General features: G+C 46.0%; 2 protein-coding genes across 2 annotated transcripts; both read right to left on the bottom strand.

Moving 5' to 3' along the window:
- Positions 1-26,850: 26,850 nt before the first annotated feature.
- On the bottom strand, positions 26,851-29,567 carry LOC103640034 (nuclear transcription factor Y subunit B-4). The gene is made up of 6 exons (XM_020544633.2): positions 29,409-29,567; positions 28,440-28,589; positions 28,131-28,136; positions 27,878-28,038; positions 27,142-27,243; positions 26,851-27,056 (listed from the first exon to the last, which is right to left on the bottom strand). The coding sequence occupies exons 1-5, from the start codon at positions 29,565-29,567 to the stop codon at positions 27,186-27,188; spliced, it is 534 nt and encodes a 177-aa protein (XP_020400222.1). The 3' UTR covers positions 26,851-27,056; positions 27,142-27,185.
- Positions 29,568-40,407: 10,840 nt separating this feature from the next.
- Positions 40,408-43,834, bottom strand: LOC100127539 (uncharacterized). The gene is made up of 4 exons (NM_001112794.1): positions 43,639-43,834; positions 43,214-43,275; positions 43,069-43,109; positions 40,408-40,741 (listed from the first exon to the last, which is right to left on the bottom strand). The coding sequence occupies exons 1-4, from the start codon at positions 43,828-43,830 to the stop codon at positions 40,473-40,475; spliced, it is 564 nt and encodes a 187-aa protein (NP_001106265.1). The 5' UTR covers positions 43,831-43,834; the 3' UTR covers positions 40,408-40,472.
- Between the last annotated feature and the right edge of the window lie 28,255 nt (positions 43,835-72,089).

Genomic DNA, 72,089 nt, shown 5'->3' with positions numbered 1-72,089 from the left:
AGTATTTCTTGGTACTTTACTTTCTTATTAGCATGTGTTATAGTATTTTGTAGTAGCGTAACCTATGTGTCACCGGTTTCAGGCATGTTCGTCTCACGTGCTCGACGCATGTGAGACGTACCCGTTTAGAATTGTCCCTATTATGGACAGCCTCGGAGTCATCAACAGGCCAGTAAGATCCGAAGGAAATTTCGGTAGCATAACCACGATATTCTCCGGCTGCACCAGCGTGCAGCCGGAGAACATCGTGGTTATGCTGCCGAAATTTCCTTCGAATCCTACTGGCTTATCATAAATCCATGTCCTGTCGGTCACTCTTGGGTGGGTTTACGACCTATCCTTGCCTATAGATGCAGGACTGATATCCTTAAGGAAGTTGAATAATGTTTTTACGATATAGTCCGCTTTAACCGTCTCAGGCATGACTGAAGATCGTGCATGGATGTACAATGGCTGGGGTAGGAATGGACATCATTCTAATGAGTGGGTTAGCCAAGACCAAAGATTTTGTTAGCCGTTCTTTCTCTTTATCATTAATCGGCACTGTCAGATGCCCTTGTAGACGGCATGAAAATAGTATATTCTTGTTTTTTTATCATACAGCCAATGGGATGACACATCTTTCGACGGTCGGGGTCACCATAGATAAGTTAATCAAGTCTTAGATAACCTATGCCATCTACATAATCCTGGAATTGTGACCGACTCAAAAGGCGTGGTGGTTCCTTGCACTAGTTGGTCGCACTTCACACTAGCTCCACATGCTACATAAGGAATAGCTCAGGGCACCGTCAAGCACGACTTTTGGGTAAGAGTATTATTTAATACTAACATTTCATGATTTGTTTGATACTATAACTTTATTTTCGATGTTGGACACAGACGCTATCGTGTGGAACCTAAGCCTTAGGAGCATGTAGTCCGAGTATTAGAGAAAAATGCAAAGAAGGTGTGCAAGGATGCATTTTCCAATGCTCGTCTACAGGTTGTGAACGCGTACATAAAGCGTGGAGGGCATTCTATCAACAACATTCGACATTAATCGAATGTATACTTGACTGTGGACCATTACATGGAGGTAAAAATCTAATCTACCAACTCATTCAGATGTGAATGTAATTATGTGCTAACGCTTAGATGTAGGTAACTCTTCCATGGATGGAACACTAGTCGTAGGCTTATAGGGCTCTGTATGAGGTATGGGCTTCGCTAGAGTTGATTGAGATGTCAAATAAGAATCGACATAGGTAACGCCATTAGTAGGATGGGGACGATGATGAGGTTGTAGTCAACCATACAAATGGGGCTAATGGACATATTCGGTTGGCGAAACGAATGGTCAGTATGTAGTATTCTATTTTACTAAGAAATAGAACCGGTTTAAACTCATACATTTGTAGGAGGCTGAAACTAGAGTTGTCCTAAGCCCAATCGATGTTTATAGGCGAGGGCATTGTTGGGGGCCTTCGGCTTCCGAAGGTCCTCAAAAAACATGATTTGACAATGTTTTCCAAGTATGCGAGCAGGTATCTACGGAATCAGGTTGCGGGTATACAAGAGCATGGTCAAGACGAAGCTTGACTGAAATGGAAGATGATCATGATGAAGGATGAAACGATCACGAAGCTATGTGCAGAAGAGCTTCGGCATGACAGCAGAAAGGGGAAACCGACTTAAAGATGAAAAGCCAAATTAGACCTCGAAGAATTACTATAGAGTTATTGATAAAAGTAAAGGGCATTAATGTAATTTTACACGGGCTGCGTCCCGTGCATATAAATAGATGAACAGTACTCCCGTACTGTACACGCTGACTTGGCATTAGCATCACTCTTGCACCCTTACTTTCCTTCAAGCCAAAGGTACATTTGTAATTTGTTGTTGTCTATATAAGTAAAATAAATAGAAATAAATTAATAATAATGTTCAAAGTAATCATGTTATTTTCCGTGTTTTATGTATAAATCTCTCTTATCTTTTATTATGATTATGAAGGTGTGACCTTCATAACCTTCGTCCGAAATCCATTATATACAAAGGGAAATAATGCTTCGAAGGACGAAGGATTTTGATATTTAACATTTTATGTTGCCTTGTTCTTAATTCATAGCATTTGAGAACAAGTCCCCAACATTGGCGCCCACCTCCGGTGAACTCACTTCCTTTTCTTGAGCTTTGAACATCTTCGGCAAGCATCACCTTCGTCATGCCGCCGAAAAAAGCTTCAGCGACAGGGGCTGCCACTCTGCAGCCGCTGGACCCCAATCAGGACGTCCTTTCTCTTAGGGAGGCCCGAAGCCAGAAGAGGAAGGCCACCAGTCCAATGCCTCCGGAGGACGACTTGGACCAGGAAATCCAAAACCTCGAGATGCTCCATCAACAGGTGCAACGAAAGAAGGAGAAGATGGCTCGTCTAGCTGACCTTCAGAGGCAGATAGATGAAGCTTCGGAAGAGGTTCGTCATCTTGCTCAGGATGACCAGAACCGAAGGCCTCCGCGCAGAGAGCTTCATCAGGAGGGCTTCTACAATGAGGACGACTGGTATGAAGATTTCCATCATGGAAATTTTGCTTTTGATGATGCTTCTCCTCTATCAACAGAATTGCAGGCTACACCATGACCCCAGTCTTACAAGCCACCCCAGCTCCCCATGTACGATGGTCATTCAGACCCGAAGCAATTCTTGATGAGCTATGAAGCAACCATATCTTCGTATGGTGGCAATACTGCAGTCATGGCAAAGTCTTTTGTCATGGCCGTCAAGAGTGTCGCTCAAACCTGGTACTCCTCTCTTCGGCCAAGGACAATCACCTCATGGCAGAAGCTGAAGGATATGTTGATAACCAGCTTTCAAGGGTTTCAGACGAAGCCAGTTACTGCTCAAGCTTTATTCCAGTGTACCCAGGACCACGAAAAATACCTTCAGGCATATGGCTGAAGGTTTCTGCGTCTGAGGGCACAGGCGCCAACAGTGCCCAATGAAATTGTCATTGAGGCCATGATTAAGGGACTTCGGCCGGGACCTTCAGCGCAATACTTTGCCAGGAAGCCACCACAAACTTTGGAGAAGCTGCTCCAGAAGATGGACGAGTATATCCGAGCTGACAATGACTTCCGCCAAAGAAGGGAGGAGGCATTCAGGTTCTCTGAAATGACCAGGGGCTTCGGAGGAAGATTTCATCCGAGGCACGTCAGGTCAATTCATAACTCCACTCAGAATGATGATAGAGGGAGCCAACAACAAAGGCCACAATACTCCTCGCAAGCTTCGGGGCAGCAGCAAAGCTCTTTTCGGCCGCCAGCGCCAAGGGGCAGAGGCGCCAGGGGCTTCGGGGGAAGATTTGGGGATCAGCCAAGAAAAATCTACTGCCTATTCTGTGGTGAAGACAAGGGCCATACCACCAGGATGTGCCATGTTACCATCCAGAAGCAAAAGGAGATAGCAGAAGCTGCAGCACAACAGAGTCAGCCGAAGCAGGTCATGCATACTGCTTCGTACCATTCGCCTTACATTCCAGAATATGTAGGCAATCACTCTGCAGCTTCTGTTGCTTCGACAAGCCAACCCCAAGCATCTTGGCAACAGCCTCCACCGCCACCACCAACACAACGAGGTCAGCAGCCAGAAGGGAGTCAACGCACTCACCTTCAGCGGGACTTCAGAGAGGAGTCCGAAGCTCGCACAGTCAAATAGCACTGTGCCAGAGTCGAAGCACATTTACTGAAAATATCCTACCTCGACAGCAGCTTTTCGCATTTTCACATTCAATATTATTTTCTTTCTAATAAGGAGCAATTATGGAGAGTCTAAATGTCTTTTATCGTCTTTCAATTTCTTGTAATAGTTTCGCTTTTTACCATAATGAAAATATATCTTCTCCATACGCCTAAGTTGCCGAAGCATGAGAATTTATGATGGCAAGGAGGACCTTCGAATTATCAAAAATTTGTTCTAAGGAACGCAACGCAATTTTTTCGAAGCAGCAAAAAGTCGTTCCTAAGGGAGCGCAGTGTAAGTTTTCTGAGCCTACAGTGAAAAATAAGCGTTGATTCCACTGAAAGTAAAAGGCGAAGAAGCTCCTAAGGGAGGCTTACAGCGAAAAATAAACGCTGATTCCACTGAAAGTAAAAGGCGAAGAAGCTCCTAAGGGAGGCTTACAGCGAAAAATAAACGCTGATTCCGCTGAAGTAAAAGGCGAAGAAGCTCCTAAGGGAGGCTTACAGAGAAAAATTAATGTCAACCATCGGCAAATATCATTTTGCACAGCATTACATCATTACATCATTTGCATAGCATAACATCATACATCATTGTGCATCAACAACGCAAGAAGGGGGGTCTCGATATTGGTATTCGAAGATTGTTTTGAAGAAATAGTGACAAGGCACAAAAAATAGCCGTTGAAAAGTTATACCATCGTTAAACTCTGAAATGGAAGGACCTATTGATTATTGATTTCACAAGGATTGATCATTGATTTTTACGAAGCATGAAAAGAAGGGAAGGTGTTTTTTCGCCGAAGGCTCAAAAATGGTATGTATGTGAGGTTTCATGCATCGTCAAAAATAGAATTATAAACAGCTAAAATGCTATATCCAAAGTTACACAATATTACACATGATACTCAGCAAGCATTACAATCTAAATGTTTTTACAGCAGCATTTAATCTTCCTTTAAGACTACTTATGCAGCTTCATTTAGAAGCTGATCAACAACTCTATCCATGATGGCTTCGACCATTTGTTTAATTTCGTCATCCCCCTTCGTGTGGGGGCCTGGTGATAGCTCAGCAGGTTCTGAGGGAAGAGAAGATACGAATATATTACTATTACAAACAATGAACAAGTTCGAAATCAAAAAGTTACAACGAAGAGTCAGTTATCACTAATTAATACCTATTTGCCCTTCGGGCTCTGTGCTTTTCTCAGCAGCCTCTGCTACCTTCCTAGCATCATGGATGCCTTTTTCGCTTTTTTGAATGATTTCTTGGGCCATTTCTCGACCGCCATTGTCCCAGATGCCGGTGAAAAATTTTCCACCAACCAGGCTTGCTTCGGCCGAGGGGTCTTTAATATCTTCGGAAGACAAGGCAGTTTCGGATTGCGTTAAAGATTTCACATGATCGCAGCCTTTTCTTTCCAAAACAGTAGCAATCCCCCTGGCGCCTGAAAAAGCACATATGTCTCCGCGGCTATTCAAGATTTCCTCGAAGGCTTCGGCTTCGTGGCTGATCCATTCAATCGGGCCTTCTGGATTCCCCCTTGTGAAATTTTCTTCGCTAGAGAATGCGCCAACGTTGGCGAAGCTGGATTTTATTTTCTTAACACACTCTATGGATTTGTCATAGCACCTTTTCTTGGCTGCACGAAGCTCTTCAACATTTATTTCCAAATGATTTGCCCATTGATCACTAAGTTCTCGTTTTGTTTCTTCAAGTATACGTTCTTCTTTAGCTCTGGCCAGCTGTTTCCGAAGATCCTGAATTTCGCGTTTTTGGGCTTCAGCTTGAGCCTTAGAGGTAGCTTCGTCTTCCTTTATTTTATCCACCAATGTAAGTAGAATTTTATCTTTTTCCAAAGCTTCGTTCCTCAGCTTAATAACCTCTGTTCGTAGGTTGTTGAAAGCAATATTATAGCTCTCGTCTTCGGCATTCTTTTGCGTTCTCAAAGCGTTGCTCAGTATTAAACCCTATATGAAAAAGAATTAGTATAAGAATAAAAGAATGATTCAAAAATTACAAATTTCCAAATATATAATTCTCATACCTTCAGACTATTATATGCAAGGCTATCTGCAAGATCGTCCTTCGTCATAGCGCAGTGCCCAGCTTCAAGCTTCGGGAACCCCATACTTCTAGCCATCTCCCGGCAGACAGATAATTCTTTGTTGTCTGGGAGGCAGTATAAGAAGTCATCTTCATCTGTGCCGTTGAACACTAAGGCCCCCTTCGGATACTTCAGTTCTCGGGCATAGTGATTAGCTTCAAAAATCTCTTCTTCAGATAATCTCTTCCCCGAAGCATGTCGTACAATATAATCACGTATTTTGGAAGATGCTTCAGGGGGCAGCAGTGCCAGTTTCTTCACTCAAAATTTGTTCTGCCATTTCTGTTTTTTCAGTTTCCAAGGATTTCATCTTGGCGGGCTCTGAAGGCCCGGCTTCAGTTTCAGACTGTGGCTTTGAAGCTTCGGCGTCAAAGGTTTCAGTGTGCACTTCGGAAGTTTTAGCAATTTTCTTTGGAGTTGTGCTTGAAGATTTAATTGTCTCTAAAACATCTAGCACATTAACCATCCTTTTTCTTTTAGGGGTCACTGCTGGACCCTTATGGCTTTTTGTTGCCTCAGTTTTTGTCGAAGGACTCAAGACTTCTGATGTCTTTACTTCTTTAGCCCTCGTTTCTTCTATTTTTTCAGTCACTGGCCCTTCGGCCAGCACTTCAATATTTGGCAGGGGAGCTGTCTCTTTAGCTTCAGTGGCCGAAGGAGTCCCACCGACAAATACAGGCACTGTGGCCGGTTCAATATAATGTGGCCGGTGTGTGAGAAATTTTACCCTTCTCCTCTTCGGCGCCGGCTCGCTAGGAGCGGCTGGTGCAGTTTCCTTCGCCGAAGATGTATTCTTTCTTTTTTCACCCCGCGCTGGATAGTGGTAGTCGGGGTAGACAAACCCAATTGCATCAAATACTCGATTGAGCCTCTTCCTCTTTTGGCCTCCGAAGGCCGCTGATAATGCAGTATCTTCGGCCTTTGAGTATACACCAAGCAATTCATCACTGATGGCCTCAATACTTTTTAACCAGTCATCATCCGGCTCAACGAATTTATCTCCGTATTTAAATGTGTATTTCAGCCTGACTAGTCCACCTTCGTCAGTTTCTTTAATGGTTTCCTTCGGCATTTCCCATTTTTCCACAAGTGGCCATACTCTGAAGGCAATGTGTTCTTGGACCAAATCCCTTGTCCCAATAAAAGAGCAAACAACACCGAAGGCTCTCTGGCATTCTTCGGCTGCTTCATTCATTTCCACCTTCGGCCTCCGCAGGCCGAAGCGTTGCCAGATGGGACGCATAATGATCCTTTTTATATCTTCCCGCGATTTCAAGTCATTCTTCACGTAAAACCATTCCGTCATCCAGTCGCCGGACCACCTCTTTCGAAAGGTAGGCACGGGGCAGCTTGACCCAGACCGGGAGCCGAAGCTGTAGCAGCCAAAATTGTTGTGATACTGTTCTTTACCCCAGGGTTTTGTCTCGTACAACAATTCATGTATGTTGCAGAAACTTTTTGCATTAGGTTCCAAACCTTGGCTTCTCACGGCCCACACAAAGATATTCATCCTTATGATTGCTTCGGGGGTAAGTTGGTGAAGGTAGATTTCAAATATCTTCAGTATTTCTACAACAAAACTGCTTAAGGGAAATCGTAGTCCAGCTTTCAAGAAGCTTCGGAATACCACGACTTCATTCTCCTCAGGAGTCGGACAAGTCTTCTCTCCTTCATCAGCCCTCACAACGGACAAGTCTCGGAAATATCTGCCCCTCATATTGACAAGATGATTTTCTTTAATACTTGATTTACCAAAAACCGCATGGCTTGGTCGCCAAGGTCGATCTTCGGAGTCTTCACCACTGCTATCCACATCATAACTGTCACTGTCGCCGGTATCTTCAGATAAACCCTCCAAAATTTCTTTAGTAATCTTCTCTGTATTAGTCTTCGACATTGATTGAAGAAAGCCCAGATGCATCTCCTCAGAAAGACTTAGCTTCGAATCACCAACAGCTTTTTTATCTTCAGACATCCTTGCAAACGCTGAGAAAGTGCCCTCGATCCCGAAGCTTAAAAATCTAAAAGCCAAGCAAGTGTTGTTGTGCACAGGCTAAAAGTTGGGTGAGTAAAAGCAGTTGGCAAGAGAGCGTGCCAAATAAACTCGTGATGAGCTCTTATTTATACACCTAGTGCGTTGAAAACTGGAGGGTCCCGCTTGTCAAAGACTGTTGCTATTCTAGCAAAGAAAAGGTGTTTTTTCGGACCTTCGGCTTAAGGCCTTCGTCCATGTCGCAATATGAATTTATCATTCCAGCAAATTAATATTGCGAGGGGCTACTGTTGGGGGCCTTCGGCTTCCAAAGGTCCTCAAAAACATGATTTGACAATGTTTTCCAAGTATGCGAGCAGGTATCTTCGGAATCAGGTTGCGGGTATACAAGAGCATGGTCAAGACGAAGCTTGACTGAAATGGAAGACGATCATGACGAAGGATGAAACGATCACGAAGGTATGTGCAGAAGAGCTTCGGCATGACAGCAGAAAGGGGAAACCGACTTAAAGATGAAAAGCCAAATTAGACCTCGAAGAATTACTATAGAGTTATTGATAAAAGTAAAGAGCATTAATGTAATTTTACACGGGCTGCGTCCCGTGCCTATAAATAGATGAACAGTACTCCCGTACTGTACACACTGACTTGGCATTAGCATCACGCTTGTACCCTTACTTTCCTTCAAGCCGAAGGTACATTTGTAATTTGTTGTTGTCTATATAAGTAAAATAAATAGAAATAAATTAATAATAATGTTCAAAGTAATCATGTTATTTTCCGTGTTTTATGTATAAATCTCTCTTATCTTTTATTATGATTACGAAGGTGTGACCTTCATAACCTTCGTCCGAAATCCATTATATCCAAAGGGAAATAATGCTTCGAAGGACGAAGGATTTTGATATTTAACATTTTATGTTGCCTTGTTCTTAATTCATAGCATTTGAGAACAAGTCCCCAACAGGCATAGAACGAAAAATCGAAGACCCCAAAGAGCTAGGTAGTGAGGCGGCCGCTAAGCGTTTGGTTTGTAGGTGATATGATTAATGTTTTCTTGTCATATGTGATGAACCATCATATTGTATTGCAAGAGACTACTGGGCAAGAGATGGTTAGGAAGCATGGTGAAGTCTATGATTGGCGAGGAGCGCCTACCATCGACGCTGAAGTTGTGTATTCTATTTGAGGAAAGGCCCATAGACAGTATGAACTGGTGAATATTTTTTCAATAAGATTGAAATTATTACCGAATAGCTAATTTTCTTGTTTTTCAAGGTATTCTAAGTTTACCAGTGTGATCGATTCGACGGAGTTGCGGTCTTTAAAGGGAAATGGGCTTAATCATTTCCTATAAACAATTTTGGTGTTTGATATCCATCACAAAGCACATGGACTAACTAGTTTGTCTAGTCATCATTTATCTCAGGTGCATAAGGTTCAACACAAAACAAGAAAGAAATTAAGTTGGGGACTCAAATTTATTTGGAGCAAAGGACTTGAGAGTGTGCTGCAAATGGCGCACCGGACAGTGTCCGGTGTGCCCCACCAGGCTGAGCACCAAGCGAACAGGCCACTCTCGGGTTTCTTTAGGGCGCGCTCCGCTATAATTCACTGGACTGTCCGGTGTGCACCGGACATGTCCGGTGAGCCAACAGAGCAACGGTAACCTACGCCAACGGTCGTCTGCCAAAAGTGAACAGTGGTGAACTGTACGCGACAGAGCTCAGGGCAGAGAAGTCAGAGCACACCGGACATCCAGTGTGGCATCGAACTGTCCAGTGTAGCTACAAGACAAAGGGTTCCAACGGTCCTCCACTCCAACACTACAGGAAAACACGTAATTCCCGTCGGCCAGGAACTGATGGGAATAAGCCTTAAACCGACAGGAATAAGTTATTCCCGTCGGTTTAAGGCTTATTCCCGTCGGTTCTCAGCCGACAGGCATCAGATGTCGGGGATAAGGTTATTCCCGTCGGCGGATGACGGGAATAATTAATTCCCGTCGGCCACAAACTAGCCGACGGGAATTACGGCTAACTCCCGTTGGTTGTGCTGGCCGACGGGAGTTATTGATTAATCCCCGTCGGTTCTCCTGGCCGACAGGCATTATCGATTAATCCCCGTCGGTTCCCCAGGCCGACGGGAGTTAATAATTAATTCCCGTCGGCCCTACGTGGCCGACGGGAGTTAACTGGGCCGACAGAAGTTATTAATTAATTCTCGTTGGTTCGACCATAGCCGACGGGAATTAACTGAGCCGACGAGAATTACCCTATACTGCTATAAAAACAACACTAAATTAGGTCACTATTTCTACACACATAACATATATCACACATAACATAAATCACACATAACAACCACATTACAAACACATGCATTCATAATCAAATCACGCATTACAAACATAACATCCACCAACATAGTTTACACAAACATTTCAAATATAAGTTCAAGTACGGCATAGAGTCAACGAGTACAACATAGTATTGAAATATAAGTACGACATAAGTTCAAGTACGACCAAGAGTCAACAAGTTAAGAAACATGTTCAAGTGTTTAGAGATAACCACCACTTGGGTGGTTAGAGCTTTGACCGCTGCCGCCACAACCACCAGGAGGAGGGAACACGAAGAGGGAGTCAACAAATCCAGTCCCTGCTGCGGGATCAGACCCACTACCACCCGCTTCGGGCGTAACCTATGCAAGTTAGCAAATATCAACACGTTAAATGCAAATATCAAAAAGTATACAAGTGTATAAATTAATCGAGAGTTATCAAACGTACCCTATCTCCAGGTGCAGGTATATGTGTCGGAGGGGTGTTGAACTGTGGTGACAGAACTGGTGTGTTTGCAAATTGGCTCCATTGTGGTGGCGGTGGAAAATTTGTTGCCATGCCCTGTTGCTGCATTAACTGTTAAACATATGTGTTACTACTGAAGATGTTGTATTGAAATATAATAATTTAGAGTTCGGATTATTTGTACTCACTTGATACATCGCTTGGTTATGTGCATTGCAAGCCTCCATAAATTCGCATTGTTGTCTCATCTCTTCATGCATCCTCATAATCTCCAACTCCTGCTCGTTCGGTCGACGAGAGCATGAGCTACGGGAAGACGAACCCGTCCTCTGAGATCTCACCGACGACGAGTCAATGAATCCGTCGAAGAGTGCGTATCATAAGTGATTCAAAAAAATGTGATTACTGCATAATCAATTTAGTGTCAACCATATAATTTCATAAGTTAGAGCTTACCGTCCATGCGCTTTGCCACCACCACTTGCGTACACCACCGAGGGATCCACCGGTTCATGGCACCAGTCGAAGTCAGAGCCATGGCGACGAACCATCTCCTCCCCATATGCCGCCTATACATCATTCACAACCTTACAAATGCAGGAATTTCTATACTTTGAACGTTTGTACTTTTGGGCCAAAACTCACCAAGCGATCCGTGGTTGTCTGGCTGCAGAGCTGGTCAGGGTTGTTCGGGTCTGGTCCTTTGTGGCCCTCCTGGTAGACCTCAATGTCACTAGTCTTTTGGCCACTCATAGCTTCATGTATAAACAAAAAACAATCATAAGCAATCATACTATTTGTTGATCGACATAACTAGATCAAACTTACCATTCTTTTGCTTTTCGTATCATGTCGTCACCACCAAACTTGTGGTTAGGATTGGTTCCTCGACATTGTCTGTGATGCGCTGACGCTTTCTGGAAGCCTTCGGAAGCCCAATATCGACACCAAGCATAGTACACATCAAGCACGGGCGCCATCCATGGAACCATCACCTGCACACACAATGTTACATATTATATCAATCACAACAATCAATATAAAGGGTAAAATAAATTGAATACTAACCTCACGATATTGATCCTCAGTCAAATATATCTTTGAGGACCCTTCCTTTTTATTCAAGGGGCCTGCTTCTTCCGGATGCTTTTGAAAATACAGGTTTGTAGCCTGAATTCTCGCATAGTATATGGCATCCTTCACCAGCTTCTTTGCATTGTTTTGGAAGACACGTTCAGCGTGCCCCATGTAATCCTCTCCGTCAGACAACCAATATCGAAGCTACAACATAAAGAATACAAATACAATGGTATAAGTCATAGATTTACAATATTAAGAAACATAACAAAAATAATAAAGAATTCATACCCAAAAGTCATTACGCACAAGTCCCTGTCTGTCGGTATGGTTTCGTTCCTTTTTAAACTTGTACTCGTCCCAGGTACTGACAAACACCTCATCCTCGTATCACCGTTTGACACCTTCACTATACTAGGGTAGTGAAGGCGGCAAAGAGAACCCAACGTAAGGTTAACCTGAGTGTGGTGTCCCTTGTCGTCAAAGGACAGGTCCTCCCAATTCCTGCATTACACAAAAACATTAACAATACACATAATAGTTATATGAGATAAGTTAATATATTACACTCACCGTTCTCCATGTGGCATGATTAAAGTCCTATCAGCCTCTCGCTCTATCGTGTGACGAGGCTTTACTGAGTGGCTTTTTCTTGAGCGACATGTGCGTGTCGCTGAAGAGCCTCCCGAGCCATCATCCATCGGGTTGTGAGCCGGTTCGCCCTGTTGGCCCCACTGGTCCCACGCCTATTGCTGCTTTCTCTGGTGGTCCCACTGGTCCCATGGCTGGTGATGTTGTGCGGCCTGGTCCCATGTCACGTGCTCCACCTCCTCATTGTGCTCCACCTCCTCATTGTGCTGCTCCTCCTCAATGTGCTGCTCCTTAGTGTGCTGCTCATCCTGGTACATACAACTCAAGATTTATTTGTAAATATGTAAACAAATTTATTTGTACAAGATATGTTACCTCATCTCCATGTACCGCGCTCAACAGCTCTCGACATCTGCTACTGCTCGAAGAACTACCCTGAAAAAGGCCCAGGCCTTTGAACAGTCCCTTCACTGACTTCTTTGATTTTGGCGGCATCCTGCATAAAAAATAAGAAATTATTCATTAGTGCATCAAAAATGACATAATACTTAAAAAATAGAAAAAATGAAATAAAAACAACTTTACTTGTTAAATATCATCAAAATCAGGATCTATTTGTTCTCTTCTATGCAGAGGTCGCCATGTAACTTTTCTCCTAACAGGTTGTCTTCTCCGTCTCTCGGGAAAAGTTAAGTCGTTAACGTCTGCAACTAGTGAATTTAATGCCGGTGCAGGATCAATATGAAAACTAGTTGGCAACTCTTCTTCTTGAAACACCTCATCAACCTGCTCAAGGTGACCAATTTGATATTCATCCTCACCAGGAGTGTATAGGCGTTCGCGGGGATTTACATTGTACAAAACCCTCCATTTAGACAACTTTTTGCATGGATATGTCGAGAAATAAACTTGGTCTGCTTGATGGGCAAGGTTATACGTGTCGTGTCCTTGAAGCAAATTTTCAGGTTGGATCTGTGTCATCCCAAATTCGGTCCTATAATACTTCGGGTCATACCATTTACACTCAAAGAAAACTAGCGCTAAAGGCTTATTTCCAGCAAATGTAATCTCGATTATATTTTTGATTTTCCTGTAATAGCAGACTTCGTGTCCTTCCATGTCGGTTGCCCTAGTAACGACTCCACTATTTTGAGTGGCGGCCATAGGATGACTTGATTCGAAAATGCTTGAACGAAAGCGATATCCATTGACGTCGTAACGCCCATAGCTTTTGGCAGTTACGCTTCCAATAGATAACTGACGTAAGTCATCATTCAAATTCATTTCCTCCCCAAACTGTCAATTATGCCACAAAGCATTAGCAAATTCTGTAATATTAGTTAACTGAAATTAGCTCTCGGAGCCACATAATTAAGACTTACACGGTCCCGAAGCCACATAATGAAATTAGGTCGCCCATGCATACCATCGCGTCGCAATTTATCTATGTCTCTCGGTGTTGGCCTACCGAGACACCTCATGTTTTGTTCATCAAACTCGCTGTCAAATATTATTGTATGACATGAGATATTTGATAACATAAACTAATTCACATATGAACAGTTTAAGAAAATAAGTCTTACACAAAGTATTTCTCCACCTCAGGCATATTCGTGAACATGTACAGTAAAGCAGACTTCCGTTCTTCCATACTGAGGGATATGCCTTGGGTGGACCAACGACTTTGCCGTTTGTCTGAAAAATCGAAAGATCACTACACGGAGGCATCTCTCGTTCATCATCATGGTACCTTTTCTTTCGAGCAAATACATTATGTTCTTCTGCAAAGTAACAACTTGTGAAGTGTGCTACCTCCTTTAGTTTAAATTGTTCCGCAATACATCCTTCAACTCTTGCCTTATTGCCCACCATTGCTCTAAGCTTCTTTAATGCTCTTTCTATATGAAACATCCACCTATACTGAACAGGACCATAGACCTTAGCCTCATGTGGAAGATGTATAAAGAGATGCTGCATAGGATTGAAGAAACCGGTGGAAATATTTTTTCCAATTTGCACAAAAGCATCGGTGCCTCTTTCTCCAGTTGTTCTATCACATCTCTTCTGATTTCTATAGCACACAACTGTCTGTAGAAATAGCTAACTTCAGCTAATGTTTTCCACACAGCTTCAGAAATGTACCCACGAAACATTACAGACATGAGCCTCTCCATAATTATGTGGAAGTCATGGCTCTTCAGTCCATTCATCTTCATTGTCTTCAAGTTCACAGATCTTCTAAAACCAGCGGCATAACCATCGGGGAATTTAATATCCTTCATCCACTTCATCACTTCTTTCCGTTGCTTAGATTTCAGACAATAGTCAGCTTTTGGTTTGCCTCCGTTTTCTCTAAGCACTTGGGTTGGACGATCACATATCACTGCTAAGTCCATGCGTGCCTTGTCATTGTCTTTCGTTTTATCAGGGAAATCCATGCATGTATTTATGAGGGCTTGGCAAAAGTTACTCTCTTGATGCATGACGTCGATGTTGTGCATCAAAATCAATGACTTAGCATAAGGAAGCTCCCACAAGCCACATATGTGAGTCCAGTTATGCTCCTCACCAAAACCTTGATACCTTTTCCCACTCTCGTCTAGGACAAGTTTCATATGCTCTTCTGTAATTTCTATCCCACTACGTCGCTTGGGCGGTCCCTTTGTGACGATGGTGCCTTTCCTAAATTCCTTTCTCTACCTTCTGAAGGGGTGATTGAAGGGTAGAAAACATCTATGGCAATCAAAGTAACATATCTTGCCACCAGCACTAAGACGAAAACAATATGTATCTTTAGCACAATAAGGACACGTCAATCTACCATGCATGCTCCATCCAGAGAAAATACCATACGCCATAAAATCATGAACCGAGAACAGATATGCAACACGAAGATTGAATTTCTGCTTCTTGAAGCAGTCATAGGCTTCCACACCTTGCCATAGCTTCTTTAACTCTTTAATCAGTGGTTGAAGCATCACATTGAGGCGTACGCCAGGATGCTCAGGCCCAGGTATAACAAGACATAGGAACATAAACTCATATTTCATGCAAAGAGCAGGTGGAAGGTTGTACGGTATGGCAATGACAGGCCAACCTGAATACGACGCAGCGGTCATGTTGAACGGCGTGAAACCATCAGTTGCCAAGCTGATAAGAACGTTTCTTGCATCGCTGGCAAAATCTGGATCAAATTTGTGAAGAGCCTTCCATGCATCACCATCTGACGGGTGCACCATTAACCCATCTTGTCTGTCCGTACAATCTTTATGCCACCTCATATGCATAGCGGTCTTCCTCGAGAGAAACAAACGTTTCACTCTAGGAGTGAGAGGCATGTACCGGAGCTGTTTATGTGCAACCTTTGTCACCACCTTCTCCCCATCTTCATTTACAAGCTCCACGTACCTCGACTTCCCACATTTTAAGCATTTCTGTTCTCTGCCATGTTCCTTCCAAAAAAGCATACAGTTGTCTTGGCAAACATCAAGCTTCTCATACTCCATACCAAGACCTTCAAGCAATTTCTTGGACTGGTACATGTCTTTGGGCATCTTGTGACCCATAGGAAGAACCTCGCTAATCAAATCCACAAGCTCCTTGTAACAATTAATTGAAAATGCAAACTTGGACTTGATTGACATCAGTCGGGTCACGAATTCGAGGACGGTCACGTCAGTGTGCCCGTGAAGAGGCTCTTCTTACGCTTTGAGTAGGTCGAAGAACTTTTGAACCTCCGGTGTAGGTGAATCATGATGATCTGGTGCCAGTTCAGGCTGCAGATCCTCAAGTATCTGGTCCATCCTATCAACATCATCTTCACCGTCATCAACTTCTACTTCTACTGCTCGTTCAACATCTTCACCATGGAGATACCAGACCTTATAGCCTGGCAGGAAACCATGCGAGCACAGGTGTAGTGTGACCTACCTTTTGGTGTGGCTCGTCATATTTCTACATTTATTGCATGGGCACCTAATATTATCTATTTGTGACAAAGCAGCTGCATGGTCCAGAAACATCTGCGTCTTGGCAAACCATTCACTTGTGACACCCACCCTTCTTGAAACCTTCATACATCCAATCACGTCTATCACCCATTATTGCGGCTATGTGTACGAGTAAAGAGTGTGTGTGAGACAATATCACGTTTCTAAACGTAACACATACATCTATAGGTAAGTAGTAAAACTATTTATATACATAAATAACTATATGTCTACTACTTATTAAGGCTTCAAGAGTAGTCTGCCACCATTCCTGTTCTGCCATTCCCGTTTCGCATTCCCATGTTCTGCTATGTTCTGTCATTCCCATTCCCCCTCCCCGCAAAGCCCATTCCCATTCTCATTCCCCAGTACAGCCCACGTCTAGCTAAAATAAAAAAAACACATGTCCTCAAGGGGATTTGAACCCGTGACCTCTCAAGCAAAGGCCAAGAGTAGCTACCGCTACACCGCATGTGTGTTTATGTCTGCATCTATGACAGGAAACACATCTACTACATCTCTCACCAAGCTCACTTGCCACTCTTGCACAATGCGTAGTAATAGATAAGTATCACCGATATTCTTCAATTATATTTTTGGATGGAGGTAATATTATTTAAAGAAGAGCTTTGCATGCAATTTGTTTTGTTTGAATAATGTTTTATACTTAAGTTCTCTTTTTTGCATGTGTGACATTTATTCTTCATAATATTTTTTCCATGGATCAGACTTGTGAGTCATTTTCATAAACCAATGCCAAGAATAAATTCATGTTTCTTACTTGAAACCCCGAACAAACACCATGAGCAGGAGGCACTCGCGTTGGCGTCGCTCATCGATGACGAGATGAAACTTGGCGACTGTCAGTTCGACCTCTAGAAGCAGTCCTACGCATGGTCGCATGCGCCGCTGTGTACGACAAGCTCCCGCGAAGCCGCCGCTTGGACGCGGTCCAGAGCAACTGCACCGCGCTGTCAATCGTTAAGCAGGAGGGGCTCATGGTTGTCGCCAATGTCGACGACTCTCGGGTTGTTCTGGACACTGCATTCGACGATGACACCGTCACGTCGTCCAGCTCCTCGTCCACCTGAAGCTCAACCTGCCACGTAAGTCGCTACTGTCCGGACATGAATTCTTGTGCGCTGGGACGATGGACGTTGCTGACGTTGTGTGAGTGTCCTCGAGCATGACGTATGTAGTGGAGTAGCGCATCCGGTGGTGCAATGGCCAGGGGTACTACCTTGCTGATGAGACCGGGGTGCACTTCGTTTGGCAGCCCAACCAAGAGTCATCGGTACTCGTCATGTCGAGCGCGTTCGACGACTACTATATCTAGGATTGTGGCGTCATCTTGGCGCCGGAGGTGACGCAGAGGAGGATCGACAACAGTGACCAGTTCGTCATGCTCGCCACCGTCAGGGTAGCTTTTGTGCCGGCCTGCCTTTAATTCTCTTCGCAAACACACATACTTGCATTTTTGTTTAAGCAAGAGAGTATGATGGTGCGTGTCTGATGACTAACGATGTACAAGGGAATTTCTTCCGGCATGTGTGGAACATGCTCTCCAATGATGAGACCATACAAATCGTGGCATATATCGAAGTCTGGATGATACTAATGGTTGCAATGTAGTGGTGAAACAACTAGATTAAAATAACAAAATTTATGTATGGCTAGGATCATAAATTGATTATAAAACATTTTCTCATAATAGTATAACACACATTTTGTATATAAGTTATCGTAGTATACTGGTATTATATATTCCTGTTGCAACGCACGGGCACTCAGCTAGTATATACATAAATAGCTATATATATACATAAATAACTATATATATACATAAATAACATTAAATTTATCAATAGCGAAACCTTCATACAACCTAATATTATAAGTTAAATTTAATCAATAAATAACATCAAATTCAACAATTTAATAACATAAGTTAAATATATTATAATAATAGAATTAATACTTATGCCTAACATCAAGGCACACATGTGATATTAAACTAACTCTAATCACACTCTAATCACATGTGATATTAAACTAACTCTAATCACACCCTAAACTAACTCTAATCAGATGAAAGTTAACTCCCGTCGGCCATAAAAAACCGACGAAAATAAACATTTATACACACATTTAACAATAACACTCGCATTTATATTAAATAATTCAAAAAATTATATACCTCAATGGTCCGGGGCGGCAGCGGCGTTCCGAGGCGGCAGCATTGGTGGCGGCGAGCGGCGGGCGGCGCTCCAGGGACGGGCGGCGCAACGGGGACGGGCGGCGGGCGGCGCTCCGAGGGCGGGGGTGAGCGGCGGGCGGCGCTCCAGGGGCGGGGGCGGGCGGCGGGCGCGCTCCGAGGCTGCGGGCGGCGGGGCGGGGCGGGTGTGGGCGGCGGGCGGTGCTCGGGGGCGGGCGGCTCTCCGGGGCGGCGACAATGGCGGCGGTGGTTTGGAAAGCGAGAGGGAGAGAGGAAATGAGCCGCGCGGGATGACCGCCGGCCCATAAAGCAGTAATCCCCGTCAGCTGGCGTCAGGGCCGACATGAGTTACCTAATTCCCGTCGGCTGGCGTCAGGGCCGACGGGAGTTAACGTAAAGCCCATCGACCGGCGGCTGGGCCGACGGGAGTTAACCAAATCCCGTCGGTTAGACTCAGGGCCGACGGGAATTAACGTAAGGCCCGTCGGCTGCTTTTTAGCCGACGGGAATTAAAATGGCCGACGGGAATGTTCAGTATTCCTGTAGTGCAAACCCCAACGGGCACGCTGACATGGCGCGCACCGGACAGTGAACAGTACCTGTCTGGTGCGCCACCGGAATGTCCGGTGTGTCCATCGCCAGCAAAAACAACCAACGGCTAGGAAGTGGTTGGAGGCTATAAATATCCCCAACCACCTCCTTCAATGGCATCCAAGTTTTCTGAACTCTATATTCATTGCAAGAGCAAAGCCAAACACTCCAAGACACATTCAAAGCATTCAATCCACTCCAAGCTCCCAAAATCAACTCTAGTGCTTAGAGACTTGTGAGAGGATTATTTGTGTTCTTTTGTTGCTCTTGTTGCTTGGATTGCTTTCTCCACCCCTATTCTTATTCTCATAAGTGCTTTGTAAAGTTAGCAAGAGACACCTAAGTGTGTGGTGATCCTTGTGGGGTCTTAGTGACCCAAGTGATTAAGGAGAAAGCTCATCCGGTCTAAGTGACCGCTTGAGAGAGGGAAAAAGGGTTGAAATAGACCCGGCCTTTGTGGCCTCCTCAACGGGGACTAGGTTCTTTGGAACCAAACCTCGGTAAAACAATTCACCGTGTTCACTTGCATTGATCTTCGCTTGATTTGTTTGCCCTCTTTCCTCTCTCTAAAGTTTCCTTGCTAATATTGATTTGAGTTTGCTCCAAAATGTCATCCGCATTAATTGAGCAACTAATAGCAAGAGAAACAATCTTCCACACTCGAATTTAATTCTAATGCTAACCCCAACCTTAGTGCATGTTTAAGTTTATAAATTTCAGGTTTTGCCTATTCACCCCCCTCTAGGCGATTATCAGGTCTTGTGGGGGCTCTTCGTCATAGACGGGTTGTGGTAGCAGTCGTAGTCGACGCTCGAGCATGGAGGAGGCTATGAGGGAACAAAAAGAAAGGTTTTGTGAAGAGCTGCGGCAGCAGCAAATGGCGCTCGTCCGACAACAATCAGAGTTCATGGCTGCTTACAGCGCACATGCACAACAAGTAATGAACGCGAGTGTCTTATTTATTCTCAACATGGTCATATATTTGTCCTATTACTAATAAATTGTATTTGCAAGAGTCTTGGTTTCTAGAGCAGGCACAATAGCAACCATTCGTTTTCCCTCATTTTAGTCGTTGATGCCTTAGTTGGGATTACATGGTCCGTCACCTCCTCTAGCTCAGGTGCGTCAATAAGTATCTCTATTCGGATGTATTATGAACTAGAACTTACTATGGACCAACTCTGGTGCGTCGTTCAAATTCAATTTAGTTTAGACTTGTCGTTTGTATTAACCTTTCAAATCTTGGGTTAACTTGATTTTGTAGGTATCAGGGGTTATGGGCCAGAACACGCCACCACCTGTGATACCAGCACTAGGAGGAGCTTCTGGAAGGCAAAGAGCTACTATAGAGAAGGTTAGTTTGACAAACAATTCATTTGAATAGTGGTCAACTTAGCACTGTAGTTATTAATGTCTTCTTCTTATTTCACACTCCAAACCAAACAGACCACTTCGTAAACAACTTCATTCGCTTCTGTATGTAGTGGTCATAACTCAAACAACCCCTATATGTGATGATTTAATTGTTGTGGTGAATTTGGCTGATGCGATGGATTTGATATGAACTGTGATGGATTCTGATGTATTTGTGATGGATTTGTGAGTTTGTGTTGGATTGTAATGGATTTGTGAGGTACTTTGCTAGACTGTGATGTATATTGTTGAAATTGCTATTAAATTTACCTTTTTCATATTTTTGCTCTGAATATGCTTATTTTCGGCAGCCTGGTCCTGGCCACCCAAAAATAAGTGCATATAGTATTCATCGGCTTCTGATTTTAGTGGTCTAGCTTATTTTCAGCGGCCAGGGCCAGGCTGCCAAAAATAAGAGCTTATTTTGGCTAAATTTGTTTGGCGGCCAGAGACTGCCGAAAATACGGCATATGCCGCCAAAAGTAGCCTATTTTCAATGATATATGGCCTATTTTTGGCGGTCTCTGGCCGTTGAAAAATGATTGTGCTGGGGCCTTCCTCTTCCGAAGGTCCTCAAAAACATAATTAACCATTTGCTTTTAGCATAAGCTATTACATGGAGCTTCGTCTTCAAGATGCAAGCCTTTTGCTCATGATGAAGGCATACGAGATGAAGATAGATCCAAAGATGATAAGAACAAAAGCTGAAGCCATCGCCAGATTGACAGCTTCAGCTCATATCAGAGATAAAGTATGATGATGATGACCGAAGGAAAAAAAGACTATTTAGTCCTTAATGACTTGCATTACGATCATAAGTGAATATTGGGGACATAAATGTACTTTTACCCGGGCTGCATCCCGTGCCTATAAATAGACGAACAGTAGCATCGTACTGTTCACGCTAAATTTTAATCACTCTCTCGTGTCTTCACCTTCGAGCAAGCCGAAGGTATCAATGTAATATGAATTTTGTTGATATTCATACATGTTTTATAGAATGCAAATATAAATGAATTAACGAGATATAGTTACTCTCTTCGTCTCTTTGCATTCTTATTTACATATTGAATAATGAAGGCATGCTCTTCATGACCTTCGTCTGATGTAACACTCCTGGTGTTACAAGAACTAAAACTTGGGCATGGCATCATATGCATTGACATTTCATTATGTATGTTACACCTAGAGTGCATCCACTAGGCTAAAACTTCAAAACAAGTGTGATGTGATGATTTGAAGTCATCCTTAAACCCTAGGATAGGGTACTTAACCAAGGGATAGAGGTATGTGGGTGTGTGTGACATAATAATTGGAGTATGATCTCAAGAGATTAGTGGAGATGCTCAAGAGAGACTACACTTGGAAAGTTAAGTGCCACTTAAACCCTAGAACACTTAAACCCTAGTAAGGACTCTAGAAACCCTATTTTGTGCTCTTAGAGATGAGATCAATTTCTATACACTTTTGGACCAAAATGCATATATCAAAGTGGTAGAGTATAAAAAATTAAGAAACTTTTACATTGGGAGATTTCCATGTTTTGTGGAACAAATTGGAGTTAATTGCAAAAAGTCTCAAGGGCACCATATGGCTTAACTCTGAAAACAGTGTGATTGGGCTGACTTTGGGACCCAGTATCTCTTAATCCATGGAGATTTTGCCATAGGTAACTACAAATATTTTTACTACTACTGTTGTAGTCTAAGTCTGATTAAGTGGCTAAGCCTTGGAACTGTATGGAAATTGGAGAAAAATAGACTTAAAGATGGGCTGTCAGACAAGTGTTCATCTGAAATTCAGACCCGCAGTGACATTGGATCAACTTTAGGACTAGATAGCGCCCAATCCAGTGGATGTTGGATCAAGATCTTTATAACAAAATCAAAGCTGGTATGTAGGGCAACAACTTTGATACAGACGGATTAGTGGGTTGTCACATGAAAATTGGGGAACAAAGCCCTCTAACTTGCTCTGTCAGGCGCACTAAAGGAAGTTTCCATGGTATAGTGACCTGAAGATCACAGATTAAGTGAATCTCACCGTCGGTGAACCCGCGCCGTGATCCGCGCCGGCCGCTGTGATTTGTAATCAACTCAGGAAGGATATTACCGCGGACGTGAAAAGATCGGAGGAGTAGATCAAGCCGGCCTCACCGTACCCACTTGCCCGGCGACGTGGCCGTGCGACCGTCGCCGTGGTTGCCGCCATTCACTTCGGCCGCGCCACGCCATAGGCCGTTTTAGCATGTCATCGCGAGTCGTGGAGAGTAACCAGTGACTGTCGTATGCCTTTGCCTAGTGAACGCCACAACAGATGAACTCCGGTGACTCATTCTCTTATCACCGCAAGCTCTTCTCTGTCCAAATTCGTCGTACTCCTGGTCACCCTCTATAAATTGACTGTTTGGCCTGCTCCGTTATCTTGTTACGCACCCAGAGCACCGCTCCTCGCTCCCGATTAGCCACCACAACCCCCGAATTTGGAGTTTCCCCCAAATCGGCCAAGAACGCCGTCGTGTGACCTCGCGCCGTGGCCAGTCGATCTCAGGTCCATTCGTGTCCCTCTGGTCCATGTTTTGCCTCCTCTGGCGCTAGTGAAGCTCTCGGTCTCGGCCGATTGAACGCTACCGCACCGTAGCTTAGGGAATGTCGCATTAATGTCCAGGAACACCGCCGCGGACATAGCTCTCATCGACCGGCCGTTCCTGGTAGTCTCGGTCCAAAATTGTGCGAGCACCATAGCCCTGGTAGGTCACTAGTTCGTGCTGCATCCTTGAATTAAGCTAGACCGGTTCGAGTAGACCGGTACCGGCATGTCAACGATCCGGTTCCACCATTGTCGCGGACAGCTAGGTGTTAGTGGCGCTCAGGTCAAACTGAGCGCGTAAATGTGTTCAGGTCGCATCCATGGGGGTGTCCGAGCGCTCGCCACCACTGTAATGGGTCACCACCAGTGGGTACACACGATTCCGGCCGGGTATTCGTGCGTTGTGTGGCCAGGGAGCTGAATCGTGAAGAAACAGAAATGGGAGGGTCTATCTGCGATTGTCAGTGAGACATCGGAATAGTGTTCAGGGGCTCTTTACCGGTTATTCAAATGGCCAGAGACCTTTGCGCAAAGCCAATCACGCGGGCGGGGACGTGGGCGTGTTTTCCTGTTCGCGAGCCGACCCGGGCTGATTTGAGCCCATCACTATTCATTCCTTTTCCTTTTCTTTTTACTGCTAGATTAGAAATTTGTAGAAAATAGTAGAAATTTGGTAAAATCATGAGACCAATTTTGCTAGACTCCTAAAATCATATAGTATTTAACAAAAATAATTCCAAGATTTTTATCCCAAACCTAGAATTATGTAGCCTTTAATGGTGTTCAAACCAAGACCTTTAGAATTTTAGAAATAAATTAGTAGCTCAAAAAATGGTAAAACGTTTTGGGTACGCTTAGTATGACGATTGAAGACCTTGGGTGAAGTTTGAAATGATTGGACACTGTTTGGTCACAAACCCAATAAACTAGCCTCCTAGGGTTAAGTTACTTAATACTCATAGAATACCAACTTACGAAACCCTAGTGATTAGTGTATACCGTGAAGGAAAGTTGTATTCAAGATACAACTTAGTATGTTCTTATTATGCAATTGCATATTCATAACATCACATAAGCATTCATGTACATGTACTGTCATGTATAGAAAACGAGGAAGAAACTTGGTTGAAGAAGTTGTCACTCAAGCTGAGAATCCTCCAGTCGAGTATAACTTCTACTTCAACATCTGTGGAGTAGACCCGGAACCTCCTGCAACACAAGGCAAGCCCCGGTGCATTATCCCCTTTCCTTGATGTTTTAAAAACTTTATTACCTTATATGATGCATTAGGTGATAGGAGTTGTGTGTTAAACAATTGCTGCATTCCCTTCCTTGGAATTGATTACGATTCCTTGTTACCTATTTTACTTAAAGTTTAGCTTTGCTTTAGAAAACAAAATGTTTTATTTTAAAACAAAAGGTGATGCTTCATATTGGATGGGAATTTTTACAAAGAAAATACTTGTGATGGTGAATCCATCAGGGCCATGATGGGTTCAACATCTGAAAATATGTACCTCTGCCAGGTACCAAACTTTGGGGTTTTAAATAATAAAGACGAGACCGGGCGGGTGACTTGCACGAGAAGAGAGTCTCGGTGTAGTGTCTCCGTCTGAGTCGCTTAAGGACCGAGCCGATGTAGGCTTGATGATCGAGGACCTTTTAACTAGCCAGATGCCTCATCATGGGTAAGTTTTGCCTCGGTCGGACCAATACCAGAAAGGCCACCATGCAATGGGAGTGGAGAGATGGCGAGAGTAGCGTGTACCCTCCATGGCAAGAGGCTGAACGGTGGAGTATCTGTGCTCTCGGTTGGCGTGAACTCATTCTGGTTTTGAGAAACCTAGTGGCGAGTTGACATATGCAAGGGTTAAGTGCTACATATGTCGTGTGGTTGGAGATCCCTAGCTAGGTATTAATCGATTCGGATCGCCGTTACTTCTCGGACATGAAGACTTGGTCACTGCCCTACATGTAGCAATCAAGTGAACTGAAGGAATGATAAAAGACGACTAGCATATAGGCCAAGTGCCAGATCTAGGATAGAAAGAACTCTAGATGCAGGTAACTACTTAACCTGATAATAAAAATGGATTTTTAAGGATCCACTCATAGTAAGCTTTTCTGCAAACAGAGTCTTTGAATCTTGATAAGCTTTTTACCTTGATTCCCAAAAAAACCAGCATATCCTTGAGAGTCTTTTTCCTTTGACGGGTAAGACTTGCAAAAATACACTTCGTACTCAGGGTTTTCAAACCCATGTTGTTGTAGGTGATGACACAGCTGAGTTCTGCTGTTTCTGCTCAAATGGTGACCAAGCTGGAGGAAGAACACTAAACTTGTTTTGGTAATGTAATAATAAGTTACGCACTCGAACACCCGGTTATGTAATAAGTACTCTTTCTATATTTATATATGAATGTAAATTATATTATTGTAATCCTTTCCGCTCATTCTCTACTCTGATTATGTGTATTGTCTGCGTGATGGGTTAAGCGCTCTCGGGCGATATGATGAAGATACAGATAATCGAACTTGCCGAGTCATTATGCGTACGTGCATGACTGTCTGAGGTCCTTAGGACAAGGACATCTGTAGGTGGGCCTAATACCTTGGGAGGTTCCGTCACAGCTGGTATCGGATCGAAGCCCGTCTCTTCGGACATTACGTAGTACTTCAAAAGGTTTTAAAATACTTACCTTAAAACATTCTTTCATCCTTATCTTGCCACTTTCTGGTAGCAACTTATCTTTTAGAGTCGAGTAACCGAGTGCCAAATAATAGTATACGTAGAAGGTATGGGATCAACGAAAAGGTTGATTCCATAATCATTAGGTCATGCATGCATCATGTTTAAACTACACTAAATAAATCTTCCCCTCTTATGGAGGTATGGCGCGTACCAAGATCGCCCAACGAAAAGCAACCGGACCTCGAGGTGTGCCCCGACACCAGTTGGCTCCTAGACATGAAGGGAGAAGTAGCGGAAGCAATGATCCAATAGGGGATCTAGAGGCCAGGGTAGAACGACTCATGTCAGAACTACGCCATGGAAATAGGGAGCGTGCGCGAGATAGCCGCCGCATTGCTAAGCTATCAACAGAGGTGAATCGCTTGCAGCAGGAAATCGTGGAACGAGACACTGCTATCGACTGGGTCGTAAATTCGCGCTCTTTTGCCTGGGATTGCGAGGTAAATGCTCTAGCCTGGGTTGCGAAACTAAGCGCAGCTCTAGAGAATCTGCAAGCGTATTGTAACACTTTAATTTGCATGAGGAAGTGCATGTGTTATATGACCGCCTGCATTCGAATGTACCACCTGAAGTTGCAGCAATGGGAGTCGGACCATCTGGAGCAGCTAGTGGCACTACTAAAAAATGGTTTTGTATGACAAAGGTAAAATGTCATGTTTAGTACAAAATTGGTCATAAAAAGCATCTTATGACGAAAATGTTGCGTCATAAGGGTCGTCATATAACGACCGTCACATTATGTACCTTGTGACGACTGTTCAGAGTACCGTCACATAATGTCATCACCTTTTGTGACGGCTGCGTTCATCCGTCACATATTGTTGCTATATATGACAGTGTTATCTGTCACATTTTTTCCAGTCAACGCGTCACCTAATGTTGGGATCATTTAATATGGCACCCACATACAGTGACGACACACTGAGCTCTCATGATAGCTCACAGAATCATAATACACAGAAAAGCCATCATACACAACATTCTCATCACAAGTCATACACAAGTCCAACACACTAGTTCTTCCACAACAGAGGTTCAAACATACAAAGGTTCCACCACAAAGGTTTGAAGCATTCAAACAGACACCAATGTTTGGAAGGAAGGTGGATGAGCGACTGATCTGGCTGAGACTATCAGCAACAATCTTGGAGGGTGACTTTTGTGCTTCTCCTTCTTCTAGCTCTCTTTCCTTCTCTGCAACCATTTGCTCCTACATAAAATGAATGTACTTAGTAACAAGGCCATACAAAAGTGTTGAACCAGGCATTTACTTGAGTGTAGTACATGTAACTTACATATATCTCATTTGCAAGCGGAGTACGACCATTTTGGGGACTATTCATACATTCCCCAAAGAAATCAATAGCATCCGGCTCCATGTTGTTGTACTTAGTCCTCTGCGGCATATAAAAAACTTGGGATATAAGATTTGCCATGAAATATTGGTACATGCCAACAGCAATACAACATAGTGTCTAGTTCATCAGCCTTTTAAAAAGCAACCTGGGTTTCAGAAAATTAGCATGACAAAGCAAACAATGTCTAGTTCATCAGCCTTTTAATTAGTCACAAGTTAGTCGAATTACAGATTTCCAAATATGGCAGACCTCAAGAATCAATAAAAACTCAAACTCCATATTGAACTGCTATGCTAAGCAAGTACCCCTACTGCTGGTTATCAAACAGAAGTCCTGACTAGTAGTATCAATTTAAGTTTCTTCCTGAAGCTCACCAGATGATTCTAGTTTGTAAATACAGTTGCTAATGATCAGGTTTCTAAAAATTAACATTTCTCGTCTTGGTGCCGTACTAGATGCTGTGCAACAGAAGAACCATCAAATAGATATGTGCCGATTAGGTATAATACACAAGGAATACTAATGTGAGTCAAGAAAGCTTCTTCATGCAACTAACTAATATCCTATGCCTCGTCATGACAAATGCTGAGGCATGTGGAGAACCCAGTTATGCTATTAGGACATGAAGCACTACCCTAACTGAAATAGAAGATGCATAAAGAAAGCGCCGTACATTTTAGAAAGAGGAGATGTGAAGTAACAGATTAGGAAGAGGGTTATTTGGTGGCAGTTTTGCAACCAGAAAGTAAATATTACCGATGATCCAAGTTCACCATTGGGTAACATCTGTTTCTTTCCATTCTGATCAGAAGACTTTGAACCCTTTGTGTCACCCTACAAGATGTTGGGAAAAAAGTGCATATTTCAGTCAACCATGGTACAGAAAGACAATAGATGACCAACACACAACGATATGCAAAGATTACCTCTGTCTTCAATGCCATCAATCAAGGATAATAAACATTCAATATTCGTTGTCCATTGTGAAGATAAAAAAACAACCCATCATCATACGAGAAAAATGATTCTGAAGGAAACAACTCAATACTATAGCAAATGATAACTCTGAAACATAAATTTTATTTTCCAGATAAGACAACACTTTAGAATGGCATAAATCCAAATTTTTGTCTCCTAAACGCGCACATATTGTGCCTTGGCAGTTGAACACAAGATACAAATGAACGAATATATACCCAGTAAATAGGATTAGAGGAGGATAACTGGAATGGGACCTCCCGGTATTTGTTGAGGTAGATCTTGAGGGGCTCAACGTATTCCTCGAAGCCGAGCGTACCCAAGGACCAGATGATGTCGTCACCGTTGATGGTCTTTCGCCTCTCCTTGACGCACTTGTCACTCGCCCTGCAGAGATGAAAAATAACGTTGGGAGGAGGAAGAAACGGAGGAGTTGATGCTCCATTAACGCGTGAGACGAACGGACGGCGAGTGCACTGTGCCACGGCGCGTTGATGTCGCGGACGTCGGGCTCGTCGGCTTGGTCGACCGCCTGGCTCAACGCAGGGCGCGCAGACCGTCACGGCCGGGGCGCTCGGGTCGTGCGGTGCTGACGCCGGTCGGGGTCTTGGGCTCGGCCGCTGGTCGCGTGGGCGTCGCGGCGGTGATGCGCAGGGAGCTCGGTGGCTCGGCCTTGGGCGCGGGCGTCGAGCGCAGCCTGGGCGGCTCGGCCGGCTTGGGGCGCGCGCTGGGCGTCGATGGCGCAGGGAGCTCGGTCGGGCGGTTGTGCGTTGAAGAGAGCAGAGAGAGAGGAGAGAGTTAGGGGAGAGAAGAGGGAACACAACAGGGGCGGCGGCGGCGGCTTGGCTGGCTGGAAGCCAGCAGGCGCGCGCGCGTAGTGTTAGAAGATGGGCCCTTAGTTGGGCCGACTAGGTTAGGAGGGTTTTTGTTTTTTTTTTTCTTTTTTTTTCTAATTCCGAAATACATTTTTAGATAGCTCAAAAATTCATAAAAAATCACCAAAATTATATATAAATACAATATTTATTTTTAGACTAATATTATTTAATTATCATATTAATTACAAGTATTTCTTTTAAGAAGCATTGCTATAAAACATCCGATGCGCATACAAAGAAAATGATTCAATGTGCAAATAAATAATTAAACACTTAAAAAATTATTACCATATTTAACATAATAACCAAATTTATTATTTTTAGTTGATGGCTTTTATGGTGTTACATGAACTCGGAGATGCACTCCTGGATGGACTCCCTGGCGTCCCTAGCGATCTTTCCGTTCTCCGGCACCGCGCGGCGCATGATGCGCCCGATGTTGGCGACAGGCAGGAATCGGTCTTGCTTCTTTCCCCCGCCGCCGGCGTTGGCCTCCACCTCCGACATGCCGAGACCCTGGACGCCGCCATGGTGGCGCCGGCCGTTCACCAGCGGCGGCGTGGTGGGCACGAGTGGCGGCGCTAGGTTGAGGGGAGGGAGAGGACTGGACTTGTCTGGGGTGGTGAGCAGCCAAGAGGATAAGGTAGGAGGGAAATTTTGGTCATTTTGGGCGGGAGATGGGAAAGTGAATGCGGTCAACAAAAAGGGGTACGGTCCTTTTTTGGAAAAAACATAAAGTGACGCCGCCTGACAATATAAGCGTCATAAAAGTAAAACCATCTACCGTCTCCTGGCGCCTGACAATATATGACGAATCTTCGTACCCTTATGTGACAACAAAAACATTATCGTCACAAAATCTTCATGGCCTCATGAAATTATGATGATTCAAAAAATTTCATCATATTATGTGACATTATATGACGATAATTGACCTTGTCATTAGGTATTTTATCATAAAAGGACAAATTTCTTGTAGTGTGGAGGACCTGATGGAGAATTGGATCTTTTTGGAGCCCCTCCTTCCATGAACCTCGCAGATGAACGTTCTCCCGATGCTGGCAGTGGAGCAGGAGCGGCCAAGGACGAAGATAATTAGAGTAGTGTAGTTTAAGTAGTGTCCTTATGTAAATTAAATAAGGAAGTTGAGTTGTACTAATGAGTATGTATAATTAGTACTAGTTTGGCATAATGTAATAAAGGTGGTGTACTTTGGACATGTAATAATTTAGTATATTTTTCTTCCTCAGATGCCATCAAGAACTCGTACTCATGACGGGGCGGGAACTTCCCGCTGCAGGGACGAAACTCCAAACCCGCCACCTGTACCTTCTATATTGGCTGAGGCTATCGCTGCCTTAGTTAATGCTACCGCTGACAACACACGTTTCCTGCGTGAATTGGCGGGGAATCAGTTTCAGCAACATGGAGGCAGAGGTCAACCTTAGGGGCCCCGAGACACCACATACTTGGAGTTTTCTGAAACCCGTCTACCGCTTTTTACATGTCAATGAGTTGAACATCATTGATATTTAATACTCTTATGTTTTTAGATTCATGCATTGTTATGCTAAAGAAGTGTTTGGGCATAGTAGACGGGTAGGCCTACTAGCAAACCCGACCATGCCTAGTACCACCATGGCAAAGGTGGCCAAGTCGGTCACCAAACCTGGACAGGCTAGGTTTCTAAGTTGGCTAAGCCACCACGAGAGACCAGCTAGGGAGACTTTTTCTACCAGGCTGGCTACAATCGTTGGCTTTCTCATGAAACCTGATCTAGCCGATTTTAATTAGTGGTTGGCTAAGCCCACTTTTTGGTTTTCTGAATCCATTCTTCTTCAAGTCGATTTTTAAACTAAAAACTTTTTAACATGTTTTAGAGTTGTTTTGTACTGAGATAACACGTGTGTGTTATCTATATATTGTTGGATCTTTTATGGGCTTGACCCATTTATTGAATAAACTCTAAGGTGTGTAATGGTGGAGAATACCAATAGTACCACATTGGAAGTCCAAGGGTATTTTGCCTTGACTTATATGGTGGGATTTATTCCACTTAACTTGAGAAGTCAAGAAATGGACAAGGGCGTGCCACGCGCGCGCGCGCCGCCGCCGGCCGGGCCTGGCGTGGCCTGGCGTGGCAGGCAGGCGGGCGGGCGTGGTTGTGTTAATTTTTTGCACTCACTAACTGCGTACGTCAGCCGAGTGACCCTGTCTCTTCGTCTGCCGAGCGACTCGTCAGCCAGCCGAGTGACCCTTCTCCTTCAGCTGCCGACTCATGGCATAACTCGGCTAGAGCTGGCCGGTACACGCGAGAAAACACTTTCAGAATCACAGTTCAGCTGCCGAGTGAGGGTATTTCCATCTCGTGGCTCTGCGCGCACAGAGAGGCGAGAGGGCAGGTGCCTCCGAAGCCCTTGCCGTTCGAGACCCTGCTCGGGGGATCGGCAATTAGGTTTTTGGGAAGCGTCTACGCGACTGCCCAAACACGTCTGTCGTTGTCTTCACCGCTGGTTCCTGGCGTCTTCATCTCGATCAGATGACAGGAGAAACTGGACAAGGATCAGGATCCTCGGAGCGCATGGGAGGGTATGATCAATTCAGTTCGTTACTGTTTTATATTCTGCATATTATATATGTCGTATGTACCTCTGTTCTATCGTATTATAATATGTCATATATGTCTGTCTTAATTTTACAGTCATCCTGTTTATATTGTTATCTGTTTATTTCCAGTTGTTCCGCAATAATCCTTGAACCATGTTTATATACTTATTTTATTTATATGATTTACATGCTTCATATGCTTTGTGTTCTCATGATCCATATTGTTATGGATATTTTTGAGATCACGTTTTCTACGTTTGATTATCTATTATATGTCATCATCATAATGTTAATTTATGGAATTAAAATGGTACAGAAAATGCCTATATTTCTAACAATCCAAAAACCTAGTGTTAGGCATTTTTCTGTAAGAGGTTTTGCTGCTGTGCTAAAGCCTGATCCTTTTGATGGTAAAAACTTCTTGATATGGAAAGCTAAGATGGAATTGTGGCTAACTGCAATGTCTTGTTTTCATGCCGCTGAGGGCAAGCCTGCCAACTTACCTCCTGAGGATGAGGCTAAGTTTAAGGCTGAAGACAACCTCTTTCGAGGAGCAGTAATTAGCGCACTGGATACAAAATTCCAGAAAAGCTATATCATCCTTCCCACAGGGAAAGAGCTGTGGGATGCTCTTGTTGGAAAGTTTGGAGTTACTGACGCTGGTAGCGAGCTGTATCTCATGGAGCAGCTGTATGACTACAAGATGGTTGAGAACCGATCTGTAGTGGAACAGGCTCATGAGTTTCAGGCACTAGCTAAGGAACTCGAACTTTTTTCCTTGTCCTTTGCCTGATAAGTTTGTGGCTGGCGGTATAATCGCCAAGTTACCACCTTCTTGGAAGGACTTTGCTACCTCTCTCAAACATAAGAGACAAGAGTTCAATGTGGAAGAGCTCATTGGTACTCTTGATGTTGAGGAAAGGGCTAGAACAAAGGACAGTGGAAAAGGTGTTGAGACCTCTACTGCTAATGTGGTGCAGAAGAGAAACTTCCGCAAGTTTAACAAGAAGAAAAACCAGAACAAACCAGAGAACGCAAATAAACCTGTTCAAACAGCATAGTTTAAAAAGAAGAACAACAATAACAAGGGAAAGGGAGGATGCTTTGTCTGTGGCAGTGATCAACATTGGGCAAGAGAGTGCCCTGATCGCAAGTTCACTCAAGACAAGAAATCAGCTAATGTTGTAACCACTGAAACTGAAGGAGGAACATCTGGGTATGGTAATTCTTTACCATTTGTTCTTTCAGTCTGTAATTCACCTGAGTGGTGGATGGACAGTGGTGCAAACATTCATGTGTGTGCTGATGCCTCTATGTTCACTTCCTATCAGGTCGGGAGGTCTGGCGCCTTGTTGATGGGAAATGGGTCGCGTGCTCATGTTCTTGGTGTTGGTACGGTCATTCTGAAGTTTACTTCGGGAAAGACGGTGCCATTGAAGAGCGTGCAGCATGTGCCCTCTATCAAGAAGAATCTCGTTAGCGCTTCTATGCTATGTCGAGATGGATACAAAGTTGTTCTTGAGTCTAATAAATGTGTTGTGTCGAAACATGGTACTTTTGTTGGTAAAGGATATGACTGCGGAGGCTTGTTCCGCTTATCACTGCATGATGTGTGTAATAAACTGGTGAATTTTGTTCATTTTTCTGATGAGTCAGATTTATGGCATTCACATTTTTGTCATGCAAGCTTTGGCTGTCTTATGCGGTTAGCAAATATAAATTTAATTCCTAAATTTAACTTGGTCAAAAAGTCTAAGTGTCATGTGTGTGTTGAATCAAAACAACCCCGCAAGCCTCACAAAGGCTGCTGAGGCGAGGAGTTTGGCACCTCTAGAACTTGTTCATTCTGATCTGTGCGAGATGAATGGAATTTTGACCAAAGGTGGTAAAAGATACTTTCTCACTTTTATAGATGACTCCACTAGATTTTGTTATGTGTATCTCTTAAAAACAAAAGATGAAGCGTTCAATTATTTTAAGGCCTATAAGGCTGAAGTTGAGAACCAACTTGAGAGGAAAATAAAACGGTTAAGGTCTGATCGAGGTGGAGAATATTTCTCTAATGTGTTCGATGAGTTCTGCGTGGAACATGGTATTATTCATGAGAGGACACCGCCGTTCTCACCACAATCCAATGGGATTGCTGAAAGGAAAAACCGCACTCTAACAGATTTGGTGAATGCCATGTTGAGTACAGCGGGATTATCCAAGGCATGGTGGGGTGAGGCGATTTTGACAGCATGTCATGTCTTGAATAGAGTTCCAACAAAGAACAAAGAGATCACACCATTCGAGGAATGGGAAAAGAGAAGATTAAATCTCTCATATTTGCGCACTTGGGGTTGCTTGGCTAAAGTGAATGTGCCAATCAACAAAAAGCGTAAACTTGGGCCTAAAACTGTTGATTGTGTATTCCTTGGGTACTCTTTTCACAGCATTGGGTATAGGTTCTTAATTATAAAATCTGATGTGCCTGATATGTATGTTGATACTATCATGGAATCAAGAGACGCAACATTTTTTGAGAATGAGTTTCCCATGAAGAATACACCTAGTGATATAAGTCATGAGACTATAATTCCCCATGAGCACGAACTGTCGATTCCTTTAGATCATGCTGAGGATTCTCACGTACACATCCCTGAGGAGGATGACACTATAGTCACTCGAAAGAGCAAGAGACAGAGGGTTGCAAAAATCCTTTGGTAATGACTTTATAGTGTACCTTGTGGAAGACACACCAACTACCATTAGTGAGGCATATTCCTCTCCTGATGCTGACTTATGGAAGGAAGCAGTAAGGAGTGAGATGGAATCTATTATGTCTAATGGAACTTGGGAGGTCGTTGACCGTCCTTATTGTTGTCAACCTATAGGTTGCAAATGGATCTTCAAGAAAAAGCTTAGGCCTAATGGTACAATTGAGAGGTACAAGGCAAGGCTTGTGGCCAAAGGATATACCCAAAAGGAGGGTGAAGATTTCTTTGATACCTACTCACCAGTGGCTCGATTGACTACAATTCGCACATTAATAGCTGTGGCAGCCTCTTATGGTCTTATCATTCATCAGATGGATGTTAAGACAGCTTTCCTAAATGGAGAGTTGGATGAGGAGATCTATATGGATCAGCCAGAAGGGTTTATTGCGGATGGTCAAGAGAACAGGGTGTGCAGGTTGATAAAATCATTGTATGGCCTAAAACAAGCACCTAAGCAATGGCATGAAAAGTTTGATAATACTCTTACAGCAGCTGGCTTTGTTGTAAATGAATCTGACACGTGTGTATACTATCGGTATGGTGGGGGTGAGTCTGTTATGCTGTGCCTTTATGTTGATGACATTTTGATCTTTGGATCAAATCTCAATGTGATTGAGGAAGTTAAAAATCTTCTATCGAGCAATTTCGAGATGAAAGATTTGGGAGAGGCTGATGTCATTCTAAACATCAAGCTTGTTAGAGAAGCTGATGGTGGGGTAACTTTGTTACAATCCCATTATGTGGAAAAGGTATTGAGTCGCTTTGGTTTTAGTGACTGTGATCCTGCTCCAACACCTTATGACCCCAGTGTGCTATTAAGAAAGAATCGGAGAATAGCAAGGGTTCAATTGACATACTCCCAGATCATTGGCTCGCTCATGTACCTTGCAAGTGCAACAAGGCCAGACATCTCTTATGCTGTGAGTAAGCTAAGTCGGTTTGTGTCGAAACCAGGAGATGATCACTGGCGTGCTCTTGAGAGAGTGTTGCGGTATTTGAAAGGTACTATGACGTACAGTATTCATTATACCGGAAACCCAAAAGTGCTGGAAGGCTATTGTGATGCCAACTGGATTTCTGATGCTGATGAGCTTTATGCCACAAGCGGATATGTGTTTCTGTTTGGAGGTGGCGCTGTTTCCTGGAAGTCTTGCAAGCAGACTATCTTAACGAAGTCTACAATGGAAGCAGAACTCGCAGCATTAGACACTGCTGGGGCTGAGGCCGAGTGGCTTCGTGATTTCCTATTGGACTTACCGGTAGTTGAAAAACCGATACCGGCTATTTCCATGAACTGTGACAACCAAACGGTGATTACAAAGGTTAACAGTTCTAGGAATAACATGAAGTCTACAAGGCATGTTAAGAGGAGATTGAAATCTGTCAGAAAGTTGAAAAACTCCGGAGTTATAACTGTGGATTATGTCCACACATCAAATAATCTGGCAGATCAATTCACTAAGGGTCTATCACGCAATGTGATAGAAAGTGCATCGAGGGAAATGGGTATGAGACCCATGTGAGATCTACTCTAGTGGTAACCTGCTCTATGTGATCGGAGATCCCGTGAAGTAGAGTGGAGAAACAAGCTAGGAGTAGATTGTGAGGAAAGATCCCTTCTTTAACTCATTTCTGATGCACATCTTTCCTATCTGTAAGGCAGGATGGTTTTTACCTTAATGTATTCCAAGAGTCTTATAAAGGTGAGATATTGTCCTACAGAACATCTTCTGAGGAATACACCTATATGAGTCAGACTGCTAGTCACAGTCTATGGGACTTGGGTAATCCCTAAATACTCATGAAAGGCACTGAAGTGTGACTTATATGCTTCTAAACAGCGGGAATACCCTTCTGCAGCCTAGTATCAGCAAAGGATTTGAGTGAATCTTATTTCGCACAAAACTGTCAATTCAAGGCATAGTCCATTGTTCAGTTGTGAATGAGTGAAACTCTTATTCTAGATGGATGTTCAACTTAACAGTCTCCATCGAAAAACTGGTATATCAAAGGATTGTGATTCTGATACTTCATCATTACAAACCCTAGAGTTTGGTGGGGATTGTTGGATCTTTTATGGGCTTGGCCCATTTATTGAATAAACTCTAAGGTGTGTAATGGTGGAGAATACCAATAGTACCACATTGGAAGTCCAAGGGTCTTTTGCCTTGACTTATATGGTGGGATTTATTCCACTTAACTTGAGAAGTCAAGAAATGGACAAGGGCGTGCCACACGCGCGCGCGCGCCGCCGCCGCCGCTGGCCGGGCCGGGCCTGGCGTGGCGAGGCAGGCAGGCAGGCGAGCGGGCGTGGTGTGGTGTGGTTGTGTTAATTTTTAGCACTCACTAACCGCGTACGTCAGCCGAGTGACCCTGTTTCTTCGTCTGCCGAGTGACTCGTCAGCCAGCCGAGTGACCCTTCTCCTTCAGCTGCCGACTCATGGCATAACTCGGCTAGAGCTGGCCGACTCTTGGCGTGACTCGGCGACCTTTCTCCTTCAGCTTCCCTCTGCGAGAGGTTAAATAGAGGAGCACCCCTGTCACTCGGTACACGCGAGAAAACACTTTCAGAATCACAGTTCAGCCGCCGAGAGAGGGTATTTCCATCTCGTGGCTCTGCGCGCACAGAGAGGCGAGAGGGCAGGTGCCTCCGAAGCCCTTGCCGTTCGAGACCCTGCTCGGGGGATCGGCAATTAGGTTTTTGGGGAGCGTCTACGCGACTGCCCAAACACGTCTGTCGTTGTCTTCACCGCTGGTTCCTGGCGTCTTCATCTCGATCGGATGACAAGAGAAACTGGACAAGGATCAGGATCCTCGGAGCGCATGGGAGGGTATGATCAATTCAGTTCGTTACTGTTTTATATTCTGCATATTATATATGTCGTATGTACCTCTGTTCTATCGTATTATAATATGTCATATCTGTCTGTCTTAATTTTACAGTCATCCTGTTTATATTGTTATCTGTTTATTTCCAGTTGTTCCGCAATAATCCTTGAACCATGTTTATATACTTATTTTATTTATATGATTTACATGCTTCATATGCTTTGTGTTCTCATGATCCATATTGTTATGGATATTTTTGAGATCACGTTTTCTACGTTTGATTATCTATTATATGTCATCATCATAATGTTAATTTATGGAATTAAAATGGTACAGAAAATACCTATATTTCTAACATATATGAGGATCACAATATCGTGGTATCCAACATGCAATCGCCAAAAAAATCAATCTACTACCTATTTTTAACCTCAGAATATTGTTCATCACTTGATCCAATGATCAAGGGCAATGCTTTAGGCCTTGCCGGCCGATCTAGACCAACCATGTGACGTAGTTGTCCCAAACGATAGCTTTTGGACAAGAGCTTCGATAATTACTTTGCTAGTTTCTTCAGAAAAGCCTGTTTGTTCTTTGTCATTTAAGTGTGTTTGGTTATTCTTTGATGGTTTGCTGGTAAATCTCTCCGTTCTTCTTCACATATATGTGTTATACGCCGTGTTCTTAGATCTTACGTTCGATACGGGCAAAATCTAGCCTTACTGGTCTGTGATGCAATTTAAGGTCAACGGTACTGATATCTATCATGAATAGAGTCTGATTAACGCCCATAATATGCTTTGCCCGACAGATGCCAGATACATGAATCGACCGGGAATAGAACAGTCCCCCCATAACACTAGCTTTCTCGCAGCACATTATTATTCTCCGGTCTCTGCTCCATGGCGAGCCCCATGTCCGAAAGAGTAGTTCTCAGCTTCAACAGAGCTGCCACTACTACTGACAGGCAGCCATCATATCGCATAGCATCGTATATATGTATGTTGTAAACAACGAACCAGGACCACATCACTTCTTGTTCAATGGCATCATTGTCCATCATCCAAGTCCTGTATGAGCATTTTTTTTCTCTCTCTCTCTCTCTGAACTGGCAACATGGGAATTGAAAAAAATGCTGGCATCTAACTAACAATTTGTCAGATCATTCTCTACCATGTGCCAGGATGCTTGCCAACCAATGATGTGAGGATTCCCATGTAGCCCAGGAGGAGAAATCCGAATGGAAACTCTGTTTTCCAGTTCTATGTTTCGATGGAGAAATATGCTTTACTCGCAGTTTTTTTTTTCTTCCTGTCAACACAGTCAAAGATTCAGATAATGAAGGCCGCCGTACGGAAAAGGTATCGCACATAGGAGTGATCGACGTCGACCATAGTCCATAGGTGAGTGATGCCTTCAGTTGGGTCACGACATACCGAACAATTCTATTTCGGTCACGCATCACTATATATGTGGAGCAGAATATGGAACACACCCTTGCCATTTGTCAACTTCCCCAACGCGATTGCGATGGTGAAAGCGTAGGGATGGAAGGTGTTCCTATTACACCATATAGGCTAGGAACATATCCGGTGTATATGAACCTTTGATGCTTATATGATATACATAAACTAAGAAAGTGCACATGAACTAACAAATTTAAAAAAAAATATTTTAGCCGATTTTCTAATTTAAACTAAAGTATAATGAATTTAAATTTGAAATTTTGTATATACCAGGAGTAAGATGGAAAGAATATATATGAATTTTTCAGAACTTTTTGTGAATTTTGTTAGATCATATGCACAATATATACACCAAAGGCTCATATATACCGGATATGTTCTCTATAGGCTATACAGTAATTTACCTAGCTAATTCTCTCACAAAATGTACTAAAAGTAGTTTTGGATAAACTTCTCTATGAACTCATTCCATTGTTTTACTAATAATTTTTTGAACTAAAATTTGTCAACTCACCTGTGTGCGCTGAAATTATGCATAAGATAAATGGCCAAATTCCGTTATTTGTTTCTCAAACTCTTTGCCTTTATATATTTGTTGAATTGCTTCCGTAAATGAAAACTCCGAATCAAGACATGAACGTAGCAATATACTAGTAGATTGTGCGTGTGTTACCATAGTTCTTATATTCAAAATATTTACAATATCTATTATTTATTGAATATTGTGGTTTAACTTTGCCGAAGGTCACGAACACATGAAAACTATAAATTGGCACTTTTGCTTAAGAATTGTAAAAGATCTCATTTTTTCACTTTTAGATGAGATGTGTCCAACGTAAAAAACTTGTAGTTTTTTTTTTCAAAAAAAACATGTTCTATTAAAAGTTTAAATAAAACCCTGGCAAAAACATGACATTATGTTCTTGTGTTCAACAGAAAGTAAAGGAAGTGATTTTTGACGATTGGCATCGAAAACTGACATTCATTATTTAGGGGGTGTCTGAGAGAACTTTGCTTTAAAAACTTCAACTTTGGTTTTCCAGTTTCATTATAAAACAGCTCCAGCAAATTGTTAAGGTGAGTTCCAGGAGCGTTTGGTTTGTATATGGACTCCAACTTCTATAGTACAATTGATTTGTGTGGGTTTCCTTGATTATCTTTGATGATTAGTGGGTTGTTGTCAGAGAGAACGAAAGTTGTATGTTGCGTAACCAGTGGCATGGTGGGTAATTTTCGTACAGCTTCATGAGGAGATATAAAAACAGTGTTTTTGAAGCACCTCCTAAGGAGCTTCATGAATTTCATGAAACGGGCCTCTAGTTTCGATTTTTTTTAAAAAACTAAAGCTCGTGGAGCTGGACCTGTTTGGGTTGAAGAAGTTCGAACAAAATTGAAATTCTTGAAGTGAAGCTCTCCCAAACAGGGCCTTAAAAAATACTTATTTTGTTAAGTTTAAGAATCAAATAACAGAGATCCATATATATATATATATATATATATATATATATCAATTATTGCCAAGGTGTGACAGAAATATCACAGCAGTACAAACTCGGTATACTAACCACCCTTATCACGCGATTATTAATTAAAAGCCGGACATAATACCCTTGGAGGTACGCCTTTATAAAAGCCTAGCTACATGTGCGAAAGAAATACATCTTTATTTATTTCTAGCTAGCTTTCATGCTACGTAGTGTACGCCGATACGGCCATATAAGCACACGCGAACGTTACTAGTAGTAGTAGGTTCAAGCTTGCCGGCCTTCACCTTGAACGACATGATCAAAAACACAAGTGAACCTTCTCCCACCTGTGCCTGTTTGCCGCTGACAGTTGAAGTACGTCGCGGCCACAGGCTTGCCGAGGTTGAAACGGCGTGCGAAATTACGCAAGTTGAAGTTCTGACGAACTTGCGGCGCAAACACCGTGCCCCGCCCCAATTGCTGGTAGAGCACCAACACAAGACGGTGGATGCCCATGGTGGGGCTTGGGCTCTCATATGGTATGAGCTCTCGGCCTGCCATTTAGATCAAAAGGAATGGTGAGAAACAACATAATCTGTGGTGATTTTCGTTCTAATATAATAAACTTTACTTTGTTTCTGTTTTTTTAGCTAACATCAGTGGATTAAAAGCAATTATAAATCTCTAATATGCATTCCCTTTTTTTGGATTTGGTTGGGCAAACTAATAACCGCACATGTTACACATTCCAGTATAGTTTTAAATACTGTTATCAGGGAAATTAAAATATGCCTTCTCTGTAAATGCTAGTTTTTTTTTCTTTTCTAAATGTAACATGGAATGCCTAAATCTATTTATTTTTAGTGGATTATTATATTAAATATGCATTTTCTTATTAACACAAAATTATCCATGGAAGAATTAAATGTCAAAGCTACACTTGCAATATCCTCAATATGCAAAATAAAAGGGTGAGAGAATAATCACACACCACTCTGAAATATTTGTTTACGTCCCCAACACCGTCTATACCATTTTTTATAAATACTAAGTTCGTACAATCTTCTATTTTAATGAAAAAATGAACAATTTATATATTGATAAGTTATATTCTTGCCAGGATCCACTTAATTAACTTAAGTAAAGGACATATGTGACAAAAGTACAGTACAAATTAAAGAAAATACGTGCTGTTCTTATGTTTTTTTCTTAAAAAGTGAAACTAACTATCGAAAACTAGAAGCTGGATCAAAAACAGCTCTACGCCTACTATGAGGCCCAATTTTTATAGACGATTTTAGTTATCAAACACCGGTGATACTTCTAGTTTTATTGGCGGTTCCTGTAGAAATCGATTTCTACATGCGGTTCCTTAAGAAATCCGTCTGTAGAATTCATGGATTTGTATTGGTGGTTTTCTTAATAAGGTACCGTCAGTAGAAATATAATTTCTACATGCAGATTTCTTAATAATTGAAACCGTCTGTAAAAATTAGATCTCATCGTAGACATAGCGGGTGTTTGAATGAACTAGAGCTAATAATTAGCGGCTACCATGGCTAATAGTTCAGCTATTAACTATTTTTTGGTAAATTAGTTAATAGTTGGATAGTTTTTTGTTAGCTAGATAATTTCACTAACAATTTTTAGCCAACTAACTATTAGTTCTATTGCATTTAAACACCCCATAGAGCTGTTTCTGCTAGTGACAATTACATAACATTCTAGAATACATGTATATGTCCCCAACGCCTTACTCTATGCACATATATAACAAACCACAGTGGCAGACCGCAATTGTCAATACCCCCTCATATGAATTTTGCAAGGGCAAACTTTTCAAAATTTGATCAATTTTAAAATTGGGGGTTCGACCCCTTATCCCTCCACCATGTATGCTGTTTTATGGCATATTAAAATATGGTGCGTCCACATACTTGCAAACGGCTGTACTAAAGTTACATATTGGACAAATGTGGCAAGAATGCAAAAAGGGTACCATGCAAATTTCAATATGAGTGTAAAACTTGGGTAAAAAAACTAGAGATAAATCTAAAATGCCAAAAATGAACAAAGTGTGATATAAGCTAATAACATATCAAACAGCAAATTCGTTTGAAATATTTCACTTAAAATACATGCAGCATGTACTATATGATTGAATTGCTGATAACAAAAATCTTACGTTGCATATGCTGAAGTTCTACACTAGCTTATAACTCACTTGCTTTAAAAATACCTTTTTCTATATCGATCAGGACATTGCAAACATATACTATATATGATTAAAGCCAATTCAATTAGTTGTGCTGACTAAATTCGAGCCGGAAGAAAACACAAGCGCTGCATTAGAATAAACTATTAAAAAAAGGAATACTTTTGTTTCGGTTTCAAGAGATAAGGATTACATATTTTGCAGAAGCATATAGAAATTGTGCACAACCTATATACAAAAATGAAGAAAATTCACAAAAAAATCTAATATTGAAGAAAGTTTGCATCAGCACGTTAGCATTAAAATTCTAAAAAAAATTCATAATTAATATACATGAGCCCTTGAGGAAAAGAGTAAGCATCCCTTTATTGGCCCATCTTCTTGGGGCTTAGGCACCAGTGAAGTGAAAAAATATAGTTTCCATGGCTTTGCTTCTTGTTGTTTTTGGAATTTTAATGTACAATGAAATTACATGCTTGGTGTCAGGTTGAACTTATTGGGAGAGCCCTCTAAAAGGGTCAAGATCGAGGTTACACTTCACAATGCAATAAAGTGCATGACTAAATTCTTGGGGGAGTTTATTAACTAGGATGTGAGATTGTTTCAAAAAGAAGGTTTCTTGTGATGTATATATAAATATAAAAAATGAAAGTTGTTGATGCTCACCGAAGCTATCATCTGTTGATGCTGGGATGTCAGTAACCATCCTGTCAAAAGATAAGGCAGTGTGATGATTAATTTATCTGAATTACTCTTCAGAACTGTACATATGTAGTCTGATCAAATAGTATGTGCAAGAACAATAACTCACCAATGCAAGTATTCCCGCAGGCTAGGGTTGCTGGGATTAGGCGCATCAGGATCCACCATAACCTAATATATTTACATTAACACAAACACATGGTCAACATGTTAGGGAATTAAAAGTAAACCTGAGCATTTTTTCGGGGCTGGGCTGATCAGAAATCCCTGCACTTTTTTTTTGGGGGGGGGGGGTGTTAGTGTCTCTCTCAGTGTATAATACTACTATATATTTATTAGCATGAGCCAATCTTTGTAGTCAACCGAGCTATGGGCACGATCGAGGAGACTGATTTAGCCGTCACACACAGTGAGCCAAAAGCCATGGATGTCACTTGGACATGAGAGTTTGGAGAGTAGTCGAGACATCTTGGCCATAGATATGGCCTACCGCGCGCCAAATGGACTCGATCTGCGGAGTACGTGATGGCTTACTAGGGTATAGGCCACTCGAAAATCATCACCTCCAATCTCAACTCTAGGTTTCACCGACACCGCCGACGCCCGAAACTCCATCCCATCAAACACTGGTCTGCCATCATACAGGACACTTAGAGACACTGAGCTAGTAAACGGGTCTAAGACATCCCCGATTATGTGGCCCCTCGTCAAGGAGTCATTAGCCATGCTAGCTGTACTAATCTTTGTGTGAGAGTATATGGTATATGGTAGTAGCTAGCACCTACGAAAGCTATCAGGCCATCAATATGGCTTGAGCAAATCACAAGGTCTTGGGCTATTTTATAGTGTCCTAGAAGATGCTCAGGAAACTGTGTGCATACATGTGATTCTCGTTTTCAACACAGTTTCGGCACATTTTTATCTGCTCACCTTTCAGAATGATATGCTCTTCTCTACTTGTTTGTGGGAATTTCAAACTTTGTTCGTTGGCTTCCATGGTTTTAAGCATCGCACACAGACGATGGTGGGAATCAACATATCAATTCCAGGCAATCATAATCGAACCTCTTATCATTCATCAAATTCCATGGGAGACGCATGTGTGTCTTTTCTAACATTGCATAGAATCTTCTAGTGTTTTGCATGTTAGGTCCTTTGTCTTCAAGAAGCTGAGGCATGTTAACGAGACATAACAAGCTGAGGCATAACGAGTCGAGCTGGCTCGATATCCACCCCTATGTGGGACCTACGATAAGTCTTCCCTGGAACTCTGCCAGCGTCTACCGCTAGGACCACGTCAACCCGACCCCGCCATGCACCCGCCGCCATTGACCTGGCCCTCACTCATATTCTCGGTTCCTGCTCGACACTAGGACGTGCATGAGCAGGTACCCAACCCCACACACCCGTTCCCTGGTCAAGCCACACATGGAGCACATGCAAATTGCTCGCCGGAGTACATATCGCCGTTGAAAGCACCCCCTTGCTGCCGATCATGCACTCCCGTCCGGCCGTCCCGGCAATCCTCCAGCCCCAATATGCACCAGTCGAGCTTCATGTTGGCTGACGTAACTCACATCGCCGATCTGTTGTCAGTTGTCACGGAGGCCATCGCCATGCACGCACCAGCAGCACAGTCCCTTTTTTAATCCCGATGTGTAATCCAACTCCAACTACCATCTGTACTAGTAAGCGCTCAACCAGCGCGACGCTGACAGCAGTCTTTTTGCATAAGAGACCCTTGAATTAGTTGAAATGAACCTGTAGTCCACCATAGTTAATTATAACCAGGGACTAAAATATACTTTTTAATCTCTAGATACTATAGATAATTAGAAATATATAGCTGGTAGGTTTATTTTTTAAAAAATTCATAACTAATTCATTTTTAATCTAAATAAAGTGGTTTTGGTCTCAAATAAATTCTAAAAATGCATGGAATAATTCTAGTCGACTATTTTGAGTCATGTTTTTATGAATTAGTGTATTGTTTCTTATTATGTGCCCATGTACGTGAGTAGATTCGAAGTGTTGCATATGTCTGAAGGGCCCCACGCTTTTGAGGAACTCCATGATTCTATACCGCTTTAATTACACGCTCATTACTGTTTTGGCTAAACTATTGCACCTAATGGGAATTTCCCTAGTAATTGTTTGCGATGTCCTAGTTTCAACTCCGAAATCTGGGAACATTTTTTGTAGACAAACTCTAGTGCACTACATATTTCAAAAGAAAAGTGTTTCCAGAAGTTTTATGAGAATTATTTATAAAAGGTGCTTTTATCAAACCATTATCACTCAATGTATGGGATAGGATTGGCCAAGTGCCTCACACTAAGGATTGGTTTGTCGAGAGACCACCTAGGACATCTAAACAACCACAAGGAATATATGGCTTTGGTCTTGACCAAGTAATTAGGTAAAACTACATGGACATTAGCTATGGCAGATGCGGATGGAGGAAGACACCCTGTGTTACACCCGGTTTTGGAAGGCAAACCGAATGCGAACCATGTACGTGCCAGGATCAGAAACTCGCGTACACAACGATTACATAATTGGACATCATCACACAATGCTTGAAATAAATAGCGGAAAGGTACTTTATTACATCAAGATGTCCAAGACATCCACAGAGTCTAATACATAACCATAGTGTTCAACAATAACATCAAAGTGCAGAGTATCAAAACGTAGAATGTAAGCCTACACAGGCAGCTGACTGGGGGTTTGCCACTAAGAAAGAACTAGAACTCGTCATATTCCTGAAACTCCTCGAAGTCATCCATGTTGCCAGCTTCACCTCCTGAGCACTGAGAACAATGGGGACAACCTGGGTGGGGTGGTTTGTAAAGCAAGGGTGAGTACACTTCAACGTACTCAGCAAATGTCCCGTTTGGCTAAAGTGGACTAGTTGTATGTGGAGTTTAAAGTTAAGCAGTTGCTTTTAGTTGGTCAAGTTTTATTAATTATAAGTAGAGCCAAGTTTTAGTAATAACCCAGTTATTACCTAGAGGCACTCCCTCCAAGAGGAAATACCAGAGATCAGGATTATAATCACCATTGTTAATCATCATCATAAAAGTAACCATTGTTCTTCTAATCGAAGAGGATCCCAAGGCTGCTCATAACCGTGAGCACGGCTGATATACAAGTTTCTAACACTCTGCAGAGGTTGCACACTTTACCCACAAGCCGTGATTCCCATTCTGCCCGGGGTTCTAGCCTCCCCATTGATCACTACCAAGGTGACCTAGCAGGGTCTCACTACGTAGCCTTTACAAAGATTTCCCAGAGGTCATAGCCGCCCGTTAGGTTTCTCTAGTTTGATAAACACAGTACATCTCCCCAAAGGAAGGGTGATTAACAAAACCAAATCAAAGAACCTCTGCAACCAACCTCGGTAGAGCAAGTACTGTGCCCGGACCCCATTGATGGCCCTATGGTGAAGCCAACTACTCCTCTGGTTCCTCTAATTAATCAGCTAAGGTCGTCCCATTCCACCCTCATGGTTGCACTGTTATCCTGGGTTGTCACTCCCCAAACAGGTCCTTACGGAGAGGTACTTAGGAAAGAGCCTGAGGCCCCTAAAGTAATCACAAGGACCCCATAGGGATAACATCATCGTATCATAAAAGATCACATCATGTTCATTGATTAAGTTTAAGCAATAGCATAAGCTAACCATGATTAACCCAAAAAGGTAAAGAAGGGTAAGGTAAATACATACTAGTGCATCCTTAAGTTTCAATAATGTAATGCGGGACAGTGAATTATAAAGTAAAGTAGGACATGATAGGTCTGAGGACACTTGCCTTCACCAGGTTGTTGCTCAGAGGGATCTTCGGCAACACACTCAGGAACCACGAGCTGCTCATTGTCTAAGTAAAGCGAGCATACATTCAATACATTTGGAAGGTAAAAATGAACATCACATCACACATGTACAAATATTGGCACACAATTCAAGAAGGTACAATATTAAGTACAGAGGAATGAGGTCAAGTTATAAAAATGGACTAATCCTAGTTGGGGAATTGATTACTCTCTAAATGTTTGGAATATAGCTCAAAAAGGTTAAGTAGTGATTAAAACAAATGAAAGCTAGAATTATAAGATAAACTACTCTCGTTTAGAAATTTGATTATCTTTTAAGTATTATCCATAATTACATTCCTAATTCTATTTATGTCATTAAGGCCTAGAGGTTAAGCCAAAAATAAATCCAAGTAATGCATAACACTAATCTCACAAGATTGAATATACTTTATTCCTAGGGTTCTCCTTTTATTTATTTCATTAAATAAATAAATCAACATATACTTTAATTCTATATTCTAAGTGTAAACATTTTAGTGTACATAATACAGTTGGTCATATTTTATTTGAACAGAGAATAATTTGGTGAACATTTTGCAATTTGAACCACTAAATTTGGAGTTCATATGAAGAAGATATGAAATAAACATGTTTTGAAGTTTGAAATATGAAATTAGGGCTAAATCTGTGATTAAATAAAAGTCTAGGGGTCTAATTAAAACAAACCAGGGACCTATGCGCTAAAACAGAGGACGACGAGTTGATTTCCTAAAACTAGGGGGTTTCTTAAGCAAAACAGCCACACGAAGGGGTATCGGGCTCCCTCAACCGTTGGATCAAAAACCGACGGCTAAGATAAGATCGCGCGGGCGCGCAGGCGAGACTGACAAGCAGGGCCAGGGGCGTCAGCGGCAAAGGGAGAGAGCGCGCTGACCAAGCGGGCCCAGCGCCAGGGGGTTTGGGCGCTGACAGGTGGGCCAAGGCGTCTTGCACGCGGGCGCGAAGCGGTACCCGTGGTCCTGGCCATTCGATCTGAATGGGACGGAGGGGGTTAGACCGGAGGGGACGAACGGCTGCGGGCGGCGCTGACATGCGGGCCAAGGCGTCAGGCGCGCATGCGCGAAGCGGTACCCACGGTCCGGGCCGTTCGATCTGAATCGGACGGAGGAGATCAGACCGGGGGGACGGACGGCTGCGGGCGGCACTGCTCCTCTCCGTGGCGGTGAGGTCGCCGAAGTTGAGGCAGGCGTGAGCTAGGGGGGTCCGGGGTCGCCGGAGTTGGGCAGAGTGGAAGAGGGCGCCACAACGAACTCGATGGCGGGGAAAGGGCCATGAATCCATGGGCAGAGAGGGGAGAATGGCGGTGAGAAAGCCTCGGGCGAGCCGGAGGAACTCCGGTGAGCCATTCCGGCCACGGGGAGGGGGCTTAAGGCGCACTAAGGCCTGGGCTAGCTTCAGCAGAGGCAGGGGTGACACAGGGACCTACTCTGGGGAACTAAACTGGGCTAAATCGGCCAGCCACCGCGCGAGCATGGCGGACCGCCGCGGCCGAGCACCGGCGAAGCGAAATTGGCCGAACACAGGGCACAATAGGGGAAATTGGGCACGGGGACGAGTGTCTCACATCGGGGCGGAGCTCGGGGAGGCTTGGAGCGGTCTCCGGCAAGCTAGATGGCCGGGAACGCGGGCGTGGGTCTCCGACGGCGGCTGGTGGCGTGGGCAGAGCGTGAGAGAGGGCGAAGCTGCGCGAAATGAGGTGAGGGGTGTGCGTGGGGCACTGGTGGGGCTCTAAGAAGGGAGCTGGGCGTATGGGCGGGCGTCGTGGCCGAGAAATCCTGCGACGTGCGCGAGTGCGCACGCGCCGGTCCACAGCGAACGTGGAGGGGGCGGAACTGACAGGGCAGGCCCACAGCGCAGAGAGAGAAAAAAGGGGTGCGCGGGGCAATGGCTCGACGACTGGCGGACCGGGCCCGCGAGACAGAGAGAGAGGGAGCGCGCGGGGAAGAAAACTGGCGCCGACAGGCTGGCCCCACTGGGCAGCGAGCGAGGGAGGGAGGGCGCGCACGAGGGAAAATTGCCGCTGACAGGCGGGGTCCGCCTGTCAGACGGCGTGGGCGCGCGGCCGCGCGGCCTGGCTGGGCTGGTTTGGGCTGCTTTCTCCTTTTCTTTTTCCCTGATTTTTCTAATTCCTTTTCCATTTCTTTTTCTATAGGGTTTTTCAAATCCAAATTCAAACTAGGTTTCAAATTGAAATAAATTCAAACTTGTGCAACATTTCAAAGAATATTTTAAACTCAGCATGATGCAACATGTCATGACTCATAAGGTTTTGACAAAAATAAATAATTAATCTCCACTAGTTTAAGTTATTTTTAATCAAAATGAAAAAAGGGAGGATGAATCTAGAGAGAGAGAAAACCTAGAGTGAGAAAAAGAAGACTAACACATGATTTTGGGTAATAATTAGAAAGAAATTTTATACCCCTAAAATCAGGGTGATACAGACCTATCCCCCTTAAAAGAATCTCGCCCTCGAGATTCAGGGCTGGCTGGAAAAGAGCTCAGGGTACTTGGCTTTTAAATTATCTTCTCTTTCCCAGGTTGCTTCTTCTTCTGAGTGATGGCCCCATTTGACTTTGCACATTCTGATGGTGTTCCTCCGGGTGACCCGATCTACTGTCTCCAGAATTTGAGTTGGCTTCTCAATATAAGTCAGATCTTCTTGAACTTCAAGATCCTCTGCTGGCAACTGCTCTTCTACCACTCTTAAGCATTTCTTCAACTGAGACTCATGGAACACATCGTGCACAGCTGACAGATTCTCTGGTAAGCTGAGTTGATAAGCCCCTTCTCCACGTCTTGCCTGAATCTAATACGGGCCGATATAGCGAGGGGCTAGATTGCCCTTGACTCCGAATCTCTTGGTTCCTCTGATAGGTGACACCTTCAAATAGACATAATCTCCCACTTCAAAACTGAGTTCCCTTCTTCTGGTGTCAGCATAGCTTCGTTGTCTGGACTGTGCTGCCTTCAAATTCTCCCGGACCATTCTGATGTTCTCTTCGGCTTCAAGCAGAATATCTGGTCTGAACACCTGTCTTTCACTAGGTTGGTCCCAATGCAGTGGAGTTCTGCAATTCCTTCCATAAAGCGCTTCAAACGGTGACATCTTCAGGCTGGCTTGGTAGCTGTTGTTGTAAGAGAATTCGGCATATGGTAATCTCTTGTCCCAACCTATCTTGTCTTGTAAGGCACAAGCCCTCAACATATCCTCCAAAATCTGATTAGTTCTCTCTGTTTGACCATCTGTCTGCGGGTGATAAGCTGATCTGAATTTCAAATGCGTGCCCAAAGCTTCATGTAACTGCTGCCAAAAATGAGAGGTGAACTGGGTGCCTCTATCTGATACTATCTTCTTCGGAACGCCATGCAAGCACACAATCTGAGCCATGTATAGTTCGGCCAACATCACACTGTTGTAGGTGGTCTTGACTGGTATGAAATAGGCCGCCTTTGTCAAACGGTCCACTACTACCCAGATAGAGTCATAACCAGTACGAGTGCGGGGCAAACCTACTATGAAATCCATTCTGATCTCATCCCATTTCCACTGAGGAATCTGCAACGGTTGCAACAAACCTGCAGGTCTCTGATGTTCTGCTTTAATCCTCTGACAATTGTCACATATAGCCACATACTCTGCTATCTCCCTTTTCATACCGTACCACCAAAATCTTTTCTTCAGGTCTTGGTACATCTTCTCACTACTAGGATGTATAGAGTACGCTGTCTCATGAGCTTCCTTGAGAATCAGTTCCCGGATTGGTTTGATATCGGGAACACACAGTCTGTCTTTGAACCATACCACTCCTTCTGCATCTTCACAGAAATCCTTGCCTTTTCCATCTTTGATCAGCTGCCGGATCTTGTTGATTTTCTCATCATCCTTCTGACCGTTCCCGATGTCTTGCTCTAGAGTGGGTTCCAACTCAATTGTCACTCCTTGAGTGTTGTAGAGAAATCCGAGAGTCAACCTGTCAAATTCCTTCGCTAACTCATATGGCATCAGGTGAGCGGCCAACATATTGACTTGACTCTTCCTGCTAAGTGCATCTACATCTACATTTGCTTTGCCTGGGTGATAATGAATATCCAGCTCATAATCTTTGATCAACTCTAGCCATCTTCGCTGCCTCATGTTTAACTCTGACTGAGTGAATATGTACTTGAGGCACTTGTGGTCCATGTAGATATCACACTTCTACCCATAAAGATAATGCCTCCAGGTATTCATTGCATGAACCACGGCTGCTAACTCCAGATCATGAGTAGGATAGTTTTCTCATGAATCTTCAACTTTCGGGACGAGTATGCCACTACTCTCCCTTCCTGCATCAACACACATCCCAGTCCAGTGCACGAAGCATCGCAATGCACTGAGAATGGCTTGTGAATCTGGCAGAATCAGTACTGGTGCCGTTGTCAACTTCTCCTTCAATGTCTCAAAGGACTTCTGGCATGCTGGGGTCCACTTGAACTCAACCTTCTTTGCCAGCAAGGCTGTCATTGGCCTGGCGATCTTAGAGAAACCTTCAATGAAACTCAGAGCACCTAGAGGGGGGGGTGAATAGGTGATCCTGTAAAACTTAAAACTTAACACCACAAACTTGATTAAGAGTTAGAACAATGAAATCAAGTGAGTAGAGAGGAGAGCTCTTGACAAGCATAAGAGACACGAGGATTTATCCCGTGGTTCGACCAAGTACAAAACTTGCCTACTCCACGTTGTGGCGTCCCAACGGACGAGAGTTGCACTCAACTCCTCTCAAGTGATCCAATGATCAACTTGAATACCACGGTGTTCTTCTTTACTTTACTCTTTCCCGTTTGCGAGGAATCTCCACAACTTGGAGTCTTTCGCCCTTACAATAAGAATCACAATGAAGCACTAGAGTAAGGGAGGGAAGCAACACACTCAAATCCACAGCAAATACGCACACACAAGACCAAGACTTGAGCTCAAAAGAGTATCACAAGGTTCTCACTAGAACGGAGCTCAAATCACTAAGAATGTCGAACAAGTGTGCAAGAATGAAGTGTGAATGATCAACAATGCTCAAAGGTTGCTTGGTGTCCTCCTCCATGCGCCTATGGGTCCCTTTTATAGCCCCAAGGCAGCTAGGAGCCGTTGAGAGCATTCTAGGAAGGCAATTCTTGCCTTCTGTCGCCTGGCGCACCGGACAGTCCGGTGCACCACCGGACACTGTCCGGTGCAGATTTCTTTCCTTCTTTGGCGAAGCCGACCGTTGGCGGTTCAGAGCCGTTGGCGCACCGGACAGTCCGGTGCCCCCTTCTGACCGTTGGCTCTGCCACGCGTCGTGCGCGGATTCCGCCGCCGACCGTTGGTCGGGCCGACTGTTGGCTCACCGGACAGCCCGGTGCACACCGGACAGTCCGGTGAATTTTAGTCGTACGCCGCCGATGTTTTCCCGAGAGCGGCCAGTTCGCCAGAGCCAGCCTGGCGCACCGGACACTTTCCGGTGCACCACCGAACACTGTCTGGTACACCACCTGACAGTCCGGTGTACCCAGACTGAGCAGACTTTTGGCTGCTTCGAGCCAAGCTTTTCCAATTGAATTTTCTCTTATTCTACCACTTAGACAAACATGTTAGTACACAAAAACCAATGTACTAAGTCTAGAATCATACCTTTAATCTTGATTTGCACTTCTTGAGTCCTTGGCACAATTTAACACTTAGGCACTTGTGTTGGACACTTAATCACCAAAATACTTAGAAATGGTCCAAGGGCACATTTGCCTTTCAATCTCCCCCTTTTTGGTGATTTATGCCAACACAATAAAAAGCAACTAAAAGAAGTGCAACATCAATGCAAATGAAAACACAAATTTGTTTTGATTTGAATTTGGCATATTTGGATCATTCTTTGCCACCACTTGGTTTGTTTTTGCAAATCAACCTCAATTTCCTATCTCTAAGTCAAACACACTTGTTGAGACATAAAGAGAGTTGTTCCAAGAGAAATTGATCAAAGATTTCAAAAACTCCCCCTTTTTCCAATAATCAACCATCCTCCCCACAAGAGGCCAACTTTTGACAAAAGAGACAATAAGAGATTTTTGACAAATAAAAAACTCTATTCTACTATTTTCAAAATTCTCAAGTGGTAGCTGATCCATTTGTTGCTTTGGCCTTATTTTCTCCCCCTTTGGCATCAAGCACCAAAACGGGATCAATTTTGGCCCTTTAACCCCATTGCCTCACCAAAATCTTCAACTAAGAGTAAAAAGGCAATAAGAGTACAAAGATGAACTTGGAATCAGTTACTCTTTCATCGGAGTGCAGTGGAAGTCTTGCATGGTCCAAGTCCACCTGTTTCCTTTCAAACCTCCTTTGAGACTAAGTTAAGCAAACTCAAGCACACAGTTAGTCTCAAAGGGTCAAGTTGTAGCACATCTCCCCCTAAATATGTGCATCACTTGCAAATGGACTTGTGAGGTCCGGGGAGTGCTTGTACAACTTGAGCACCATAAATAAACAACAGAATTCATTAAGGAACATGATCAAGGCATAAAACACATGTATGCTATAAATCAATCCAGGTTCCGCGAATCTAAGACATTTAGCTCACTACGCAGCCTGCAAAAGGTCGACTCATCTAGAGGCTTGGTAAAGATATCGGCTAGCTGGTTCTCGGTGCTAACATGAAACACTTCGATATCTCCCTTCTGCTGGTGGTCTCTCAAAAAGTGATGCCGGATGTCTATGTGCTTTGTGCGGCTGTGTTCAACAGGATTATCCGCCATGCGGATAGCACTCTCATTATCACATAGGAGTGGGACTTTGCTCAGATTGTAGCCAAAGTCCCTGAGGGTTTGCCTCATCCAAAGTAGTTGCGCGCAACACTGTCCTGTGGCAACATACTCGGCCTCAGCAGTGGATAGGGCAACGGAAGTTTGTTTCTTACAACTCCACGACACCAGGGACCTTCCTAAGAATTGGCACGTCCCCGATGTACTCTTCCTATCGACCTTACATCCAGCATAGTCGGAGTCTGAATATCCAGTTAAGTCAAAGGTAGACCCCTTTGGATACCAGATCCCGAAGCAAGGCGTAGCGACTAAATATCTAAGAATTCGCTTCACGGCCACTAAGTGACACTCCCTTGGATCGGATTGAAATCTAGCACACATGCATACACTATGCATAATATCCGGTCTACTAGCACATAAATAAAGTAAGGACCCTATCATAGACCGGTATGCCTTTTGATCAACGGACTTACCTCCTTTGTTGAGGTCGGTGTGTCCGTCGGTTCCCATTGGAGTCTTTGCGGGCTTGGCGTCCTTCATCCCAAACCGCTTGATCAAGTCGTGCGTGTACTTCGTTTGGGAGATGAAGGTCCCATCCTTTAGTTGCTTCACTTGGAACCCAAGGAAATAGCTTAACTCGCCCATCATTGACATCTCAAACTTTTGAGTCATCACCCTGCTAAACTCTTCACAAGACTTTTGGTTAGTAGAACCAAATATTATGTCATCGACATAAATTTGGCACACAAAAAGATCACCATCACAAGTCTTAGTGAATAACGTTGGATCGGCTTTCCTAACCTTGAAAGCATTAGCAATTAAAAAGTCTCTAAGGCATTCATACCATGCTCTTGGGGCTTGCTTAAGTCCATAGAGCGCCTTAGAAAGCTTACACACGTGGTCGGGGTACCGTTCATCCTCGAAGCCAGGGGGTTGCTCCACGTACACCTCCTCCTTGATGTTGGGGCGAAGGCAAAGACGCCACCCTTCGCTCGAGGCCTTCGCTGCAGCTGCTGGTCCGACAGAGACAAAGCGGGCAGGGACACCCTTCGCAGGACTCGGCACTTTGACGAAGGCCTGCGGCGACGTCCTCCCACGGCGCGTCCTCGTTCAGTCCCAAGGCCCACGTGCGATCCGGCCCATTGTAACGGGCCCCGCGTGGCCGCCTCTGTATTACGGGCCTAACTTGTAAAGGAATACTTGTAATTATAGTTTGTAACCCTGCTTTATGGGAATATTCTGGGGATAAAATAGGTGTCTGAGGGCACATGCGTCCTTAACACAAGACGCTGGGCACTCAGATACCTATAAATACCCCCGCACAGTGCCCGTGAGAGGCTAGATTAACAGAGCTATTGCCCCCGAGCACGTAACCCTGTTGTCACCACCTTTCACCCTTGTTGGCCTCCTTACTGCTGAGAGCAAGTTCCAACATTTGGCGCCCACCGTTCGTGCTACGACAAGACCACCCGCGATGGCACCCAAGAGAGCTAACCCCAAGGCTGACGAGGCTGCGAAGGCAGCACTGCTGGCCGCAAGAAAGGGCAAGGCCCTCGCCCTCACCCAATCCACCCACCAAGAGCCCACCGAAGACAACATTCCCTGCACCTGCGAAGACGACACCTTCCGCACCTGCGGGCCCGAAGGACAATCGCAGCCGCCCCCAGGCTTCGCCCCAGTGGAGGGCGCGGATCTCACCGAGGACGGCGAGGTCCTCGGCGTCTCAACAGAAGAACAGTTACAGCTGCGCGCCCTGCGCCTCAAGAACCGCAATCTCCAGAGGCAGAAGGAGATACTGGAAGCCAAGCGCCAACGTGTGTCCGCACTAGCCAAGGTGCGGCAGATGATACGCGACGAGGAGCAGAAGGCCCAAGACCTCGAGCGCGAGATCGCGCTGATGCAGCGTGAAGGCCACCTCGGTCTACAGCAAGAGCCACCCCTCCAGCAGCGCGCGCAACCGGAGGACACGCGCGAAGGCCACCTCGGCCTGCAGCATGGCCCACCCCTGCAACACCGGCCGCAGCCGGAGAACCCGCGTTTCCCCCAACATGATTACGCCTTCCAGCACGGCGCACCATTCCAAGGGGTCAACTACCTCGATGAGCGAAGTCCCCTGGCGCCACATCTGCAAGTGACGCCGTGGCCAGCTAACTTCCGAGCAGGGGCATATCCCAAGTACAACGGCGGCACCGATCCGGCGCAATACATAATGAGTTATCAAGTCGCCGTTGCATCTGCCGGAGGGGACGACGCCACAATGGCGAAGTCTCTCATCATCGCCCTAGAGGGCCCAGCACTCACCTGGTTCACCAGATTGCCTCCGCTGTCCATTGATTCGTGGAGAAGTCTCAGGGACAAGTTCCTTCTCAACTTCCAGGGGTACCGCCCAGACACCGACGCTTTGGCCGAGCTCTCGCTTTGCAAACAGCTGGAAAAGGAGACTCTGCGGGAGTATTACCGCAAATTCCTAACGCTCAAGTCACACCTGCCCTCAGTCGATGATCAGATCGCTATCCACTACGCCATCAGTGGCCTGCGGGCCGGCGTCCTCTACAGCCACTGTATAAGAGATCCACCCAAGAACCTTCAGGAGCTATATCAGCTCTTTGAAAAATATGCCAAATCCGAAGAGCTCCACTAGCGCAAAGTTGAGTCACAGCGGAAGCCCAAGGATGCCCCGCAGTCCAGCCGCACATGGACGAGGACTCCGCAACCAGACTCCGGTCGAGACGGCCGCAGTCAGCAGCAAGTGCACAACATCGCAAACCAGCAGCCTGCTGCTGACCCCCCTCGTCGCCAGGAATATCCCCCCAAGGCCGCGGGAACGCAACCCGTGGCAGGGGCCGAGGGCGCGCGCAGCCGCCGCGCCGTTTCTACTGCCTTTTCCACGGCGAAGACTGCGCCCACCAAACGAAAGACTGCCCCGAAACGAAGGCCACCAGAGACAGAATGGCGCGGGCGCAGCCAGCCGACAATCCCAGAATTGTCGCGCATAATTACCAGCCACCCCCTCCACCATATATCCACGCCCCCGCTCCGCATCCACCGCACCACGCTTACCAACACCATCAGGAAGTACAAATCGTACCTCCTCCACCCCACCACCACACCAGCAACACCAAAACATCCCCCACGCCCCAAAACAGGAAGACTTCGCCGATCAACCATATCGCGGAGTCATTCACATGATAACAGGGGGGTCCAGCACTGACTTCGACACCAAGCGGCAGAAGCGGGACCACTACCGCAGCATCAACCATGTCGCGGTCACCGGCCCAGTCGTGCAGACGAAGTGGTCCCATATACCGCTAACCTTCGATGCACGAGACGTCGACCTGCGCAGCGCCCCCCACATCGACGCTATGGTCATCAATTGCAGCGTGGCAGGCTGGGACTTGCACAAAGTCCTAGTCGACAACGGCAGTCAGGCGGACATTATCTTCCTCCACGCCTTCGACCGCATGGGTATAAGCCATAGCTTGCTCAAGCCTTCGGACAATCCGTTGTATGGCTTCGGCGGCAAAGGCACCTTCCCCGTTGGCAAAATAGAGCTTCCCCTCTCCTTCGGTGTAGCACCCAATGCCCGAAGTGAGCAAGTAACCTTCGACATCGTCGACATGGTATATCCGTACAACGCCATCATGGGCCGGGGCTCAATCAATAAGTTCGAAGCCGCCATCCACGGACTGTACCTATGTATGAAGATACCAGGTCCGCTAGGCGCTATCACGATCTACGGCAACCAGCAGACGGCGCGCAACATAGAGCGGGACTTCGTGCCTGGCCAGAGGAACGTACACTGTCTCACGGCCCAGCGCGAGGTCCCCGCGCCCGCCAGCCCAGCCGACAAGCAGAACGAGAAGGCACAGTTGCAGAGCCAGGATGGAACCAGGACCGTTCCCCTTGATCAGGCCACGCCCAAGCAGACAGTCACTATCAGCGAAGACCTTACGTCACATGAAGAAGAAAGGCTTCTCTGCTGCCTGGCCAAAAATAAAGATGTCTTCGCCTGGTCCGCCCTAGACCTGGTCGGAGTCAGCCGATCCATAATTGAGCACAGCTTGGGAATTGACCCTTCGGTGCGACCAAAAAAGCAAAGGCTCCGCAAAATGTCCGATGAAAAGACAGAGGCCGCCAAGGCGGAAGTGCACCGCCTCCTAGAAGCTAAATTCATCGAGCCAGTGGCTTACCCCACGTGGCTCTCCAATGTCGTAATGGTGCAGAAAAAAAGCGGGAAATGGCGAATGTGCATAGACTTCACCAGTCTCAATAAGGCCTGCCCGAAGGACAACTTCCCGTTGCCGCGGATCGACAAGATAGTCGATAGCGCGGCCGGGTGCGAGGTCATGTCACTCCTCGACTGCTTCTCCGGCTATCACCAGATATACATGAAGGAGGAAGACAAGGCTAGCACCAGCTTTATAACACCCTTCGGCACTTATTGCTTCATCAGGATGCCGGAGGGACTCAAGAATGCGGGGTCCACCTTCTCCAGACTCACCAAAACAGTACTCGAGGGCCAGGTCGGCAGAAATATATTTACATATGTGGACGACATCGTAGTCGCCAGCAAGAATAAGGAGGACCACCTCGCCGACCTCGCCGAGACATTCGCGAACATGCGAGATGCACGACTCCGCCTGAACCCAGAAAAGTGCGTCTTCGGTGTTCGCCAGGGCAAGATATTGGGTTACCTGGTGTCACACCGCGGCATCGAGGCCAACCCAACCAAGATCCAGGCCATCGTCGACATGTCGCCTCCGCAGTCCGTCAGGGACGTCCAGCGTCTGACAGGCAGACTGGCCGCTCTCAACAGATTCATCTCCAGGTCCGCCGAGCGAAGTCTCCCCTTCCTCAAAACACTCCGCGGCGCGAAAGACTTCGCCTGGGGACCGGAGCAAGCAGCGGCCTTCGCCTCACTCAAACAGTACCTGTCGGAGCTGGCCATCCTCACCAGCCCCGACTCCTCGCTCCCCCTATTGCTCTATGTCGCGGCTTCGCCGCACGCGGTCAGCGCGGCACTAGTGCAGGAGCAGTCAGTCGAAGGCGCAGTCAGACAGTGCCCTGTTTACTATGTCTCCGAAGTCCTGACACCGTCCAAATGCAACATGACAGAGCTGGAGAAGATCGCCTACACAGTTGTCATGTCCTCGCGCAAACTGCGCCATTACTTTGAAGCATTCAAGGTCCGAGTCACCTCTGACAGAGGGCTCGGCGAACTATTCAGAAACCCGGAGGCATCGGTGAGGATTGCCAAGTGGGCAGCCGAGCTCTCCGGCTACCACATCAGCTTCGAGCCCAGGACAGCCATCAAGTCGCAAGTCCTGGCAGACTTCGTCGTCGACTGGACTGGGCCAGCAACACAGTCGGACCCGTCCACAGAGAAGATCTGGACCATCCATTGCGACGGCGCATGGTGCCACGCAGGGGCAGGCGTCGCTGCAGTCGTCACCTCACCTGCCGGAGTCAAACACAAATATGCAGCACGCCTCAACTTCGCCCTGGAATCCGACAAATGTACAAACAACATAGCGGAGTATGAAGCGGTTATCCTCGGCCTCCGCAAGCTAAGGGCCCTCGGAGTCACCACATGTATCATCAAGACAGACTCCAAGATAGTTGCCGGACAGGTCGAGAAAGACTATGCAGCAAAAGACCCCGCCCTCATGCAATACCTCGCGGCTATCCGAAGTCTCGAGAGACAATTCAAGGGATTCACCCTGCAGCATGTGGATAGGGCCAAGAACGAGGAGGCCGATGCCTTAGCCAAGGCCGCCGCCAGGGGCGAGCCCCTGCCCTCCGACGTGTTTTTCCACACCATCGGCACTCCAGCTGTCCGGAGCCCCGAAGGGCTCCAGATAACTAATGATAGCGAAGGCCACCGTATAGTCAACCTAATCATGACAGAAGACTGGAGGGCACCAATAACCCTGTTCCTACAGGGGTACTATCATCCAGCCGACGTCAGTGAGGCAAAGCGCCTCAGACATCGAAGCCGGGACTTCGCTCTGATCGAGGGCCAACTGTACAAGAAAGGGGTCAGTCAGCCAATGCTCAAATGCGTCACCGAAACCGAAGGCATGCAGATCCTACGCGAAGTCCACAGTGGCACGTGCGGCTCGCACGCAGGGCCAAGGGCCCTGGCTGCCAAGGTGATCCGACAAGGGTTTTACTGGCCCGCAATGATCTGCGCCGCAAATCGGGTCACGAGGTCCTGCGAGGCCTGCCAGAAGTTCTCCCCTCGGTCAGGCAACCCCTCGCAATATACAAAGCTGATTGCCCATACATGGCCTCTCCAGCGCTGGGGCCTGGACATCGTCGGGCCCCTGCCCACCGCTCAGGGGAACCTTAAGTTCGCCTTCGTAGCTGTCGAATACTTCACCAAATGGATTGAAGCGAGGGCTGTTTCCACAATCACATCAAAGACTGCCCAAAAATTCTTCTGGCAGAACATCGTTTGCCGCTTCGGAGTACCATCCGAGCTAACAGTTGACAACGGCAAGCAGTTCGATAGCCAAGATTTCAAGGATTTTTGTTTCTCCATCGGCACCAAGCTTGCCTTCGCTTCAGTCTATCATCCGCAGTCCAACGGGGTCGTGGAGCGCGCCAATGGGAAAATATTCACAGCTGTCAAAAAGATGCTCCTCGATGAAAGAAAAGGCAGATGGACCGATTTATTACCAGAGGCAGTCTGGGCGCTAAACACAACCGAGTGCAGAGCGACCGGGTTCACTCCTTTCTGCCTTCTATACGGATCGGAGGCAATGACCCCGCAAGAAATAAAGCATGGGTCCCCGCGTACAGTTCCGTCAGCCGTCCCCGACGTGGATGAGCCAACTTCAAAAGATCTCATTGACGGAGACCGGGCCTTCGCCCTACAGGCCCTAAACAAATATCAAGCCCAGACCAAAGCATGGCGCGACCGCGCAGTCATCCCGAGGGAGTTTAGCGAGGGGGACCTCGTACTCATCCGAACAGCTCGGACGGAGTCCAAGGGCAAGTTGGAGCCCAAGTGGGAGGGCCCCTTCATAGTCAAGTCAAAAGCTTCCCCCAGCGCTTACAGGCTCACAACGCCAAACGGCGAGGACCTAGAGCACTCCTGGAACGTCGACAACCTTCGCAAATTTTTTGTTTGACCCATTTAGGGCTGATTTCGCCCTTGTAATTCGCCGCAAACAATCTTGTACCGGCCCGCACTCTTTTCCTCCCGGGGGGTGAGGTTTTTAACGAGGCGGAGCCATTTAATATATGTGAGAAAAATCCCCCGCAAAAGCATGTGTCGAAAAAAGACCGCAACAACGGTCTTCGGCATTCGACCAATTCGAAGTCACCGCGAGGCTAAGCGCTAGCCACCCTCGCGTGCAACCAATCCGCGCAGAAGTCGCCTAAGGGTGCAGCCGGACTTAGCACAACAAGTGCGCAAAAGCCGTAGTCTATCGCGAAGACTACCCGCGCAGAAGTCGCCTAAGGGTGCAGCCGGACTAAGCACAACAAGTGCGCAAAAATCCGAAGTCTATCGCGAAGACTATCCGCGCAGAAGTCGCCTAAGGGTGCAGCCGGACTAAGCACAACAAGTGCGCAAAAATCCGAAGTCTATCGCGAAGACTATCCGCGCAGAAGTCGCCTAAGGGTGCAGCCGGACTAAGCACAACAAGTGCGCAAAAATCCGAAGTCTATCGCGAAGACTATCCGCGCCGAAGTCGCCTAAAGGTGCAGCCGGACTAAGCACAAGCGCACAAAAATCCGAAGCCTATCGCAAAGACTTCGCGCAAGAGCCGCCTACGGGCGCAGCCGACCCAGTACAACAAAAGCAGAAACAACACCAAGACCAATCATAATCATGCTGGCACAGCATAATCAATCACACCAGACAAAGTACACAGCGCCCTCGCAGGCACAGGCACGCGAGGGCACACAACTCCATTTTACAAGCCCTTACACATACACAAGCGAGGGCACCGCGCCCTACATCGGCTCAACCTTAGGAATAATCCCCATCTCTCTATAATTAAACAACATTATCCTGAGCTCCTCACCCGCAAAAAGGCTTCGCAGCTCCCCTTTCCCTGCACCCGCGGCGGCCGGCAAAGACAGCAGCTCCTGCCGACCAGCCCTGCTAACGCGAAGCCGGGCCCCTTCCTCCGCACTAATCCTACGCTTTGCAACCGCCCTTCGTCGTCGGTGCCCGGTGCTAGGACCGGGCACGTCTGGCGCGTCCGCAGCGTGTGGTGCAGCCTCCGCCGCAGCCACGTCCAAGGCCGCAAAATAATCCAAGTCCCCCTCCGAAGACTCCTCAGTCCACTCAACCGAGCTCCCAGAGTCAGTAAAATCAAAAAACTCAGAAACAGACCCACCATATTCATTTCCATCTTCCGCGGTCGAAGCCGCCAAAAACTCAGTAGTAGCGGGTGCGTGCGCAGGCCCAAAATCTTGAACCTGCGCAGCAACCAAAATTCAGTACAACATCCAAAAATTCCTCAACCCTAAACACCACCTATGCCACCTGCGAAGGCCCTGCCGCTGCGGGAGCCTCCGCCGAGGCCTCTGCCGCTGCCTCCGCCCCCACCTCCGCTGGATCTTCAGCGCTCGGCACAGCAGCTGCGGGGGCATCGGGCGCGCCTTCGGCCACCTTTGTGGGAAGGTCTTCGCCGGCCGCAGCAGGTGCAGGGGCGCCTGGTGCATCTTCCGCAGTCTCCGGGGTCGGTCCCGGGGCGACTCCAGTCGCGGCCTCCGCAGGGGTCGTCTCCGGGTCAGGCAGCGCGCTGTTCAGCGCCCCGAAGTCGTCCACCCGCTCGCCGCGCTCCGCCTAAGACAAAACGCACAAAAATTCAGCAAACACACGCACAGACCGCATCCAGCAAACGCCGAGCAAACGACAACGTTACCTGAGCCCTCGCAGCCTCGGCCCGCGCCCGGACCACCTCACAACCGTATGAACCCCACATCCGGTCATAGAGGGCCCCGGCGGATTCCTTCACCACGGGGTCTTCGACCTCAAAGATATCTCGCCCAAAATCCTCATCTGCCTGGTCGAGGGCCTCAAAGTGCCGGCAGCCTTCGCGAGAGAGCGCGTTCATCGCTGCCTCGCAGGTGACCAGGGAGGTGAACGACATCAACCCCGCCAAGACAGTGGGGAGCTCCTGCAGTTCCTCCTGCACCCATTCCAGACAGCGAAGTCCGGCCTCTCGCTCCGGCACCTCGAAGTCACCCGTCCGCACACCCAGCTCGCGATATGCAGTCATGAGCTGCGTGCGCGTCCGTTCGGCCTCCGCTCGCATCGCGGCCTCGGCCCCCTCCGCGCGGCTCTCCAGGGCAGTAAGCCGCCGCTGCAGCTCTCCGGCGAGCTCCTTGGCGATATTGCCTTCCGCCCGCGCCAGCCTGGCCTCCGCCTGAGCAGCCTGCTCTTTGGCGACGGCTTCGTTGGCCTCCCTCCTCTCCCCCGCCAGCTGGCGCCGGAGGTCAGCCTTCTCCTTCTCCAGGGCGGCCACCTTCTCCGCCAGTTTGCGGCACTTGCTGTCGGAGGCCGACTTCTCACGGACAGCGTCAGCATGTTGCGTCCGAAGTCTCTCGACCTCGGCAGACAAAGCTGCCGTAAGGGCCCCCGACGCGGTGCGGCTGGTGAAGTCAGCCACCTGCAGAACACACGTAAGGCCGTTGCGTAAAAAAAAAAGAGGGGGGGGGGGGGAGAGGGCATAGCTCGGCGGACCTGACTCAGCGCCTCCGTCGCTCGACTCAACGCCTCCGTCGCTCCCTTCAGCCGGCGGGTCGCCACGCCCGCCTCGTCCCTGACCAGCGCGAGGGCAGACACCTCGCCTCCGGCGCCAAGGGTCTCTCCCCCCGCCTTCGGCGCTGGCGCAGCCGTCGCGATCGCCGCGCCAGGCACAACTAGAGCAAGCGGGCCCTCGTCCGACCCTGCAACGCGTCAACAAATTAAAAATAAAAAATAAAAAAAAATAAAAATATATATATTTATATAGACTTACCCCCAAGATAGTCCTCCACATTAATCTCAGTGCCGAAGTCGGCAACGCGTTTGCCGGGCGGCGGTAACGTTCGGGCCGCCTTCGCAGCCTCCGCCACTCCGCTGACAGACGGCACCACCTTCGTCAGCTTGGGGCCTCCGGCGCCCACCGTCACCTCCGGCGCCTTGCCGGGCGCAGAGGCGCCCACCTTCGCCGGCAGCGGCGGCTTGCCTCCGCCGGAGGCCTCAGCCTTCGCCGTTCCCCGCTGCCTTTTCGGCCGGGCATCGTGAACCCTCACAGTCGCCTGGCGTTTTCGCGCCGCCCCTTGGCGATCCTTGTCCATCACTGCCCACACAACATGACCGATATTTCGCCCATAAGGAAAAACTTTCCACCGATGAACCATACGAGATGTAAAACAGTCCTCCTCAGCCGCGCAGGGGATAGGAATGTCTTTAGGCCAACAACCCCCGGTAACCCTCAGCATCCGAGCCGAAGACTCCCGGAGCTCGGGCGAAGACATCCTCTCCCCCGGGGCCGCACACGTCCTCATTAACTCTCTAGCGAAACTATCAGACACCCCAAGTCTTCCCATCGCAGTACCTAATTTTCTCTTTTTCGAGGAGGCGGCGGCCACCAGCGCAGGGTCGCCTCCAGTCTCCACCGCCGGTTTCTTCCCACGGCGGTCCGCTTCGTCTTGACCGGGGTAGCCGTCGTACGGCAGTTGATTTAATTCGAAGACCCTGTTCAAACGTTCATTTGACCCGCGGATGTCAAAGCTGCGCTGGCCTTCCGTCCTCGGCACGTAACGCCCCACGAGCCGCACCGCCAAGTCCTCCGCATCACGCACAAAGGCGGCCGGGTCACGGTTTCGCAAATTCAGTGCGAAGGCAGGACTTCGCACCACCCTTCCTCCGTGAAAGGGCATCTGGCGAGGGCATACTTCGCCCAGCGCCCAGCCGTGCGCCAAGGGCCAGACCCCGTACGCCACGAACTCTTCAACTAAATCTCGACCGCTGCTCTGACCGGCGGCGCACCGAAGGGCCCCTTCGTCTGCATCCTCTTCTGCCACTTCATAAGGCGGATACGCAGAGTAATAGTGAGAGCACATTAAGGACACGGGGAGCCCTTCATGGCCTTCGACAGCAGCCTCAGCAACATAAAACCAAAATTCATTCCAATTGCCCCACTTGTTGCGGGCGCACGGGACCAACTCCACTACTGGCATTGTGGTCTTGCCGGTCTTCGGCGTGAATGTGCATGACCCGAACTGGGCAACTCCGTCCTCAACCATCCTTTTCTGCCAATGCAAACAATAATTCTTCGCAAAAACTTCAACTGACGGCTGTCCGCCGTACGAAGTCGTCGCCCAGACATACTTCGCCAGCGCCACTATGGCGTTCGGTGTCAGCTGATGTATTTGAACGCTGAATCTACGCAGGACTTCGCCGACAAACCGGTGCGCAGGCAAGCGGAGTCCGGCGACGAAGAACGCCTCGAAAACAACCAACTCGCCCTCCGGCTCGGGGACTTCCTCCGTCCCCGGAGCACGAGCGACTCCGCCGCCAAAGTAGCCCAACCGCTGCATATCTTCCATACGGGCTGACGTCATCCGTGACACACCAAATTCAACAGAGTCGCCGGCGCGCAACTCCTCCACCATCACGTTACTCAACGTCTCCTCAGACGAGGCGGCGGCCGGCGGCATGGCGTCGGCGGAAGAAGAAGAGGATGGCATGGCTACGTACCGTCGTCGGCGGCGGGCGGTCTGCTTCACTCGAGCCAGAACGCCGGCGAGCAAAGGGAGCAGCGGAGGAAAAGGAGCAGCAAGACGGCGGGCGGCTAGGGTTTTACGGAGCGCGGAAGGCAGAGTTCAAACAGCGCCGCCCCCGCCCCCTTTTATAGGCAGGGCGCGGCTCTTCGGGAAACCCGCAATCCGACAGGCCGCGACGCTTCGGGAAACCCGCAATCCAACAGTACGCCGTCCATCAACGGTCACATCAAAAACCCCCGCGGAACCACTTCGAGCGAGGGCAGCGTCTCCGCCATCTAGCGACGTCTTCGGCACCAGGTGACTTTGTCGAACTGGTCCCTCGGAGGGCAAATGTTGGGGCGAAGGCAAAGACGCCAACCTTCGCTCAAGGCCTTCGCTGCAGCCGCTGGTCCGACAGAGACAAAGCGGGCAGGGACACCCTTCGCAGGACTCGGCACTTTGACGAAGGCCTGGGGCGACGTCCTCCCACGGCGCGTCCTCGTTCAGTCCCAAGGCCCACGTGCGATCCGGCCCATTGTAACGGGCCCCGCGTGGCCGCCTCTGTATTACGGGCCTAACTTGTAAAGGAATACTTGTAATTACAGTTTGTAACCCTGCTTTATGGGAATATTCTGGGGATAAAATAGGTGTCTGAGGGCACATGCGTCCTTAACACAAGACGCTGGGCACTCAGATACCTATAAATACCCCCGCACAGTGCCCGTGAGAGGCTAGATTAACAGAGCTATTGCCCCCGAGCACGTAACCCTGTTGTCACCACCTTTCACCCTTGTTGGCCTCCTTGCTGCTGAGAGCAAGTTCCAACACTTGATTGGCCCGTTGAGGAAAGCACTCTTTACATCCATTTGGAACAATCTGAAAGAATGGTGAGTAGCATAGGCTAACAATATGAGAATTGACTCTAGCCTAGCCACAGGAGCAAAAGTCTCCTCAAAGTCCAAACCTGCGACTTGGGCATAACCTTTTGCCACAAGTCTAGCCTTGTTCCTTGTCACCACCCCGTGCTCGTCCTGTTTGTTGCGGAACACCCACTTGGTTCCCACAACATTTTGCTTGGGACGAGGCACCAGTGTCCAAACTTCATTTCTCTTGAAGTTGTTGAGCTCTTCCTCCATGGCCAACACCCAGTCCGGATCTAGCAAGGCCTCTTCTACCCTGAAAGGTTCAATAGAAGAGACAAAAGAGTAATGCTCACAAAAATTAACTAATCTAGAGCGAGTAGTTACTCCCTTGCTAATATCACCCAAAATTTGGTCGACGGGATGATTCCTTTGAATCATCGCTCGAACTTGAGTTGGAGGTGCCGGTTGTGCTTCTTCCTCCATTACATGATCATCTTGTGCTCCCCCTTGATCACACGCCTCCTCTTGATGAACCTGTTCATTGTCTTGAGTTGGGGGATGCACCATTGTTGAGGAAGAAGGTTGATCTTGCTCCTTTTGTTCCAGTGGCCTCACATCTCCAATCGCCATGGTGCGCATTGCGGCCGTTGGAACGTCTTCTTCATCTACATCATCAAGATCAACAACTTGCTCTCTTGGAGAGCCATTAGTCTCATCAAATACAACGTCGCTAGAGACTTCAACCAAACCCGATGATTTGTTGAAGACCCTATACGCCTTTGTATTTGAGTCATAACCTAACAAAAACCCTTCTACGGCTTTGGGAGCAAACTTAGAATTCCTACCTTTCTTCACTAGAATGTAACATTTGCTCTTAAATACACGAAAGTAAGACACATTGGGTTTGTTACCGGTTAGAAGCTCATATGAAGTCTTCTTGAGGAGGCGATGAAGGTAGACCCGGTTTATGGCGTGGCAAGCCGTGCTCACGGCTTCCGTCCAAAACCATTCGGGCGTCTTGAATTCACCAAGCATCATCCTCGCCATGTCTAGTAGTGTCCTGTTCTTTCTCTCTACCACACCATTTTGCTGTGGTGTATAGGGAGCGGAGAACTCGTGCTTGATTCCTTCCTCCTCAAGATACTCCTCCACTTGAAGGTTCTTGAACTCGGACCCATTGTCGCTCCTTATTTTCTTCACTTTGAGCTCAAACTCATTTTGGGCTCTCCTTAGGAAGCGCTTGAGGGTCACTTGGGATTCAGATTTATCCTGCAAAAAGAATACCCAAGTGAAGCGGGAAAAATCATCAACTATAACAAGACCATAGTTACTTCCTCCTATGCTTAGATAAGCGACGGGTCCAAAGAGGTCCATATGAAGTAACTCCAGGGGTCTTGATGTTGTCATCACATTTTTGGCATGATGAGAGCTTCCCACCTGTTTACCTGCTTGACAAGCTGCACAAGGTCTATCTTTTTCGAAAGTTACATTAGTTAGACCTATCACGTGTTCTCCCTTTAGAAGCTTGTGAAGGTTCTTCATCCCCACATGTGCTAAACGGCGATGCCACAGCCAGCCCATGCTAGTCTTAGCAATTAAGCATGCATCTAGACCGACCTCCTCTTTTGCAAAATCAACTAAATAAAGTTTGTCGTCTAGTACACCCTTAAAAGCTAATGAACCATCACTTCTTCTAAAGACAGACACATCTACATTTGTGAATAAACAGTTATATCCCATATTACAAAGTTGACTTACAGACAACAAGTTATATCCAAGCGACTCAACTAAGAACACATTAGAAATAGATTGCTCGGATGAAATAGCAATTTTTCCTAACCCTTTCACCTTGCCTTGGTTCCCATCATCGAATATGATTGAATCTTGGGGATCCTTATTCTTGACGTAGGAAGAGAACATCCTCTTCTCCCCCGTTATGTGGTTTGTGCATCCGCTGTCGATAATCCAGCTTGATCCCCCGAATGCATAAACCTGCAAGGCAAATTTAGGCTTGGGTCTTAGGTACCCAACTCATGTTGGGTCCTACAAGGTTAGTTACAATAGTCTTAGGGACCCAAATGCAAGTCTTGTCTCCCTTACATTTGGCCCCTAATTTCCTAGCAATTACCTTCTTATCCTTTCTACAAATAGCAAAGGAAGCATTGCAAGCATAATAAATTGTAGAAGGTTCATTCATTATTTTCCTAGGAACATGAACAATATTTATTCTAGGCATATGATGAACAACATTTTTCCTAGCCAAATTTCTATCATGCATAATAGAAGAACTAGAAGCAATCATGACATGAGCATCATAACTTCTATAAACATTCCTATAATGTCTCCTATCATGATACATGAAAGCATGGTTCTTTTGAGCACTACTAGCCATAGGGGCCTTCCCTTTCTCCTTGGTGGAGATGGAAGCCTTATGGCTTGTTAAGTTCTTGACTTCCCTCTTGAAGCCAAGACCATCCTTAATTTAGGGGTGTCTACCAATTGTGTAGGCATCCCTTGCAAAATTTAGTTTGTCAAATTCGCTCTTGCTAGTCTTAAGTTGGGCAATAAGACTAGCCACTTCATCATTCAAATTAGAAATTGAAACTAGGTGTTCACTACAAGCATCAACATTAAAATCTTTACACCTATTGCAAATTGCAACATGTTCTACACAAGATGTTGATTTATTAGCTATTTCTAACTTAGCATTCAAATCATCATTTATGCTCTTTAAGCTAGAAATAGAGTCATGGCATGTAGACAATTCACAAGAAAGCATTTCATTCCTTTTAATTTCTAAAGCAAGGGATTTTTGTGCCTCTACAAACTTATCATGTTGTTCATACAAAAGATCCTCTTGCTTTTCTAATAACCTATTCTTATCATTCAATGCATCAATTAATTCATTAATCTTATCAACCTTAGTTCTATCTAGGCCCTTGAATAAACATGAATAGTCTATTTCATCATCACTAGATTCTTCATCACTTGAGGAAGCGTAAGTACTAGTATCACGAGTGCTTACCTTCTTTTCCCTTGCCATGAGGCAGGTGTGATGCTCATTGGGGAAGAGGGACGATTTGTTGAAGGCGGTGGCGGCGAGTCCTTCGTTGTCGGAGTCGAACGACGAACAATCCGAGTCCCACTCCTTGCCAAGGTGTGCCTCGCCCTTAGCCTTCTTGTAAGTCTTCTTCTTTTCCCTCTTGTTCCCTTGTTCCTGGTCACTATCATTATCGGGACAATTAGCGATAAAATGACCAATCTTACCACATTTGAAGCATGAGCGCTTCCCCTTCGTCTTGGTCTTGTTGGGATGCTCCTTGCGACCCCTTAGCGCCGTCTTGAAACGCTTAATGATGAGGGCCATCTCTTCCTCATTGAGTCCCGCCGCCTCAACTTGTGCCACCTTGCTAGGTAGCACTTCCTTGCTCCTCGTTGCTTTGAGAGCAACGGTTTGAGGCTCGTGGATTGGGCCGTTCAACGCATCGTCAACGTATCTTGCCTCCTTGATCATCATCCGCCCGCTTACAAACTTTCCAAGTATCTCCTCGGGCGTCATCTTGGTGTACCTAGGATTCTCACGAATATTGTTCACAAGATGTGGATCAAGGACAGTAAAAGACCTTAGCATTAGGCGGACGACGTCGTGGTCCGTCCATCGCGTGCTTCCATAGCTCCTTATTTCGTTGACGAGGGTCTTGAGCCGGTTGTACGTTTGGGTTGGCTCCTCGCCCCTGATCATTGCGAATCTCCCAAGTTCTCCTTCCGCCAACTCCATCTTGGTGAGCATGGTGACGTCGTTACCCTCATGTGAGATTTTGAGGGTGTCCCAAATCTGCTTGGCGTTATCCAAGCCGCTCACCTTATGGTATTCATCCCTGCACAATGAAGCTAGAAGAACAGTAGTAGCTTGTGCGTTTTTGTGAATTTGCTCATTAATGAACATGGGACTATCCGTACTATCAAAGTGCATTCCATTTTCTACTATCTCCCATATACTTGGATGGAGAGAGAACAAGTGGCTACGCATTTTGTGACTCCAAAATCCGTAGTCCTCTCCATCAAAGTGAGGGGGTTTACCGAGGGGAATGGAAAGCAAATGAGCATTGGAACTTTGCGGAATACGAGAATAATCAAAGGAAAAGTTTGAATTAACCGTCTTCTTTTTCTCGTAGTCGTTGTCGTCGTCCTTTTGGGAAGAGGAAGATTCGTCGCTGTCGTATTAGACTATCTCCTTGATGCGCCTTGTTTTCTTCTTCCTCCCGTCTTTTCTTTTGTAGCCGGAGCCTGAGTCAGTAGGCTTGTCATCCTTTGGATCATTGACGAAGGACTCCTTATCCTTATCATTGACCACCATCCCCTTGCCCTTAGGATCCATCTCTTCGGGCGATTAGTCCCTTTCTTGAAGAGAACGGCTCCGATACCAATTGAGAGCACCTAGAGGGGGGGGGGTGAATAGGTGATCCTGTAAAACTTAAAACTTAACACCACAAACTTGATTAAGAGTTAGAACAATGAAATCAAGTGAGTAGAGAGGAGAGCTCTTGACAAGCACAAGAGACACGAGGATTTATCCCGTGGTTCGGCCAAGTACAAAACTTGCCTACTCCACGTTGTGGCGTCCCAACGGACGAGAGTTGCACTCAACTCCTCTCAAGTGATCCAATGATCAACTTGAATACCACGGTGTTCTTCTTTACTTTACACTTTCCCGTTTGCGAGGAATCTCCACAACTTGGAGTCTTTCGCCCTTACAATAAGAATCACAATGAAGACTAGAGTAAGGGAGGGAAGCAACACACTCAAATCCACAGCAAATACGCACACACAAGACCAAGACTTGAGCTCAAAAGAGTATCACAAGGTTCTCACTAGAACGGAGCTCAAATCACTAAGAATGTCGAACAAGTGTGCAAGAATGAAGTGTGAATGATCAACAATGCTCAAAGGTTGCTTGGTGTCCTCCTCCATGCGCCTAGGGGTCCCTTTTATAGCCCCAAGGCAGCTAGGAGCCATTGAGAGCATTCCAGGAAGGCAATTCTTGCCTTCTGTCGCCTGGCGCACTGGACAGTCCGGTGCACCACCGGACACTGTCCGGTGCGGATTTCTTTCCATCTTTGGCGAAGCCGACCGTTGGTGGTTCAGAGCCGTTGGCGCACCGGACAGTCCGGTGCCCCCTTTTGACCGTTGGCTCTGCCACGCGTCACGCGCGGATTCTGCGGCCGACCGTTGGCCGGGCCGACTGTTGGCTCACCGGACAGTCTGGTGCACACCGGACAGTCCGGTGAATTTTAGCCATACGCCACCGACGTTTTCCCGAGAGCGGCCAGTTCGCCAGAGCCAGCCTGGCGCACCGGACATTGTCCGGTGCACCACCTGACAGTTCGGTGTACCGAGACTGAGCAGACTTTTGGCTGCTTCGAGCCAAGCTTTTCCAATTGAATTTTCTCTGATTCTAGCACTTAGACAAACATGTTAGTACACAAAAACCAATGTACTAAGTCTAGAATCATACCTTTAATCTTGATTTGCACTTCTTGAGTCCTTGGCACAATTTAACACTTAGGCACTTGTGTTGGACACTTAATCACCAAAATACTTAGAAATGGCCCAAGGGCACATTTCCCTTTCAGAAACCCCGATAATAACCGACCATTCTGATGAAACTCTTGATTCCTCGGACATCTTTTGGTGCTTTCCAGTCCAAGATAGTTGTTACCTTCTTCAAATCTACAACCAATCCCTCTCAGTTTA

This window comes from Zea mays, chromosome 9 (assembly GCF_902167145.1).
Source record: "Zea mays cultivar B73 chromosome 9, Zm-B73-REFERENCE-NAM-5.0, whole genome shotgun sequence".
Taxonomy (NCBI): Eukaryota; Viridiplantae; Streptophyta; class Magnoliopsida; order Poales; family Poaceae; genus Zea; species Zea mays.
Note: the sequence above shows the minus strand (reverse complement) of the source record. Positions and strands in the feature narration are given on the sequence as shown.

Excerpts from the sequence above, each read along its gene's own strand:
- LOC100127539 (NM_001112794.1), bottom strand. The coding sequence starts at position 43,830 with ATGGCTAATGACTCCTTGACGAGGGGCCACATAATCGGGGATGTCTTA. Across the intron at positions 43,276-43,638 it reads TTCGAGTGGCCTATACCCTA|GTTATGGTGGATCCTGATGC; the intron begins GTAAGCCATCAC and ends TAAATATATTAG. Across the intron at positions 40,742-43,068 it reads ATCAACAGATGATAGCTTCG|GCCGAGAGCTCATACCATAT; the intron begins GTGAGCATCAAC and ends TCTAAATGGCAG.
- LOC103640034 (XM_020544633.2), bottom strand. The coding sequence starts at position 29,567 with ATGTCGGAGGTGGAGGCCAACGCCGGCGGCGGGGGAAAGAAGCAAGAC. Across the intron at positions 28,590-29,408 it reads AGGAGTGCATCTCCGAGTTC|GTTATTTTTCATCTCTGCAG; the intron begins ATGTAACACCAT and ends CCTCCTCCCAAC. Across the intron at positions 27,244-27,877 it reads ACATCTCCTCTTTCTAAAAT|AGGACTAAGTACAACAACAT; the intron begins GTACGGCGCTTT and ends TATATGCCGCAG.